General features: G+C 40.2%; 2 protein-coding genes across 9 annotated transcripts; one reads left to right on the top strand and one right to left on the bottom strand.

Moving 5' to 3' along the window:
- Positions 1-18,327: 18,327 nt before the first annotated feature.
- Positions 18,328-39,403, bottom strand: LOC147829912 (uncharacterized). Its single transcript, XM_087197042.1, has 3 exons — positions 39,217-39,403; positions 32,447-39,124; positions 18,328-18,772 (listed from the first exon to the last, which is right to left on the bottom strand). Exons 1-2 carry the CDS (start codon positions 39,401-39,403, stop codon positions 37,995-37,997), a joined length of 1,317 nt encoding a protein of 438 aa, XP_087053168.1. The 3' UTR covers positions 18,328-18,772; positions 32,447-37,994.
- Nr4a2 (nuclear receptor subfamily 4 group A member 2) lies at positions 38,413-54,961 on the top strand. 8 transcript variants are annotated; one of them, XM_021266135.2, is made up of 9 exons: positions 44,181-48,183; positions 49,803-49,929; positions 50,407-51,272; positions 52,041-52,170; positions 52,551-52,714; positions 53,611-53,813; positions 54,195-54,211; positions 54,316-54,373; positions 54,520-54,725. In XM_021266135.2, exons 3-9 carry the CDS (start codon positions 50,409-50,411, stop codon positions 54,533-54,535), a joined length of 1,452 nt encoding a protein of 483 aa, XP_021121794.1. In that variant the 5' UTR covers positions 44,181-48,183; positions 49,803-49,929; positions 50,407-50,408; the 3' UTR covers positions 54,536-54,725. The 8 variants fall into 8 exon arrangements, with proteins under 8 accessions (XP_004835989.1, XP_004835987.1, XP_021121794.1 ...); XM_004835932.4 differs by lacking the exon at positions 44,181-48,183 and adding an exon at positions 38,413-38,538 and having other exon boundaries at positions 54,195-54,373; positions 54,520-54,961; XM_004835930.4 differs by lacking the exon at positions 44,181-48,183 and adding an exon at positions 38,630-38,781 and having other exon boundaries at positions 54,195-54,373; positions 54,520-54,961.
- The last annotated feature ends 16,890 nt before the right edge of the window (positions 54,962-71,851 follow it).

Genomic DNA, 71,851 nt, shown 5'->3' with positions numbered 1-71,851 from the left:
AACTATCTCATTTATATTTTTCATGATGACTACATGTTGAAACGACAATATTTTTGATATGTGGGTTAAATGAAATATATTGTTAAAATGAATTTTATTGTTTCTTTTTATTTTTTGTGGCTCCCAGAAATTTTAAAATTTTACATATGTTGGCTCACATTATATTTCTATTGGACAGCAGAGATTTAGAGCATGAGTAAAGAGATACTGGGGAAATAGGTTTGGTGGAAATTGCTTATCGGCTGCATAGAGGATAATGGAGAGGGAAAAATAAATGATTCCCAAGCTTTTCACTTAAGCAACTAAGTGAAAGGATAGTAGATTTTAGGGCTCCTAGAGGTGAGAAAGGTTTTAATTTTAAAATAGAAGAGTGTTGTGGCTTGTGTCTAGATGTCCCCCCAAATCTTCATGCAGCCTATTTCAAAGGTAGCTGAATCTGGAATGTGTGATGCTGGAATTAAGGGGGTGTGATTACTAAACCACTACAAGTGAGTGGTTGGTTTGGCACCTCCCTAATCCCAGTAGTCTGAATAAGATAAAAGGGCCAGAAAGATGCTGTTAAGGTCTCTTGTTGTTTTTGCTACCTTGTGGCCATCAAGAACTGTTTCTCTTCTGGAAGTCCTGACTGCCATGACACCTTCCCTTGGAGCCAGCCGATTAGGGACTGAAACCGCTATGAACTGTGAGCCAAATAAACCTTTCCCTCTTTAACTCTGGGTGTCAGGTATTTTGTCTCAGCAAAGAGAGAAAAGTAACCAACCCAAAGAGAATTCAGTTTTTCAGTTTTTGCATGGAAATAAAAAGGCACCAGAAAGGGAGACAGTAAAAGTGTATAAAAAGTATCTTAAGTGTCCCCTTTAAATAGAAGGAAGTTACACCAACCTTATCAGAGTAAAAGAAAAATAAAAACAAATTCTGAGATACCAGTAATTTTTTAGATTTAGAAATACCCAATTGAAGACATTTGCATGAAAAAAGTTTCTAATTTTGTCTAAAAGAAAGAAAAAAGGAAAGGAAAGGAAAAGAATCTATGATGAGAAAAGAGTTCATCTAACTGGCTTTGAAGCCAAGCTATTGTGTTCAAAGATTTGAAGAAAGTGGACAACCTGTAAGCTAGCTGCAAGGATTTCCAGGCAGCACTGCAGCCCAGATGAGGATTGAAGGAAGGACATGGAGAGACTCTGGTCCTGAATAAGGGAGTGGGTGTCTAGACTGCACTTGTGGAGGTTCTGTTAGGTACCTGTCATAAAAGGACTATCAGGCTAACAAATGTGAGAATTGACAGGGGTGTGATTGAAGAGATGAACCCTGGATCTAAGACTTCCTTGAAAGGAAGTACAGGGAGCAATCGGTTGAACAGATGCTTGGATAATTCCTTGAGGTCCTAGCAGAGAACTCTGGTCAGCAGGCTATTTGGAACAAAAATGTCAAAAGTGGAGGAGTTTAGGGTAATAATATGGCTTTGGGAGCATATAAATGAACGAGTGGAAGCGAAGGTTAATAATGATTGAAAATCATGGAATTGAGAGGCCCCTGACAGTCCCACGGACATCTTGTTCACCTCAGAAGGCCTTGGGTGTGGATAGGGCTTGCAGTGAGCCAGATGCATATTATCTTCAAGGAAAAGGGACAAAGGGATGGGAAAAGAAGGACTTAGCTTTACAGAATAATACTTATCCTGTAAATGTTTGTTTCTCAACAGTTTATATACAAATTAATAAATGATTATTTTGTTATTTCATGTTAGAATCATTTCCATCCTCTTCACACAGAGATGCAACATATGTCTCTCTCTTCCTCTCTCAACATGTGCACATACATACCCACACTCACATTCACACTCACATAGGTCCCTCCCCTCTCGCTTAAATGGATCTGGGTTTTTAGACAAAAATTACTGAGAAGTTTGGTAAAATGTATCAAAATGTGCAGTTTCTTTTTGTGTTGCAGATAGGGAAAAAAAAGGTGTCTAGTTTTCTGACATCCTTAATGATAGAACTTCCTAAGTATACTCAAACAATAGCTTCAAAAGGTTAAGGGCAGGCCATGCTGGTACCTGCTGGAGAAGCATTTTTAAAGACAAATTTTTATAGCGAAGACGGTACTGAATGTGTGGGGCCTAGTGGCACATGCCTGTGATCCCAGAACTCGGGAGGCTGAGGCAGGAAGCATACCCTGAGTTTGAGGCCAGCCTGAGCTCCATGGTTCAAGGCCAGCCTGAAATACATAGTGAGACCCTGTCTTAAAAAAATAAAATAAAACAAAAAAGAGTACTGCACGAGGAGTCAGATGATCTGGTCTCCAAATTGACCGTTCCATTATCAGGTGGGTGTTTGGGGACAAGACATTTAACCTTACTGATTCCCCACCTCCCATCCGTGGGAGACCGGTGGTTTTTACAGCTCTTATAACCCCACAAGGTCTTTGTAAGGACTCAGTAAGAACATATGCAGGAAATTCCCGTTCAGACTGTTAAATACTTGGACAAATTATTATATGATGACACCCCTGACCTAGCTGTAGTGAAGATTTTCAGCTAGGGCTGTGGGCAATTTAAGATAGGGTGTCACCACATAGCCTAGGCTGGACTCAAATTCACTGTGTAGCCCAGGCTAGCCTCCAACTCAAAATCCTTCCATTTCAGCCTCCAGCGGTCTGTGACTCTAGAGATACAACACCATGCTCGTTATTAGCTGTCCCACCATATTTGGGTTGTGTGCTGGACATATCTGCTTTAGAGGACAGGCCAATATACATTATCTCTTTGATTTCCTTAAAAGTGGGGGGCATCTCATAGAACCACCTGAGGGTTTTTTTTTAATGCAGTTGCCTACACCTACCTCCTAGAGATTCTGCCCTTTGTCCTGAGATTCAGACACCTGTATTTTAAATAAATATCTTAGTTGACTCTAGACACACTAAATTAAAAATATAGAGAGAATTCACAAACCATACAACTCACCCATTTGAAATATATAACGTAATGGCTGTTAATATATTTACAAAATTGGGTGACCATCACCATTAAATTTGGGATCTGTTGGCTTAGAGAAAGCTTTGTGGATGCTGAGGTCAGTGTATAAAGAATTCCCTGCCCTTACCCCAAGAATAAAAATAGATTAAAAAAAAATCATTGCATGCTACCCAAATAATATGCTTTCCCAGAACTAGTAGCCTTCTACTAAATAAATGCCCTCTATTTTATAAAATTGTTAGGAGCCACTATAAAAAAAATATTGCTGCACAGCTAGAGAAATGTGGGATCTTCCTCCTTGTCCTCGAAAATCTAGCAAGCTTTGGATGAGAGTTTTTAAGGGGAAAAAATCATACTTAGGCTAATCAGGAGTTTCCTCAGCTCCTCCCAGAGGCCTGCTTTCTATTGTAAAGGTCTTTTTCTGTTCTTAAGAATTCAAGATCAATGCACCCTCCTAATATCGTTGGACAGAGTGTGTCTTTCAATAGCTTATTGACATTTCAGTTTGTCTGCTTCCAGAACTCTATTGTTGACTCAGTCCCATCTCTGTTTAATTAGAGGGGAAAGACTTTTCAACAAAAACACTTAATTGCTCCCATAAAAGGTAAGATGTGAGCCAGAAACAGAGGAAGCTCTGGAGAGTCACAACTCTCTGTAAGCTACTGGTTTAGATACTTTTAGGTTGAGGTACTTCTGTTACTCTGTAGGAGAAAAATGTTCTGGAGAGAGTACAATGGGTGAAGCAAGGCAAGTTTCTTTTCTGGATTTCACTGATAGTGTTTCTTATTTAGTATTCAGTGTAATAAATTTCTCGAACACCATATTCATTTATGAGTATAATAACTAAATCTATATGTTAGTGTATATAGTGTACAGATATGTCTCCTCCCTCTGCCTTTCTTCACCTCCCCCCATGTCTTTTTCTTCTATCAGAACTAATAGACACAACTAATAGCCACTCTAGGAAGAAGTCATGTTGACAGTACCTAAGTTTGATTATAGGGGTAAAAGCAACAACCTAAAAAATTTCTCACAAACTCTTATAGAGGGTATACACCAATCCTTCATTTCTACAGATGAGAAAGAGGTCTGGAAACTGAACCAGAACACATTTTCTTGCTTTCCTTAGTGCAGGTGGTCACACCATTAGAGGAAGTTGTCTTTAATTAAAGTGTAATAATAGTCAAATACAGTGTTCAGATGTCACGGTGAAGCTAAAGTTAGGATGAAGTATATCCTTCTCTATTAATAACCAAGTATTACATTTTCAAAATAATGATATTAAATAAAAGCAGAGTGCAATTTACATTTAAAAACTGGTTATTTTCCATGCTGCTAAAAGAAAAGCAGAGCACAAGGTGTATTTTAAAGTTTGTTATTTTCCTATGCTATAGACTGAGATTGTCACCTTAGTATAAAGCTCAGCTCACAGTATCTATGAGTGGTTTCCAAATGCCAAGAGTTCTGTCTGAAAATTGTTCAAACCATGGGTAATATTGCCACATATCGATCTTCTTTTGGTTTAAAGCCCACGACTCCACAACATTACCCTTGTTTTATGTCTTCAAGCAGCCCTCGATTCCAGGAAATACTTTGTCATCATGCACTTGAAAATTTTTGGTTGCCATCAACCCCGTCACATACTTCACACTCAGCCTTCCCACTCAGTCTTTCCAGGACCCAACTCACCTCGCTTTGTTTGGGTTTCCATGCTGACATTTAGAAAAACAACAGTCACTAAACTCCTAAAGCCCTTTTTCTATGTTCTGTACTAATTTTAATATTGACTTTCTTCTAAAAGCTCCAAAATATTTTAAGGATCCCCCCCCCTTTTTTTTGCAAGATTGAGCTTCCAAGCTTGTATTTTTTAAGTGCTTCCAAATTTTTTTCTTAACATATGTTTCACGAAGTCTATCCTATTAACAGAACCCAGTACTCTTCCAAATTATAGTAATCCAAAGATTAAGCCTTTCAGAGAGCATTTCTAGGTTGTACAATTAATTTGAGCATTGTGTTCAGCTCAAATTATTTTGTTTAGATTAAGTTCTCCCATTTCTCTTATATCTAATCATCAGAGATTTTGAGTTCAGTCCAATTTTGGAACAACCAAGTTGGTGTACATCTGGGTGAGGACACATTGCTTTATACTCATGAGGACAGAGAAAGATTTTAAAAAGATAACACAGCAATGTAGCATTTAATTCTAACATTTTTTTTTTGGAGCAGCTCTCCTCTGCTTCCCCCTCCCACTCCAGAAACTATAAAATCATAGAATTTGATAAGTATGTATAGCAAATTAGAATTTTTGAGAGCCATTATTGTGTGTGATTAACCATTTTGACTGCCTGGGCCTGGATCTTAGCTTTGCTTCTTTCCTGTACAGTCTTGGGAAATTTGGAATCCTGTGCCTCAGCTTCTAAACAGGAACAACAAAAGTAAGTGGAGACTGAATGGTCAATATATGAAAATCACTTTGAACACGGCCTGGTGCATGGAAGAAATACATATTAGCTATTTCCATATAACTGCACTAAATAGAATAGAAGAGCAGGATTATAGATACCATAGGATTTGCAAGCTACACACATGAGATTCCCAGGACACAGGATAATTCTAGAGGAATGTGGGATAAATTTCTAATTTTTTATTATTGCCTTGAATTTTTACTTTATTGCTTTGAAAAAATTTGTGCCTTGCCTTGAATTTCAACTTGCATCACAAAGATATAACATTAGGGTAAGAGGATTTGGAAATTTTGTAGCTGTTATTTTAGAGTATATGCAGTTTTGAAATCCATTTCACGATGGGTTTAGGATTTGAATGAAATCTTTTTCAATGATTTTTGACAAATCTGAGCCATGAGGCTCCTGGAATTCTACCATGATAAACGTGCTAGAAAATACTTGAGAAGATATTTTAGGGATGCAGTGTGGGAGAGGGCAGAAGTGTTGCTCCCACCTACCAGGAAGTCCATTTGTAAGCTCCATCCCAATCTCTCCCAGACTCTTGGCAAAGCCAGAAGCTGAGACAAATATCCAGAATGTGATTCCGGATAATCAGTTCTTGATGTACTCTGTTTTGATTCAATTCTTTTTTTTTTTTTTTTTTTTGGTACCGGGGATTGAACTTGGGACCTTGTGCTTGCAAGGCAGGCGCCAGAACCACTGAGCTAAATCCCTGGCCCTGCTTTGATTCAATTCTATGGAAATGACCCAGCCACTTCACAAGAGGTTTCTGTTTACAAGTCTACTTGACAATTGTTGACACAATTTAAGCTATGGATGGGACTTTGCTTGTCCTTAATTATGACAGATATTTAAGCAGGACTGCTTGCATTTGATTCAAAGAACCCTTGATCATAGCACTGTTCCATATATTCTTCTAAGCTCACAAATGTATCAGTTATGTTGTATGTTCAACAGCATCAAACTCATCTTTTTCATTTTTCATTCTTTATTGGTACATTTTAGGTATAAAATACAGTTACATTCATGATTGGTATCTTGTACCTTTACATGATGTATCTTGGTTCTTATTTTTTTCCCCTTCCCCTGCCCTCCCTTCCCTATTTGCAAAGACTGTTTCCAGTTTTTTCTTTTCTCATATTTTTCTTTTCCCTTCTTTCCTTTCCCCTACCCCTCCCACTTCCCCTACTCCTTTAGAGCTTTACTTCCTATTACACAATATCAATTATACATTTTTTTTGATAACAGGGATTGAACTCAGGCCCTTGCACTTGTGCCACAGGTGGTGAAACCACTGAGCTAAATCCCCGCCCCAATAATACATTTTTAAAATTACAATATCAAAATTTAGAGGACATTACCACAGATTTTACAGAATTTAAAAGAATATAGAAAGCATATTACAAAAATCTTTTTAAAAATAAATTTGACAACTTCTAAGAAGTATCTTGGGAGACAAATTAATGAAACTGACTCTGGAGGGAATATAAAATTTGAATAGCACCTATTAAAGAAAGAAGATTCCTAGCTTGAAAACCTACCTATATGACAACAGCAGGCTCATATACATTTTAACTGATAAATTATATCAAACATTTAAAGCAGAAAAAAAGAGGAATACTTCTCCCCTCATTTTAGGAACTCAACATTGCGCTAATCCTAAAACTGGATAAAGATAATAGAAGAAAAAAGTATGAACATAGATAGAAATTTGTTTAACAAAACAAATTATTAGAAGTCAGATCTGGCAGTATGTAGAAAGTGGTTTTGTTATAGGGATGGCAGTGTTGGTTCAGCATTGGAAGATCCACCCCCATAAATCATCATTTTAACAGAGGAAAGGAAAAACCTGTACGATCCTGTCAGTAGTTGGAGAAAAAGTATTGGACTAAATTCCACAGCTGTTCATGGTAAAAGCTATCAGGAGACTAGAAGTAGAACAGAAATTTCTCAACAGATTAAAGACATGTACTCCATACTTCCAGCGAGAATGCCTTATATGAATGGAGAAGACACAATGCTTTCTCCTTAAGGTGGGGAACAAGGGCAGATATGCTTACTCTTTATCTGTCCATTAAACTTTGAAACCTAGTCCTCACCAAAATAGTCTGCCAATAAAATGACACAACTAGGATAGGATTGGCATGGCAGAAGCAAAATCTTTATATGTAGATGAAATGATCATCTACAGAGAAAATACTAAGAAATCTCTAGAAGCCCCTAGAAGTTGTATTTGAATTTAGCAGGATTAGAAAATACAAGGTATATATAAAAAGTCAGGTCTATGTATACTTGCTAAAAATGAAAAATTGGATATTGAAATTTAAAAGTTAAGTAGGAGTACAAAGGACCTAGAAAAGTAAAAAGAAAAATAAAACAGTGTTGGAAGACATTTATTACCTAATTTTAAGACTTCCTCTAAAGCTACAGTAATCAAGGCAGTGTTGGTGTAAGTAAAGACATATAGATCATTTGAATAAAACAGAGAATCTAGAAATAGAACCACACGTGTATGGTCCACTGAGTTTTGAAAGATTATTTAACATTAACATTTTATAGAACATAAACTCAGTTCAAGAGCAGAGAGATAGTGTTTTCAGCAAATGGTACTAGAACACCTGGTATCCATATGTAAAACATTAACCTCAACCCTTTATTTCCATACATAAAAATAACTTGAAAGGATCTATGAACCTAAATATGAAAGCCTAAAAGTATAAAACTTTAAGAAGAAATTGTAAGGGAAAATGTTCATGAATTTAGGGTAGGCAAGAATTTCCTAGGATACACAAAACATGATGTATAAAAGAAACTGATAAATGAGATTCGATCAAAATTTAGAACTTTAAATGACATCGTTAAGAAAATGAAAAGTAGTCCTTAAAAAGACTATATTTGTAATACAAATAACCTAAGACCAGAATATATAAATAATTCTTACAGCTCATTAATAGAAACCCAATTAAAAAGTAGACATAAGAAGATGATAAATAGCCAGTACAGATACATATTGACTTATCATTGTCATGACTTTTGCTTTTTGTTGGACTCTCCCCTTTTACATTTAATTTCCTGTCATGCTCAATGGATTAATTCTGCTCGGCTTCCTGGGGTTGTGGTCCTCCTTGTCTTTTCCTAGGATATTGTCTAGAATATTTTGGAGTGCTGGTTTGGTATTTATGAAGTTCCTAAAGTGCTCTTTGTCATGAAAGTATCTTATTTCCCCATCAATTTTGAAAGATAGTTTTACAGGGTACATCCATCTGGGTTGGAGGTTGTTTTCTTTTAGGGCTTGAAATACATCACTCCAAGCTCTTCTAGCCTTGAGGGTTTCCGTTGAGAAGTCATCTGTGATTCCGATGAGCTTTCCTTTGTATGTGATTTGTTTCTCTTCTCTCACTGCTTGTAGAATTTTGTTCTTCTGTTGTGTTTCTGGAATCTTAACAATTATATGCCTATGTGGAGATTTTTTTTTGATCAAGGCTAGCTGGAGTCCTGTATGCCTCACTTAATGGTATGTCAAGTTGTTTTCCCCTGCTTGGGAAGTTTTCTGCCATCACTTCTGTGAACAGTTTTTTTTTTTTGTCATCTGCACTGTCTCCTGTTTCTTCATTGACTCCAATCAGTCTTATGGTATTCTTCTTTGCATTGTCTAGCAGCTACTGGATTGATTTCTCGTGGTCCCATACTATTTTAAAGCAATTTTTCTTTTCCTGGTCACTAATTGCAATCTTATCTTCTATGTCTGAAATTCTGTCCTCACATTGGCTCATTTTGCTGGGGAAGCTTTCAATGGAGTTTTTAATCTCCTGGAAATCTGTTTGTATCTGTTTTATGAATTCCATTTGTTTCCTATGTTGGGATTCCATCATGTTCCTCAGCTCCTCTATTTTTTTATCTGTGTCTTCTCTAAATTTATTAATCATGTCTTGCACTATGGGCACAATCTCTGCTGTTATCTGAGAAATTATTTCTGATTTTATTTTTTCCAGATCCTCTTTTGATGCCAGTGCAGGGAGTCCAGGTGGTTGCAAATCAGTGTTTCATGTCGTTTCACTTTGGGGTTGCTTTAGGTGATCTCAAAGTCTGGTTTTGAGACTGGTTTACACGTTTTTTCATTTTGACTGTGTGTGTGTGTAGGGGGGTGTTGCTGGCGCCTGCGTGGCTCACCTCCTGTGCACTGAGGGGGGTGGTACGGTGGCCTGGAAGCCTCCTCCTGGGCGTTGGGAGCAGTTCACTTCCTGTGTACCCAAACTCATCTTTTAGAGTTAGGAAAGTAAATTGATAATTATGACAGAAGAGTATAGAAATGTAGCTAAAGGGATTGAAAGTGGTTATCTCTGGAGAAATGGATAAAGAGGATCCACTAGAAAAGATAGAGCATATGTTTGTGTTTGTACTGCACTTGTCTTTCAGAATTGGATGTTCTCTTAGTCTGTTCTGGCTGCTATAACAAACTAACATAGGTTGTGGCATACTATAAGCAACAGAAATTCATGTCTCACAGTTCTGGAGGCTGTGAGGCCAAAGATCAAGGCTCTGCAAGATTCAGTGTCTGATGAAGGCTAACTTGCTGGTACACAGAAGGCAACTTCTTGCTGTGTCCTCACACAGTTGTTGCTGTCCATTGCCTCTTTTATAGAGGTGCTCTCCTTATGGCCTAATCAGTTGTCAAATGTTCTACTTCCTAATACCATCAAATTTGGGGTTCAGATTTCAGCATATGAATTTGTGAAGGCACAAACATTTGAGCCATAACATATGCATATACTACTGTGATTTAAAAAATTCTTAAAATAAAAATTGGCTAAACTATTTATAAAATTGTAAACCACACTAGAAGAATTATTGTAGACCTTTAACTTCCTTGTATAAAATACAGCTACATGCAGCAATCTCATGGTCTTTTTTATTGCTAAGAAACTTGAGTTATGAGTTTCCACATCTTTAAAATTCATATTGATTACCTGAGTCATTTTTTTAATTGGGAAAGACTAATAAACCATCCGGTGGTAGATATTATCTGTCATCTAAGACAAATGAACTTTTGTTTGTTAATTATGTTTAAAACACAAGTTTAAGTAGCTTTACCATAACTATGTAAAATAAATATTTGGTCCATACTGGAAAATAGAGGCATTATTTCTCTAAGGTTTCTATTTGTCTTTCTTTTCTTGTTTTATTTCCTTCCTTTTTATTTCACACATCTGTATTTTTCTACAGCTGAAACTTTACTAGGTATTTCTCTTATATAGAAAACCAGCAGTTTAAAACTCAATTTAAAATAAAATATATATACAAAATTTTGTATGTAGTATATACAGGCATACAATAGAGTAATCATAAAATGGATTAAATTTTAATAATTGCTATTCTTTCTGGTGAGATAAGATTTTTCCATTTGTAATTTTTCAAGCATTAGTAACAACATTTTTATACTTGTAAATATTAAGTAGATAACATTTTCATTAATAATATTGGCAGATTCTTTATATTTAACCCATACTACTTTATCACAGGCAGTAAAGATATGTGAAGGACTGCTGTATGAAAGTAGACAATGAGTATATCTATGAATAGGCTATGAGAGAAATTGTGATAATTCCTATATCTTTAATTTTCATCTAGCCCATTACATCATAAGGATTTGATGGTATTTACATCATTTCCAGCTTCAGAGATGGGGTGTGGTATGTTTGATTATTGAAGGTAATCCCATTTGCCTTAGCACCAGCATCAATTCAGGATTAGAGACAGGTAGGAGATAAGTAATGCATATTTCTGGGCATGTCTGGGTAGGTCATGGGAGTGTGACCTTGGGAACTATACCTGGCCCTTGGCCCCTTCTTCTCTGGTTCTTTCCTCTCACTCTGCTTTCTGGCTGCCATGAGGTGGGAAATTTTCCTCCACCATGCCCTTCTGTTATGAAGTCTCTGCCCTGAAGCCAGCAGACCATGGACTGAACCTCTGAAACCATGAGCCAAAGTAAACTTCTCTTCCTTTCAGTTGTGTCAGGTATGTTGTCTCAGCAATGAAAAGCTGACCAATAAAACATAACAATGACAGGAAAATTTCACATGGAAAGACAGGAGGCCAGAGAGAAAAAGGGCAAGTCTTGCCCTTTTTACAAAAGCCATTTTGTGAGAACTAATCACAGTCTAATAAAGACTACATTAATTCCTTTCAAAGACAGTGTCCTTGATGACCTAATTACCTCCCACTAGACCTTACCTCTTAACATTTTCACACCACTTCCCACAATTGTAACATTGAGGACCAAGGTCCCAATATGTAAACCTTTCAGGGACACACTCAAACCATATTCACTGTGGGCTGGGGGTTTAGCTCAGTGGTTCTGCCGCCTGCCTTGCAAGCACAAGGTCCCAAGTTTGATCCCTGGTTAAAAAACCAAAAACAACAAAAAAACCATATTCACCATGTGGAAAGAGTCTCCTGGAAGCCACCTTGAGAAGCTATCACAGAGGCAAAAAGAAAAAGCAGAGGAGAATAGAACAGAAAGAATCAGAAAAATAGAAACAGAGTCCTGTGTAAATAAGACCTGATATCCACCGCAAGATCTAGACATCTTACTTAACTGAAACAAATAAACACCTTTATTGTTTAAGTGCAAGGAGATAGACATGGAAACTAAAATATTTTATTTGATAATACAGAAAGAGAACATTTTGAATGTCACACACACACACATATCTTCAATTAATCTACACAGAACTATGCTGTTAGATTTTATTACTCTCTTTTTTTTCCTCCCATTAACTTTATTGGTACATTTTTGGTATAAAATACAGTTACATTCAGCAGTGGGATCTTGTACCATTACATGAGTCTCTTGGTTCTTATTTTTAGATTTTATTACTCTCATTTTGAAGTCAGTGATAGTGATAATAATGAGTTACCTAAGATCAGAAACCTAGCAATAAGCCAGGCATAGTGGAGCAAACCTATAATCCTAGCACTTGGGAGGCTGAAGCAGGAGGATCACTACAAGTTCTAGGCCAGCCTGGGCTATGTGGTGAGTACAAGGCCAGCCTGCACTACAAAGCAAAACCCTGTCTCAAAAAAAAAACACAAAACAAACCAACAAATAAATAAATAAGAAACCTAGCAATAGGTTTGTTAATTTTTAATTTGCTAGATAAATTTTCTAAAAAAACCCTTACTATGTATTAACACAACAATTTCATAAAGGGAAAGACATTGTAATGAAAAATTAAGATGGCAAGTCTGACAAAAAAAAAGAGAGTCCTTTTTAAGAAAGAACTATTGCCATCATACACAGACACTTTCCTGTGGATAGCTAAAGGCTTCTCCATTGTAGGTGCCAGGCCAGATGCATTAAAAAGTCAGATTCTTGGGCTGGGGATTTAGCTCAGTGGTTTCCCCGCCTGCTGCGCAAGCGCAAGGACCTGAGTTCAATCCCTGGTACCAAACAAACAAACAAACAAACAAAAGTCAGATTCTGATTCCTCTGGATTTGAATAACATTTAAAAAGGTGGTTTTTCAAAAGTAGTCCTGGTATTTTTTTTTCGTTTTGCAGCACTGGGTATTGAACCCAGGACCTTTGCACTGAGTTACACCCCCAGGCCTTTTTTATTTTGAGAAAGAATCTCCATAAATTGCCCAGTGAGCTCAAATTTGAGATCCTTCTTCTTCAGCCTCCCAAAGTGCTGGGATTTAAGGCATGTACCACCACAACTGGATTCCCAAGATAATTCTGATAGGTGGTCAGATAGTTTGCTTTGACTCAACCAGGGGATTTTTTTGCCTGTTATCCAGAGTTTCTTTTCTGTTGTCCAATTTGCTTCTATTTGTACTTTGGGGTATATATCATATCATAGCAGATCAGATGAATCATCTCTTGTCTCAGTTCTGATAACTAAACTTTTTTCTTTTTAGTACCGGGGATAGAACTCGGGACTTTTTGCTTGCAAGGCAGGCGGCAGAACCACTGAGCTAAATCCCCGGCCCTAAACATTATTTCTCTTTCTCTTGTCGTTTCATTGATTTCCATTTTGAATATTATCTTCTTCTTTAGAATTCCTCAAAAAGGTGGGGTGGAAAGACTTCTCTCAGTGCCATTAGTCACAAACTCACAGAGACTATTTTCTTTCTTCTTTTCTACTTTTATTTCTTCTTTTTTTTGGAACAGGGTTGCCCTACACAGCGCAAGCTGGCCTTGAACTCACAATGTAGTACAGGCTGGCCTTGTAGATGCCATCTTCCTACCTCAGCCTCCCGATTGCTGGGATTACTTGCATGCATCATCACTCCTGGATTCACAGAGACTATTTTCAAAACAACTTACACATCATGGACTTACTTTAAAAGGTGGAGAGTATTTAAACCTCATCAAAAAATAATATATAAGCAGCAAGTGGCAGCACACACTTATAACCCCAGCACTCTGGGAGTCTGAGGCAAGAGGATCACAATTTGAGCCTAACATGGGCAGTTTAGAGATTTAATAAGACCCTGTCTCAAAAATAAAAAATAAAATTAAGAAAAGGGCTGGGGATATAGCTCAGTGCAAAGACACTGGGCTCAATCCTCAGTACCATAGAATAATAACAATTTATGATTGCAACCTTCATCAATAATTTTATCTGAATATATTCTCTGATGGGATAGGGATAGATTGCATTTTGAGAATAGACTTTATGATTCCAATGGGCTGATGATAATATTGAGAAAGTCACTAAAATATTGTTTGATAGTGGACATTTTCTATAATCTTTTTTTTCCCCTCAGTTTCCAAGACCAGAGACTTATTGTGCTAATTTCTGGAGTCCAGCTGTTGTTGGTTTTTCATTGTTATAGTATTCTCTCTTCCTCTCTTCTCTTCCTCCTCCCTCCTCTGCATTTTGCTTCTGCCACTGACATTTCTGACACCCACCCCTCTTTATGTTAACCTTTCCAAGGTGAGAAAAGCTAATTATGTTGGTTTGTTATTACTCAACAAAGAATGTTCCAGTTGGGCAGATTTTGGCTCAGGTACTGATCATGTGGCCCAATCAACAATTGTCCGAGTAGCAGGACTGGTTTTACTTTAAGCACTCAGATGTTTTTCTAGTTTTAGTAGGGAAAAAGTAGCCACAAAGTCTTCTGAGGCTTCATAAGCCACCAAGTGATGTATACTTTAGCAAAATGTTGAAAAATCCCCATATTCCATTTTAGTGGGGACAAAGAAGGAGGGAAGAGAGGAACAAGATATAAGAAATGAATGTTCTCCTTTTTCACTTTAACATAAAGAGATCAAGGTATAGACTTTGAAATGTCTAGATTTTCTGTTACATATGGAGTGAAAGCCCAGGCAAGTATTTATTTGCTTTTTTACCAAAATGCTCACAACGTGACTTTCTCCTTCCATATAATCTTCGTGTCATGGTTCTGCTGGCCTCTGCAGTTTCTTCTCTAACTACTCCAGAAACAGAATGCACAGATACAACTCATTATTTGCAGTTCTCCATTCCATACACTTGTAGAAGCAGCTCTCTTTGCTTTTTAACATTTCCAAGCTTCATTACTGGCCAAATTCTACTTGAATTCAAGATTCAGTATAAGTTTCACCTCTTCCGTGAAACCTCATGAGTATGCTTGGTAGGCCACTATGAAGCCTGTATTCCTTGCCATTGCAAAAGGCATCCTCCTTTTCATTCTCTCAAATGGAAGCTCAGTTTATTCTGTTTATTCAGTTTATTCAGAAATCAGACAAGGAGCTCTAGTTCTCTGGAAAGGTAGCTCTAGCCACTAGTCGAGGAACTGCCATGGGACCAATTTGTAGCCAGTGAGATGTAAAGAGAAGTCTGTTCAAGGAAAGGTTTTTCTCCTTAATAATAGAACATTACATAAAGAGAAATTCACTAATCCAGAACATTTCCTGCTTCTGCATTTGGATACTTTTTGCCAGGTCAATTGAGTTGGAACACTTTTGTGCCTCAGCCATCATTTGACTTTGATGTCAAGGCCAGTGGAACTGCAAATATAGAATCCTTGATGCCACTGAGCCACAGAACCCCAATTCATTTAAGCCCATGTTGATTGATTCTTTTTCTTGTTTGCAGCTGAAACCATTCGTATTACCTCCTCTGCAAAATGGAATCACCTGAGTCTTTGTAATTTTCTCAGAATCAGTTCTACATGGGAGCAAAAACATCTTCACTCTTAAAGAGTACCATATTATTGGAAACAGGAAAGCACCTACACTTGGTATATTTGGACACATACTTACTATGCCATTAAAAATAAGGCAGCTACACTGGCAAAAAGACCTCATGCAATCATTGAGTGATAAAGTTTAGTATAAACCCATATTGACCAGACAAATTGTCTTTGCAGTATGCCTGCATACAAAAATACAAGAAGGAAAACTTCTTTCAGCTGAGTAGAAATAAAAATAATTTTTGGCCTAATGATTTTCATAGTCTCCCAATAAGATAACCAAACCTCACATTTTGGGAGCCAAAAATCATCCCTCACCAGCTATATATGTTTTTTGGTCTATATTATTTCTGTCCCAGACACTGGAAGTCTGGACTTCTCCCAGAGAAGAGAACTGTCATCCTGTCACATGATTGCAATTGGCAAGTCTTACCAAGAAAGTTTGGCAGATCCTTAGAACAGGACTAACATATGTTTTATATATGTGTGGGTAGGTGTATATATAGCCATCCGTCTACATATATATGTATACTTATTTATTTATAAGCCCTAAAGTTAGAAAAATTAATTTTGGTGCATATGGATAAGTCACACAAATTAGCACTTGTTTAGAAGGAATAAGTAAAACCCTAAAAAATCATTTTGATTTTTTAAGTAAAAATGCCAGTGCAAAATTTAAAAGTAGAACATCATGTTAATACCTTTTATCTTTAGATTATTGCTCATTTACAGCAATGATTCATTCACACAACAAGTGTTTAGTAAACACTAACTATAAAGATACGTATAACACGAAGTCCCTGCCCTTGAGGACCCAATGGTCTAATAGAAGACAGAAAAAAGAAGTAAATCATTCAATTAGTCATTCAAATATCATTATTGTGGACCTTCTATGTCTGTTATATGTGCTAAGAATATAGAGGAGAAAAGACAGACAGATGATCATTGCTTTCACAGAGCTTATATAATATGGCAAGGGGCAGAAAAACAGCAAACAAACATCAACATATATAAGTGATGAACAATGATAAATGTAATATGGTAACTTCAAAGACAAAGTGTGTCTCGGTGACTACCACAAGAAAAATCTGTGGACATGGAAGGCTCCTCTGAGGAAACATTTCAGCTGAGATCCAAGAGAACTTTAGAGAAGGATGACAGGTGAAGTGAGGGTCTTCTTGCTATCATTAATATTGTTTTAGTATTGTGTGTGTGTGTGTGTGTGTGTGTGTGTGTGTAAGAAAGTAAGTGCTAGAAGTGGTTTATGACAATGGTAGTGATTGAGAAGAAAAGTGATGATTCACGAGCAGGTGTGCAGATAATTGAGAAACATCCCTAGAGAGGGATGAGAGGGGTTGGAATTCAGGGTTAAACTCAACGTATGCATCAGGGGGGTCAGAGCAGAGATACTTGCTCTGTAGTAAATCAAAGCAGAGAATGGGTATAGAATGAGGAGAAAACAGTTTTAAATTGGAAAGGTGAGAGAATTCTGGTCAAACTATTTTTATTTTATGAGGATGATACCCTGGGATTATGGAAAATAAAATAGGTTAGGTTATTTAAGGAATAAAGACATGATGTGAAATTACCATTTTGGAAATTAGAATGCAAAAGTCTTATGGAAGTAATGATTTCTCTTGATTACCCATTTGAGATTTATAGCCAGACTTTAAGGCAATATTGGCAAGAATAGTTCTTCTGTCTTCATCAATGTCCTGTTGCCTTGGTGTATGGAGAGTATTATACAAAACAGGATTGCGGCTTAACCAAGGGAAGAAGGGTGGCAGGAGCATGAAAGTGAAGAGTGTTATTAAAGACAGACTCAATAATGTATCATAGAATCTAAGCTGGGTGGAGTTGGGCATGGTGGCACACACAGCTATTATCCCAGGAGACTGAAGCAGGAAGATCTTCAGTTTGAGGCCAGTTCAGGGCTACACAGAGTTCAAGTCTAGCCTAGACTACATTGTGAGATCTTATTAAAAATAAAGAAAAATAATCAGGTCTGGGCAGAGAAGAAAGGAAGGCTCTGAGGAGAGCAGATTGATAGTGATACATCATAAACTCAACATCTTGGAAAATCTTCATAAGGAAGACAGTGAAAATAACAATAGAATTATAAAAAGACAATGAGACTGGAGCTCAAGTTATCAAACATTGAAGGTATTTGAGATCTCCAGATGACAATAATGAGGAAGGGTAGTAGGTTAAGAATTCTAATGGCATAAACTTCAACAGAGCTAGGGGTTTGGAAAGAAGAAAAGAATATATTTGGAAGTGGCCCTGGAGAATGAGAACACTCATCCAGAGCTGGGCCTGTAGTTAGGTATGATGCAGAAGAGGGATTGCCTCCCCTGTCTAGGACTGCAACTGACGTGAATTCAACAAGGCACAGGCAGTTGTTACCTAGAGTAAGAAAGCAAAAGGAACATTGAGAGATGAAGTTGGGGATACAGAACAATTTTCTGTGATGGATTATTAGAGCTACATGGTAGAGTGCAAAATCTTGGGATGGCAGCAGAAATGAAAAGGCAGATTGGATGAGTAGATGTACAGAGTAAAACAAAAGTGAATATCTAGGCTAAGGTCAGCAAATTCTTACTATAAAGGACCAGATAGTAGACCCAAATGGCTTCTGTTGCAACTACTCAACTCTGCCTTTTTAGTGTGAAAGCAAAGGAATGAATTAGGTTGTCTCGATAAAATTTTTTTTGATAAAATTTTATTTACAAAAGTTGATTGTGAGAAGGGTTTGGCCCAGAGCTAATGAACAATAATGATAATAAAGGGGGCTTGTGCTTCTGAAGAGGAATGAATAAGAAGGAGAAGAGTAGTCAAATTGGGAGTATTTGAGTGTTTTCTAGAGAAGGAAGATAACCTGTTGAAGGTGGAAGATGTGAACCTACCAAGCACCAGCTGCTCACAGGTTTGGTAGCTGGGGATGAAAGAAGCCTGTGATGTGGAACTGCTGTGACAGGGCATAGGACAGTGATTTGGTGAGCATGTCTGGTTTTGAGTGGCCCCAGTGTAACACAGGATGTTAAGAGGCTCTTGTCTTAATGCCCACCTCTTTTTCAGGATGGTCAGCACTGTTGACATCAGGGAGTTGCCTTCAAATCAGTGTGAAGGGCAAGGTAGAAGCACTTTGAGTTTCTAAATAAAGAAGATACAAGCACTGGTAAGTAAAGGAACAGGCAAGATTTTCTTACTCAGCTCATGTCTATGTCCCCAAATTCAATCTCTAAGTAGGTTAATTCAGGTTTCTCCAGTATTTGAAAAATGAGTCTTCAGCTTCCAGGGCCTGGTGCTTTGCATCACACACACTCTGAGTTACTCCCTAGTCCCTCATTATGACAGCATTGTGAACTCAATCTGTAGAAACAATTTTTTTTAAATCCCTGGAATGAACCCACTACAAATGCTAGCTAAATGCTGTACCTGAAGATGGCCTCTTGGATGCTGATTTTTAATGATTTTTGAACAACAGGTTTTGATCCCCACTTCTCAAAAAATTTTAACCCATACATTACTAAGTATACCCTGCAGGATTGGCTCCAACATCATAAATGCTGTTGTAACTTTGCTTATATTATTAAAACAAATGTTTCAATTACTCTCTGGTAATAAACCAAGCTGCATTTTATAGGGCGATATTAACTCTTTGAGATCTCTGGGGTATACTTTGGCACACCTCTCTAGTAGTCTGAAAGTATCTAATGTGCTTCTTGATACTAAATTAGGCTCTAGGATACTGGTTTATCATTTATACCTTGTGAGGTTTCTGTTACATCCCTGACAAAAGATATGGGCCTGTCTTTTAAAAGAATGCGTCATTTGACTTTAACAGGAAAAAAAAAAATTTAATTCAATTAAAGCACATTAATATACAAACCTATATTTTTCCTTTATGTAAGCTATTTCTGCACTATAAGAAATATATATTGTAATAAGATATTTCATGGTGGCTGAAATAAAATGTGTCATTCATTTAGCAATGGTTATATACAAAATCTTGTGTGATACACTGTTGGAGAAACAAAATTAAACAAGGCTTGATGCCTTACATATCCTTGGTTTTCTTAAGTTTATATCTCCCTCTCATAGGATGCAAATATTCATATTAATTATATGAATCTACATAAACCTATATTTGAGGGTGAACTTTTTTCTTTTTTTTTGGTACCAGGGATGGAACTCAGGACCTTGAGCTTGCGAGGCAGGCAGCAGGAGGCAGCGCCACTGAGCTAAATTCCCAGCCCAAACCTGTGTTTGAGATAAAGAAAAATCAAAAATTTAAAAAGAATGCTTAACTTATATAGTACTGATTTGTTATGGCTTGTATTTAGATGCCCCCCAAAAGCCTCATGCTTTTTCAGAGGTGGCTGAATCTAAAGTGTGTGACTGATTCTTGGTAGGGCACTGGGGATTAAGGGTGTGAGTGCTATGTGTCCTAAGTAGTCTGAATAAGATAAAAGGAGCAGAAAGATGCTGTTAAGGTCCTTTGTTGCTTTTGCTACTGTTTGGGTGCCATGAACTGTTTCTCCTCTGCGACGCCCCTCCAACATGTGCCAGTCTGCCTTGGAGGCAGCTGATTGTGGACTGAAACCTCTACAAACTGTGAGCTAAATAGACCTTTTCCCCTTTAACTTTGGGGGTCAGGTATTTTGTCTCAGCAACCAGAGAAAAGTAACTAAGAATTTGGTATCAGAGAAGTGGGGTCATTGCTGTGACATTACCTGGCCATGTGGCTCAAGAGTCTTTGGAACTGGCTTGTAGGAAGGAGAAGAGTTAGGAAAGGTTCAGAAATGCCAGCTGAAAACAGTAGAGCTGGAAGGCCTTAGGCTGTACTGTATGGGAGACTCTGGCCAGAGCTCAGAAGACTAGAAACCCGGTAAAGACTAGGCTCAGGAGGTTTCTGCTGGGAAGAAGGACTGCACTGGCCGTTGGACTTGGCATCATGTCCAGACTTTGCTTGAGACTAAAATTAAGGGCAGTGGACTAATTAATCTGGCAAAAGAGGACCAGCTTAGCCTCGCAGGTGCCTGCAGCACCCCCTCCCCAAACACACACCTATGGCCTCCTGGCTGCACTGGTACCTGGTTCCACACTACAGAGGCACAAGGGGTCATAAAGGCCATTGTCCTGAGCCAGAAGATAGAGCAGAAGTGAACGGGAGAAAGAGGGCCTCTCTCAGGCTCCTTGATGAAAATTGAAGCCCACTGGAAAAGTGAAGAGAATCTCTGCAATAAAGGCACACCAGACCACCATACTTGGTAAGTTGGAGGGATCATCACCTCCAATTGAAACCTGGACTGTCTTAAGGGGAAGGGCAGCTGGAACCTGCAGTACAACCTTGCAGAGTTCAACCCTGCAGGAGGACAGGGAACTCAACTTGGGACTTGCAGCCAGAAATCTGCCTGAATCTCAGGGGTCTGCTACTGGCTTGCTGAGACTCATTGACTTAGATCTCAACACTGCTGCCCATGTTGTCTCTTGTGACAACAGAGACATCTGCTGAAGGAGGCCCCTCATTTTTATTTTTTGTTACTCTCAAAATCATTTTTTTCTCTCTTATTTTTAATTTTTTTTTTTTTCTACTCTTCTCAAATTTTTTTTCTTCTTTTTCTCTTTTATTTCTCTCTCTTTCTCACTCTCTCATTCTCTTGCTGTCCCACATTGTTCTTCATCTCCCTTTTTGTTCCTGTTCTGGCCCTAATTTTGATTTCTTCTTTCTTTTTCTTTTCTTCTCTTTTTCTTCCCTCAATTGTCATTAGTTTCAAAGGAAAGGAATACAGTTTCTAGCTTCCCTATTGCTGTTAGGTTATTCTGTTCTTGTATTTGTTCTTTCATTCTGTCTTTTCCTCTTGTCTTCAACTGTTTCTTAGCATTTGCATGATCTTCCTATGTGCTCTGGCCTCACTGCTAACCTTCCCCTATCCTTCTACCTATCTATCCCTCCCTCCCCAACTCCTTCTAACTTCCCATTCCGAAGGGTAAAGTTGCTATATTGAAGAGTTTATTCACTATAAACATATGTTGGTCTGGTCCTTGATTTTGATTTAATTCACACAGTTAAAGGTGATAGATTAGTAACTACCACAAATTGTCATTTTCTAAGCTGTGCTTGATGCTATTGTGTTGTTGATAGTATCACTTGGGCTAAGGTGTTGTGATTAATCTAATCAGTTGTCCTTCCTGGTATAATGAAAATGAGATAGCCTCAGAGTCATTAGAGACTCAAAACCTAAAGACCAGCTATATCTGGAAGACACCTCTGAGAAGCAATCATTCCATAAGGGTTCTAAATACTAAATACAAGCAACCAAGATACTTACAATAAGCAATATTGAAGTATCAACCAAGGAATTAAACCAAGGACAGTACCAAAGACAAAAATGAGAAGACATATAAGCAAGGCACAAACCCAGACTTCCACTCTATCAAAGGCAAATTCTGGGGGAAACGAGGTGGAAAAGCCTGATAATCAACCACCTGCACACCCTGAACTGATAGCACAGGAAGTAACAAAACAGATGAATGAGGCTCTAGAAAAATTCAAAACAGAAATAATTTCCCAGGTAATTACAGAAATGGTGAGCAGAATGAAAGACATGATTAGAGGCTCTAGAACAGAAACAGATAAAAAAAAAATAGATGAGCTCAGTACCATGATGGAAACCATGAATGCCCTGCATAGGAAAGAAATGGAAACCGTGAATGTCTAACATAGGAAAAAAATGGAATTCATCAAACAGATTCAAACAGATATCCAGGAGATTAAAAACTCTATTGAAAGCATACCAAGCAGACTGAGGAAATCTGAAGACAGAATATCAGATATAGAAAACAGGATGGTGGTCAGTGACCAAGAAAAGAAAGATCTCTTAAAAATAGTAAGGGACCATGAGAAATCAATCCAGCAGCTCCTAGATGCAAAAGAAGAATAATATAAGACTGATAGGAGTCCATAATCTGGCAAAAGAAATTTCACGGCAGTCTAATGTTGAGGTGGTAGCATTGCTACTGTTGGGAGCTTTTAGCCAGATTTATGTTGAGAATCAAGAGCAAAGAGCCCAGCAGAATGATTTAAAATGTTTTGAGTTTGGCCAGAAGGGAAGCTCCAGCAAAGTTGCAGCCTGAAAAGATAAGCGCAGAGGAGATCTTGATCACTGAGAAGGAACAGGAGTATACAAAAGATAGCCGAGGACACCACAAGAAGCAGCAGGACTCCAGCCTCTGTGGCCTCAGAGTTGTAAAAGTGAAAGACTTTACTTTGAGAAGAGAGCCCCAGAGCACCATGTTCCAGAATGGTGGCAGTTTAGGGAAGTTGTTCCTCAGGATTGGGTTCATAGGCACTGGACACCTACAGCTAAGAGAGAAGGAAGCCTGGCTGTTGCTTCAGCTGGCAGCAGACCGTGACTTCATCCATGTGGCACTGGTTTGGGGAACATGCAGAATGCAAGAGTTGTGGGGTCAGGAAGGCTTCCACCTAGATTTCAGAAGAAGGCCTGGGAGGCCAGGCAGTATGTCCCTGAGAAGGCAGTATGTGAAGCTGTGAGTGGGAAGCCAAAGGTGCAGAGGAGACCCCAGAAGTTTGGAGAAGCCAGGAGTATGGATCCTCTGAGGAAAACTCCAAGGAAGGAGCAGATCAGGCCCCAGAGAGAAGCCATGGGAGCTACCACTATTGGAAGTGCCATAGGGGTGGAGCCTGTTGGAGTTCAACTTTCCCCAGATGCTGGAAGTGTAATTGTGGGATTTAACGTTTGCCCTGCTGGATTTTGGTCTTGCTTTGATCCCATTCTTTTGTATCCCCTTGTTTGTAACTTTTGGAATGAAAATGTCTATCTTGTGCCATTGAATGTTGAAGTACTTAACTTTCTTTTCATTTGTACAGGGGCTTGCAGCTAACAGCTCAGCTTAAATCTCAGAGGAGACTGTGGACTTGGGCTTTTCAGCAATGGTGAAACTGTTAGAACTTTGGCAGCTCTCGGAGATGGACTAAATGCTTTTTCGCATAAAGGGATATGCATGAGTCTTTGGAATGTTATGGCTTGTGTTTAAATGTCCCCCCAAAGCCTCATGCTTTTTCAGAGGTGGCTGAATCTAGAGTGTGTGATTAATTCATGATGAGGCTAGGCCCGAGGGCACTAGGAATTAAGAGTGTCAGTGCTATGTGTCCTAAGTAGTATGAATAAGATAAAAGGGGCAGAAAGATGCTGTTAAGGTATCTTGTTGCTTTTTTTTTTTTTGGTAGGGGGAATCAAACTCAGGACCTTGCGCTTGGAAGGCAGGCAGCAGCACCACTGAGCTAAATCCCTGGCCCTCTTCCTTGTTGCTTTTGCTGTATTCTGCTGCCATGAACTGTTGCCCCTCTGCCACCCTGCCTTGGAGCCAGCTGATTATGGACTGAAACCTCCACAAACTGTGATCCAAATAAACCTTTCCTCCTTTAACTTTGGGTGTCGGGTATTTTGTCTCAGCAATGAGAGAAAAGTAACTAAGACATGATTACATAAAAACAATAAGTAATAATTATTGAAACTTTAGTATTATTCAATATTACAGTAATTATCTTATATGCAGTAATTAATTTACTTCTCACAACAACCAGATGAGATGGGTACCATTATCCCAAACTGAAAAATAAGTAAATCAGGACTAACAGCTGACTGGTGACAGAATTGAGTTTCAAAAATAGGTCTGATGACTGCAAAGCCCTTGATCTTAATCATAATCTTCATTATATTTCAGAAACACACATTTTAAACTAGGTATAATCAGTAAATAGAATCCAGTTATTGTAGGATATGGATATTTGCTATTTTTGACAGAAGATGTGGCATTTCAACTCTTGACAATAGGTCTTCAAGGGTTCTTCTTAAAAATGCAAATCTGTACTCCTAGAAGGATAGCATATTTTTAAAAATAAACATTTTCAGGCTCTTAACATAAATGTCCTTGTAAAATTTTAAAGGAATAGGACAAATGACAGATAAGTTTTGGAGTTTAAGGAGGAACAGGTATGGAATAAGGAAGAAGCTTACCTGAAGAGGAGGTAACAGAGAAGGAACAAACATCAGGAAAGAACTGGGATGGAAGTTCTTAAGTGGAAATAAAATGAAAGAACATCTAACACAAATCCAAAGCGTCATAATTTTGCATAAGGTCAATATTGCTACCTCTAAATAATATTCAATGGTACACAGCAAGTTTGACCAAATTGATTTGTATGAATTAAAAAATACAGTAGTTTCTCTAAGCAATGATTCCAATATAATTACGATTGTCCAAGAGTTTTCTTTCTTTCTTTCTTTCTTTTTCTTTTGGTACTGGAAACCAAACTCAGGACCTCGCACTTACCAGGCTAAGCTACAACCCTGGCCCTTGTCTGAGAATTTTGAATTTTTCCTTCTTTCACATCTATTTGCCCCATTATCTTCTTCTTTTCTTTTTTTTTTTTTTTGGTACCAGGGATCGAACTCAAGACCTTCTGCTTTTTGAGGCAGGCAGAGGAACCAATGAGCTAAATCCCCAGCCCTGCCCCATTATTCTTTATAAAATGCCAGATTTTACCCAGGATCACCTGCCAGTGATTCTAAGTTAGCATTATACCCAGAACAAGGGTGCTAACACAATCAATTGCTAATCAGTTCTGTTGCTCCTTTTCATTGCAGTCACATTTGTTAGTTTATTACTTGTCAATATGTGACTCATTCAAAAACCTTAACTGCAATTTTAGTTAAATGTTTAGTTCCCATCATCATAATGCTAATAATTAGAAGGATGATGATGATTATAATAATAATAATAAAGTTAAATGATTTTAGGGTTAGAGATATGAGTCTAAAAATGATATCTTCATGTTCTGGGTTTATCCTACATCAATAATTTCACATCAAATTTGCCTAATTTACAAATCAAAAATAGATTTTTCTGTCAGCAAAGTAAGATCAGTCTTGTATCTAAAATCAAGCACAGCTTGTACATCATCATTAACCATAAAGGCTCTGAAATCAGAACTTAGCTGCCAATTTTGTTGATGATGCATAAGAAGAAATCGAGTACAGCTGGCTCTTCTGTCCTATGCTAGTTCTGCAGTACTGACATTAGTGAAAAATCTGTTTGTTTTTTGTTTCAGAAAATTAAACAGCTATGACTAAAATGAAGCAGAGGGAACAGATATATCTTGGTAATAACCAGGTGCCATTTTTATTTTAAGCTTATTATTTCGTGCATATTCATTTGATTACTGCAATACTACTTGAATTTGACCAGTTGCAGTGAATGACCTCAAAGGACATATGTGAAACTTCTGCAAAAAGACCACTTAAATGAGCTCTTATTTTTATAAATGAAGACCAAACAATCCAAACAATTTATAATTTAAAACCCATTATAAATAAATAAAACCTCCTCAGAAACTATGCTTATAATCAAGTATCTGCAGGAAAATTTCATATTATTATTTTTAAATAGATTTACTTGCTATGTCAACTGCCTTTTCAAAATGGGCACTTCATATGATTTAGGCCTACACTTAAATCTTTCCTTGTACAGAAATAACCCAATTTCTAAATATTACTCTAAGATGAAAAAATGAAAGATTTTAAACAAGCAACATTAAGTTAATGCTATAAAACTGTGTTTTAAATCATTAAAATGACTGATAGTTTACTGAATCAAGAAAACTTTCTCTTTTTTCTCAGACAAGCATTAAATACACCGAGCCAGTTCAGGTTTAAAGTTAGGATTAGACACACACACACACACACACACACACACACACACACACACACACACACACACACACACACACCACTTCAAGAGTTCTTTTAAAAGGGCCGGGGATTTAGCTCAGTGGTTCCAGCACCTGCCTTGCAAGTGCAAGGTCCCGAGTTTGATCCCCAGTACCAAAAAGAAAAAAAAAAAGTTCTTTTAAAGTAATCTCAAAGAAAAATTTTAAGGAAGAAGTGAAATGATGATGACATACTTTTGAGAACTGGAAAATAAACTGATGAAACCTGAGTGTCTTTACTGACTCCAGAGTGGAAACATAACTGGTAACAGGGAAAGGTGGGAAACATCTCTACTAAAATAAGAGTCCTCTCAGAAATGAAAGCAAAGTTATCTTTAGATAATTCTGTAACTGAACATGAAAGAGGGAGCATTGTTAAAATAAGGATTGGCTGAATGCTGAATGAGAAGAATCATCTAGTTAGCCTCCTTCCCAGTTCCACACCAGTGAGACTGAGTCTGTCCACTCGAGCGTAAGTCTGGGGTTTTATTTTCTTTGGAAGAGCATAATGTTTCTGGACTGAGGGAGATTAGGCACAGTTGAAGACTTGAATATTCTATTGAAACACCCACTCATTCCCCTTCCCACATTCAGCAATCAGGACACTGGCAACCAGAGCTTTCACTACCTTCCATGGAAGAGTTGAGTGGACTTTCTTCTGGTAGCCTGACCAGCCCAAGTAGAAAAGGTGTCTGGATAAACAGCCTTGTCAAGTCACCTTGTTATAAAGCTCAAGGTCACAGACTTCAAATACATTCTGATGTCCCATTTAGTTTTTCATTCTGTTATTCTTAATTAAGAACAAAATATGTAGCTCAATTGTAGAATGTGTGCTAGGCATGAAAGAAGCCCTACTTTCCTCAATGCAAAATATTAAGAATTACAAGAGGGCCAGGGATTTAGCTCAGTGGTTTTGCTGCCTGCTGCGCAAGCGCAAGGACCCGAGTTCGATCCCCAGTACCATAAAAAGAATTACAAGAAATTTGAGAAACACTACTGACATGAAAACCAGATACTAAAATAATCAAATTCAACTTGGGGAAATGGATACCATGCAGGAAGAAACAAATTTAAATATATGAAGCACACACATACACTCATATAGATATATATTACATCCTCAGAGAATTAAAATATTTCAGTTTTGAAAAAAGAAAAGAATCTAACTCAGGCGTGGTGGCACACACCTGTAATCCCAGTACTCAGGGAGGATCACTGTGAGTTCAAGGCCAGCCTAAACTACATAGCGAGACCCTGTCTCAAAAAAAAAAAAAAAAAAAAAAAAAAAAATATATATATATATATATATATATATATATATGATGTAAAATTGGAACATTCAAAGAATGAGAGCACTTCCAAAAAGTAAAAAAATGTATAACAGTATGTTAGAATTAAGTAGATATAAGAAATACTAGTGTTTATAGCAGCATTATTTACAATATCCAAAATATAGAAGCAGCTCAAGTGATCATCAATGGATGAATAGAAAAATGAAATTGTCAGGAGCAATGTTATATAATTTTAGGGAAAAATCGTAGTTTTCCTGCCTACAGGCCAGCTATTGCATTTCAAGACATTAATTCCATTTTGGCCTCTGGTCACAACTGAGACCTCAATGATTTGTGATGCTCCAGGACAAGATCACACCAGCTGAAGGCATCCTGGGAGCAACAAAATCTTCATCTGCTCAGTTCCTCATTGTTATTGGATTTCCGCTGCCCCCCAGTCATTTGTTACACTTTGTTTATCCTGATGTACCGAACTCTCTGCAAGTTGTTTTTTACATTTGTTTCTTCCAATGTGCGGCAAGCTCTGGAGCTTTCGTCTTTGCTGCCCAGAGCAGCACTGATCAGGCCCAAAGCTCAGCTTCTTCTCCAAGTCTTATTTTTTCTACCTTTCCTGTTTAATAAGTTAATTCACCTTGTGCTGCCTTGGCTCGCACGAGACTAGGACTCACTGCAGAGGTTCTAGTAACGTCCCCTTTCCCTGTTCCCTACATGAAAGATAGTATATGTACATATATACATATATATGTTGGAATATTATTCAGCCTTAAAAAGAAAATAAAATTTGACATATGCTACAACATGGATGAATCTTGAAGACATTGTACCAATTGAAAAAAGCAAGTTACAAAAGAACAAATATTTCACTTACATGAGGTACCTAAAGTAGTAGTTAAATTCATAGAAACAAAAAATAGAATATTGATTGCAAGGATCTAGGGAAACACGATAGGCAGTTTTTGATCAACAGGTACAGTGTTTTAGTTTGTTAAGATGAGGTTTAAGAGACAGATGGTGATGGTGGCATACCATGTGAGCAGACTTAATGCCACAGAACTCTATACCCCAAAAGGATGAAAATGGCATTTTGTGTTATGTGTATTTTGCCACACTAAAAAATAAATAAATAAAATTTAAAGTATGCAAGAATGTAAATTGGAAAATAAGGTTGAATTTTCTCAGGAATGACAGTGAAAAGAGAGTGAGATGAAAAAGAAAGGAGGAAAAAAAATGGAAGGGATAGGAAAAGTTGGAGGACAAATTCAGGAGATCCATTGTTTTAAAAGAAAGTTTCAAAGAAAGAGTGAAGGAAAAAAAAGAAAATATACAAGAGGAAATCATTAGTAAAGTATGTAACTTTAAAATAAAAAGTATGTAACTTTAAAAAATTCCTCCAAAGTCATTTCAAGATTAAATGACCTACTCCCTGTTCAATGCAATGAATAAAAATAAAATCACATCAAGATATATCACTGGAACTTTTTTTTTAAGATACCAAGAACCAAGAGAACATGAAATTTTTCAGAGGCAAAAAATTCGACCAGAAATTACAATAGTATTTGATTTAACAGTAAGACTGAAGAAAGCCTATAAATTTCTGAAAAAAATTATTTTCCGCCTTGAATTCTATTACCAGCTCAACAATTAATCAGATAAAAGGGCAGATGAGATTTTCAGAAATTCAAGTTCTCCAAGTTTGCCTCCTGAACTCTCTGGGGCTATTGCAAGGTGATACTCTGAAAGTGGGGCTGGGGGTGTTAGGGGACATTAAGAAAAAGAGGATTGCACTGGGTGTAGAAAACAGGAGATCTGACCAAAGAGAAGGAAGGAAGAATCTCAGGATGAAAGAAGACAGCATTGCAGAGTGAGTGCTGTCCAAGACACTCGGGAACTCTCCAGATTGGATCTGGTCGGAAAATATTTGGCTAAGGCAAGTGTTGACTCTTCATCCACAACCTTTCTTCCCTCTCCATAGAACACGGGCCTAGAGAAAATGGATGGATTTCCTATTATTATCTTAAATGACCGTGATATTGAGGCAAAGAGTATGTTCCTATTTTAAATAGTTACACTCAATCTTTCCAGCCACCCTGTTACTGTTTTCTGAACCCTGTAGACTACAATCCAGAAGAAAATACAAATCTACCTAAATAAATTAAAAATTTCTATCTGAACTTCCAGATGTGCCCTTGTGGATGTGTGTGTGTATGTGTGTGTGTGTGTGTGTGTGTGTGTGTGTAAAATCTCTGAACGGGTACACAAGAGGTTGCAATATATTTGCTCCCAAGGAAAAGAACTAAGTAATTGAGCAAAACAGGTATGAAGAAGACTTACTTTTCAAAGTTTATCCTTTTTTCCTTTTGAATTTTTTAAAAGCACAATTCAAAAATGTATAAATCACAATTGTTATACAAATATAATACATAGCTTTATCTGAGATATTCAACTTCTAAGAGTTTATCCTAAAGAAACACCTGCCAATAAGCAAAATGATATAGGTACTGAAATGTTTATGTCTTAACAAAAGTCTGTAAACAAATGCCTGCCTACTTGATACTGGTGAAATAACATGCATAATCCTTGCGATGGAATAGTATACAACCAGAAAAAAGAAATTTAAAAGTTCTTCATGTGCAGTTTTGTACTGTTGCCAGGATAAGTTGTTAAGAAAACAGAAAAGATATATTCTCAAGCATGTATCTGTGCTTCTGTTCGCTTGCTTGTTCATAAGCTATTGCTGTGAAGAAATACAAACATTGTATAACCTTAGTTTAGCCTAGAAAGAACTAGATGGCAGGATAACAAAGATACAACAGAAACTATTCTCTGTGCAGAATTTTATACCTCTGGAATTTTGAGCATTGAGTATGTTAGATTTGAAAACCAAATTAAATCACAATTTTGAAAATGTGGGGCAATTTTAAATAGCCTGGATTATTTTCATCTCAATTCTTTCTTTTTCTTCTATTGCAAAGCCAGTATGAGATCTTTCATCTAATAATAACACTTTGGTTGTAGTTCTGCAGTGCTTAAGAAATAAAATCTGTTACTCCTGCTGGCATCAGAACAGTTGTCAGCATATGTGGGCAGCAGTGGGTGAAGAGCTTTTGAATGTAAGACATACAAAGTAAATACCAAAGTTGAATGTATTATAAACTCATGGTTGATGTAGGAGAAATTTTCTGTCAATGATATTTATGAAGACATCCGTGATGGATTCCTCTAGGATGGAGATGAGAAGGTTTATGCCATCCATTCGATCAAGACAGAGCAGAATGTGAAAAGGGAGGGGAAATGGGAATTTCAAAGCTGTGGATGTGTCCTTTTACACTGGTGTGTCTTCCTGGAATGAGCAAAGGGGGTAACTTTGAGGTTCTTCCTTTCTCTTCAATAAATTTATAAACCATATTAATTATGCATATTAGAAATTTGGACAAGAACTTAACTTCACAGGAGACTGTTGTGCATGGTGTAACTAGCTAACTTTAACTGCCTGGGTCCTAATGCCCCAATAGTGTGGGGTAATGGGGAGGTGTAGAAGTGAAGACCCTTGCTCCCAAATTCCACAACTGCTAAGTAGAATAAGTCTGTCTGTAGCCAAACTCTGTGTTTGCACTCTCCAGGCTCTCTATCATATTGGCATCTTTCCCCACCCAGAGTCACCTAGAACCAGAAAGGTGTGGTGGAATTATAAAATTATTAGAGACACATATTGCAGAAACCTAAGTTGATCACTGTATGAACACTACTTTCCCAAACAAAACCCACAGCTTTTCAAGGACATTACTGCTTTTACAGTGGTGCGATCTGTCTGTCTCGATACTGAAAACTTGGGTAATCTTTAAATGGGTAAATCTTTACGTGGAATCCTTTTAGTGTGACAAATGACTCTAGTGGCATTTCTTAACTGAAGAAAATGACATATTTTTAATGGGTCTACAAAAGACCCAATGCACTAACTGTGCATACTTAAAACTCAAAATGTAAGGCACAGTTTTCAGTATAAATCCTGAAGACAATGAACAAAAAGGTTTTCTCAGATGGTGCTGGCAGACCACTGGGACAGGACAGGAGCCAGTGCTCTTGGGGTGACTGGTGATAGGAGACCACGTAGGCTGCTGTTGTCAAATGATGAAAGTTAAAGGAAGACGGAAGACAGGTTTATTTTTAGTGGAAAGGGTAGAATTGACAGGAAGCTCTGGCACCACTTGGAAAGGCTTTTTTAAAAAAATGGTTTTGTTTTGCTGTCCCACTGTCTGCTCCTGAGTTATCTGCTCATCCATAACTCACTCAAGGGCCATGTTCTCCCTCACACTTCTCCTCAGGATGCCACTCGTTTCTCAGAACGCTCCTCAATCGGATGCCAGGACCATAGACCGGCCTTGAGGTGGTGGCTGTGTGTAGAAAGCTAACACTCCAGTTAAACTCTTTCCTAAATAAGACTTTCCCAGTAGTTCAAAGAAATGCAGCACAAAAACCTGACATTTTCACAAAGATCCCCTTAAAAGCATTCTCCAATTCTAGTCTTGCTTCCCCGTCACACTTTCCTTTAGAAGACATCTCTCCTCTGGCTCTTGTACATGTCACGCTAACCACATGCCCTACCTATGGTAGTTTACCTCACAGCATCCATCCCCCTTTTCCAACCAGCATCATCCATAAGATATTTTTAGCAATACCTTTCCCAGAGTCTGTATTAGGCATCTAAAATAATAGTGCAGAAGGAATCTCACAGCACAGTACCTGTATAGTGTCCATCAGTAGCAGTGAAGATTTGTTATCTCCTCCTCCTCCTTTTCTTCCTCTTCCTTCTTTTCTTGTGTCTTCTCCTTCTTCTTGCAATACTGGAGATTGAACCCAGAGCCTTGCACTGATCTATATCTGCAATTTTAAAAAAATTATTCACTTTGAGACAAGGTCTCCTTCAATCCTTAAATTCCTCAGGCTGGGCTGAAACATATGATCCTCCTGCCTCAGCCTCCCAGAGCGCTGGGATTATATGCATGTGTCACCATTTCACATTAAGGAGGAGAAATGCTTCTCCAAACACAACACAGTTTTACTGAATCTATCCAAATGGAGATAACTGGATCCATTTTTATGCAGCTATTACTGACTCTCACTTTGTACACTTCCGGCTTCTAAGCATGTCCAGGTTCCTACAGGTCGGTGAGGAAGAGCATCCATTACAGTAAACTTTTCAAGTGACAGTGCCTTTCTTCCTGCATGAAGACGTTAAAATTGTGGGACTGTAAAGGTAAGGAATATGGATATGTGTGTGTGTGCCTGTGCTTCCACAGTGGGAGCAGAGGCTCCGTTCTCCAGATAGATTTATTTAGCATAGTTTCTTAAAGCATCTGCATTTACTCGCTCTTTGAATTAATGTTTTGATTTGGGCTATAATAAAATATTGTATAATCACAAATATTGTGTAGACCCAGGGAGGAGGAAGCAGACATGCTTGGGAAATAAAATATTACAGAGACTAGACAGGAGGTCTTTGGTTTAAAATGGAAAAGGAAGATAGCCAAAGTCAAAGAATAAGAACTCTAAAACTTTGTAAGCCATAAATAGAAGGCTTATCATATGCTGAACTCTGATAAAATTTAAAATTTCACTTTTATAATTTTGCTATTTTTTTTTTATTTTGGTACCGGGGATCAAACTCAGGACCTTGTGCTTCCGAGACACCACTGAGCTAAATCTCCAGCCCTAATTTTGCTATTATGGTATATATTGTACTCTGATTCACAAGATCAGGTGAACTCTAAGCTCCCAGCTCTAAAGGTACAGATGAATCCTTCTGCTCGTACATTCATCCATTTCATTTTTTCTATTATCTATTACTATAATCAACAAACTATTAAATCTCTCCTCCTACCCCATAACAGTAAGCATAATGAATCAATTTCACACATGTATACATTGATACTAGTCAACAGGTACATTGTCTACTTACTGTGCTCCAGCTAGGGCTTTAAGTGGTAACAGGGTTAAATATATCAACTAGGGCCTTTTCCAATTCAAATGATAGAAAATTCAATCCAAACTGACTTCTGCTAAAAGAAAACAAATTTACTAATATGACTTGAGAGTTCAAAGATAGATGTTGCTCCAGGAACAGCTTGATCCATGCTCAAATGTTTTCAGCAACCTGTTCCTGTCTGTCTGTCTGTATCTCATCTACTTTCTCTGTTGGCTCATTCTCCTGCAGACTCTTGCCCTATAGTAGCAGTTTACATTTTTCCATGTTCATGTACAAAGAACAAAGAAAGATCTCTGGCTCTTACACAAGTCCCAAGTAGTTGCTTTGGCTACTTGGGGTGTAGACTGACCCATGGAAAAATGAACTAGTATAATCTCTGGTACAAATGAGTGAGGTCTAGATAGTATTTGTGTGATGATTCATCTCTCATGACACACCTGGTTCCTAAAACCATGACCTCATGGGACTACTTTGCCAAGTCTACCCTGAGCCTTTTCTTTCTTAGGCTTGTCCTCCAAGTTTCAGTTCCCGGTTTCTTGTTTCTCCTTCAAGAACCTCTAATCATTCTGTTTCTCTCTCCTCTGTTTATGCCTATTGAGATCCATTTCCCAATTTCAGGGAAATCCTTTTCTCTTTGAAGCTTCTTTAGGATACCTATGCTGTGTCTTAGAACCCTTTTCCTTCATAATTTTGGATTTTACAAAACAAAGCTGGAGGCCTGGGATTTAGCTTTAGCTCAGTGGTTCTGCCGCCTGGCTCGCATGTGCAAGTACCCAGGTTCGATCCCCGATACCAAAAAAGAAAAAAAAAAAAAAGAGCAAACAAAGCTGGAAATATTTTGCCTCTTCCTGGGACAGTGACACCCAGAAGAAGTAGGGAGGGAGACAAACAATGGAAAATGTACAGAAAAGAAAAATATAAACATAATTTATATTTCAAAATATTACCCCAAGGAGTCACATACATTACTATTTCAAATTGGTAATACAGAAAAATTCTTTTCTTTCTCTTTTTCTTTTAAGATCTGAGGAGGCAGAGACCACTGGCAAATAAGCTGGTGACTGAGTGGGGCTCATGGAAGATGTGTAGTGTAAATTAAGCCTTGACAGGTATTATATGCCACCCTTGTCATTAGCATAGAATTTATGTCCCTGTCTCAGCTAAGTATTTGTCCTGTATGTGCAGCAAAGTTGTATTTTGTGTTTGTAATTTTCAATTATGCCTATAGAAAATTGATTTTAAAAAATGTATTAGGTTTCTTTCTGCTTTTCTCTACTATTTAGCACTTAAAAGTGGCACATTTAAAAAAGGAATTTTTAGCAAAAGAAATTCAAGGAACAATTAGATTTTCTGTGTATGCCACCTCAATGGGATGCATGAATTCTGATTCCAACAAGAAGAGAAACTCTTCTAAGTATCCAACATAGGAAGAATTTGAGTAAATTTTAAAACAGACAAAAGAAGAGCCGAAGAAGCAAAAAAGGGATCTGTAATTTTGCACAGGATGCAGCCTCCTAAACTACAGTACAAATGGAAGAGGAGCCTGTTACTGGAGTCTGGGGTCAGGGGTCAGGGGTCAGGGGTCATTTGGCAGGAGCTGGAGCACAGGAGAGGGTCTGGGACTACTCTGGCTTTTCCTATTCTCCAGTTTTCCATGTTCCTGCTCCTGCTTCCCTTTGGGCAGGCAACTCCCAAGGAAACCTTGGAAAAGCAAACTTCAGGGATACGTAGTTTGTCATATAAACCAGAGGTGGGAAAAAGAGCCAGGACCAAACCCAAGGGCAAGCAGGCCCATGATCCTGAACCCTCACAGGAGATTTTAAAATATTGTATTTATTATAACTAATCCTTATTTGATGTTGTTTATTTATCAACAAGGTTGTTTGCAGTGGTGTCCATCAATAGTATACTCGAGGAATTATCAGAAAAATCAGGTCCACCTTATCAGAAGGCCTAATGATGTACACCTCTCCATATTTAGAACTGATGTTTTGGAGTTTTGCTGAATGTAGTCAACCTTGTTTTTAAGTGTACTGTCCACCTGAATTTCTTGGCCTTTTAAATGAAGAAAGTTCCTAGCTCTGTAACTTGGGTGGTCTCTTTTCTTTCATTTGGAATAATAAGAATCTTCATCACTTTTTTTGTTAACCTTCTATTTATCCATTTGATGGTTGCGAAGATTTGCTTATACTATAACTTCAGTGATATTTTCCAAAATGAATTTTCATTTCAATCACCAAAACTATACTCTCAGGATATGGCAAATATTTGTGCTCATTCCTCTAAAGCCTCACACTGGCTGGCACCACTCTCTAAATATAGATCAGGATTAACTGAGTAATAAGGCAAGAGTGCACAGTAGTTTCTTTAATAAATTCTTCAATACTGTTGTTGTAGAGGAGTCTTTTGAAGGATTTAACCTCAGGTAGACAGAAACTTTGGAAATATTGGGAAATGTCCCCATTCTAAAACATTCACTATGTTAGGAAAATTGTAACAAGATTTATGCTATCAAGGATAGCCAAGTACAAGATTTTCCATATTTTCATTCTTCTATTTCACAAATTTCAGCATGATATTTTGTTTTAATTTTGAGGAAAATGATTGTTTCACTGTATTTCAACCAGTCCCCAGAACTAAGCTTTTTCTCTTCCTTCCTTTTAAAATTAGGCATGTTTCAAATTTACCCAGGACATTCATTCTATCAAGTTTTTAAGGACAGTGATGGTGTAAAAAATGTGTAAGAAGTAAAAAAGCTTTACTTTAAAAGCACACAAGAAGCTAGATGTTTCAAGAAAGTGGCAGTGCAAGAAAAATACCTTTTATAAGAAAGAACTTTAAGGCAAAGTTAGAGGCATCAAACATTTTGTGGGGAAAGGAGACAGATGTGCTTTTGGAACTGGAAAAATATTGGTTAACTTTTAGTTGTGATCACACTTTGGTGGTGTCTATGTGAAGCAAATGTTTTGGCTCTAAACTTGTTTCTGCCATTTTTATGTTTTCTTCCTTCACCCACTTGAAGACAGGAGAATAAGGCACATTCTCACTATCTGATGAAGGTCAACCAGAAAACTCTTGGGTCTCAGTACTGCCACTCATTGAGAAACAATTCAGGGTCCTTCAACTGAAAGATTCCTCTTACAGAACCTACAAGTCACAAATGGGGACAGTGCTGGAGAATGTGGCCCCAGTGTATATGCAACCTACAATCCATTTTTCATATGAGAAAGTAGTATTGGAACAGGTCTACGACATTATTGGACTGTAAATATGTCTATATAATATAAATGAAGTAATAGTGACCAGTATTTTTTTCCCCTTAAAGTAGTTTTAATGGTATGCTCCTATTCATTCTTTTTCTGAAGTAGCCCTAATGTATTTTCTTTCTTTGGAAAAATATAAAAAGAAATCACCACATGTCAGAAGACTGAAATATTCTACATTTGTTACCCTTTTCCTATGACACTGGGTGTTCACATTAACTTAATATAACTTTATACTGAACACAATGATATCCTTTAGTTTTCAAGAAAGTTAAGAACCAATCTTTAATTTTAAAGATGAGAAAAGCAAGGCAGAGAGAGCTCTCCAAAGTGACACAGAAAAGTTCAATGAAGAGATAATTAAAACTTAAATTTCCTGGCCTTCCATCTCCGAGCCCAGTGAACCTTCCCCTATACCACTTTGACACGATTGTGATCTGAGACCCATTTCCTCAGCCCCTTTAACTCACTCTATGCATGCCAGATCACTTCAACATCTTGCTTACACCTGTAAATTTTCTATATATCAGCACCCCAGAAAATATGTCATTTAGATGTCTGAGACATTTTGCTAAGGAAGAAAAATTGTCTTAATTATCTATTAATTGATAGTCCCGGTAAAACACAGGCAACCTAAAGGACAGGGAAGTCTTCGAGTGCATAACAGAACTGCCAGAGGAAGAAATTAGCAATGGAAGTCTCCACAAAAATATTTACCTATAGAGAAAGCCTCTTTCAGTGACAGTCTTGTTAAAGTCCTGAACATCGAAAGATGGTAAGTCTTTTGGAAAATTAAAATACACTACGTCCAAGGCTAACGTAACATGCAAAAAGCAATGGAGCTGAGCGCCTCAGTCCTGTAAAGCTGATCTCCTGAAACAACTCCTCAAATTAAAACATTCCTCATCTTTGTTTGCATTTAAAATGAAGATTTTTGTTTTTGTTTTTCATTGACTACTTAGGGCCACAAAAAGCACTTTCCACAAAAAGCCCTTTCGACCTGTCCTACAAGGGTGTGGGGAAGCAGAGGAAGCACCTTAAGTCAACTTGGGGGGAACTCGCCAACAAGTAGCCTCCGTCCCCACGGGCTGGAGACAGCCGCCTCCCGCGCCCCGAAGGGTGCGATCCGCCTGGACCCAGGCTCTGGGCAGCAGGGCGGCTCGAGGTGCTCCTTCCCCGCGAGCGGCGCCCCACGTGCGGCCGACTGGGCAGAGGGGAACCGGCCCGGGCAGGCGCGGGCGCGGGCGGGGAGCAGGAGGAGGTGTCGGAGGCGGGTGGTTTTATTGTTTCCTCTCGCCCTCCTCCTCCCGCGCACGGCCCGGCCCGGCGTCACTGGAAAGCAGCCCGGGCCTCCCGGCGGTGGCGGCGAGTTATTTATAGAGCGGGCTGCGCGCGCGTCACGGAGCCCGGCCCGGCTGACGGGGCCGCTGACGCGCTTGGCCACCCGGCCGAGTCCGCGGGGCTGCGCGCCGGCCGGCGACAATGAGCTTCTGTGTGTGCAGCTGCCGCGGCCGCCGGAGGCCAGAGGAGGGGGGCGGGCAGCCGGTCCCTGACCCTCGCCCCCGCTGGCCACGGCACCCCGAAAGGTAACCGGCCTCTTCTGCCCCTGGCCAGGCCTCGGGGGCTTTTTTTGGGGGGGCCCCGATTTTATCAGTAAGTCCCTCCGGCCCCAGCCTCCGCTTCCACTTTCTCGGCTTCCCTTTCTTATCTCTGCCCCAACTTGGAGAGAGAGGGGGGATCGCCCCACTTCGTGCGTCCCGGGGAGCCCACCCCGCACCAGGCGCGCCCAGCGCGGGACGCGGCGAGCGAGGGGCCGGAGCGCCGTGCAGGTAAAGTACCCCGGACCTGGAGCGGGGTCTTTGTTTGGGGCGAAGGGAGGGGAGCAGGGCGGGTGAGAACTCCGAGCAGCCCTTCCGGGACGCCCGTCCCCTCCTCCGCCCCCTCTGCCTGCGCGCGGGAGCCAATCTGGGTGTGTATCGCGCGGAGCCGAAGAGAAACTTCTGCGTGACTGAGTAGACGAGGCTCCTCCCTGGAGGCCGCGGAGCGGGACCCCCTTTCCGCCCGCCCCCCAGCCCCTCCCTGCCCCGCCCCCACCGCCGTCCCACCGCCGTCCCACCGCCGTCCCGCCGCCGCCGCCGCCGCGGACCGGAGCTCCCCACTTCCTCCGGTGGGCTCAGTCCTCGGATGCCCCCGCCCCGCGAGAGGAGGGGCCGGCGAGGATTTTAGGGACTTCCTAGGATGCGGAGGCCGGCTCTGTACCGTACGCTTCCAGCTGCCCGGGGCTGGGGAAGCTTGCTCCGGAGCCCCTCGCACGTGGCAGGCAGGCAGAGGACTTGCTGTGCCTTCTAGGAAATTACAGTCGATTTGTAATGCACTTTTGCTAATTGGGAGTTCAAAATTAAACTTTAATAAAGCATTTGTGTCGTCTCGTCTAATTGTGAAAGCTTCCATTCGTCCTGGTAGATAGACTCTTAAGGCTTAAGTTAATGGCACTAAACTAGACTCCCCCTCACCCCCACCCCAAGCACAATACCGTCAGCCTTCGTTGGCGCAGCTGGATTTCCGTAAGGTACAGATGTTGCTAATGGCAGTTTAAGCACGGATGGGCAGATAGCATACGGAATGCAACATGTTGCCATATGGTTCCTTTAGCCTTTCACCTCCAGGGATATCAATCACGTATATTCTGGGAGGAACTTAATGACTCTCTGAACAGCAAAATGAATTACCTGGTACAATTTATATCCCTTGACCTGGTACGTTATAACAACAGGAAGATAGCATCTCACAATTTCTGTGGTATAAATTGAGTTACAGAGCTACATTTCAAATTCTATAACATCTATTTGTAGTTTGAGAGGCCCTGTCAAATCAAGTAAAGTCTGTTTCTGCATTGCCTTTCCTCTCCCCCTCCCACCTCTAGACGATGCACAATTTATAAAGTTTAACAAAACTGTTGTCTGGGAAATTGCCAATCAAGGACTAGTCAATGAGTGTATAGAAAATATGATTTCCAGAGCTAGTTAATTAAGAGTTAGCAATCTTAAGGTACACCATGTTTCTAAGCCCTGAAAATTAAAGGACTCCTAGGGGAATGTTCTCTACTAGTTGTTTCAATATAGCTCCTAAATCTATTCATTATTTGAAATTCTTCATAAAAAAAAAAACAAACCTCTAGCTGTGCCTAAACTTTGGAAGTTAAGGAAAACAATTCTAGGAAATATGAACTATAAGAAATCTAAGTAGGATCTCAGCAAGGCAACTTCACTTAACCCCCCCCCCCATGCACGCACTATTTGTGCATTTTAACTTGAATCGTGTATGTGGTGGTATTGGTAGTTTGTATTTTCCTCGCAACATGTCAACATAGTGACACCATGATGAAGTTGCTACTTAGATCCAGGTGGAATTATTTTTTAAAATCCAGGTGATTAATAAAAATGTTTCTTTCAATTGATTGTCCCTAACCTCAGACTAGAAATATGGTTGTCTTTTACTGTATCCTTTTTCATTCAATAAAATAGATCACTTTGAAAAGCAAGCAATAACTTAAGGAAACATAAGTAAAATAGCATTATAATTTTTTAGATTCCAGTTTTACTTTCACCTATAAAAGGATATCTGAAAGCTAGAGACATACTGTCTTTTAAAATATCTTGCTTCCAGCAATATATAGGCCACATTTATTTATGTGAACTGAGACTGTAAGCTAGGAAAATACATAAAATAGATATGAACAGTCTAAAAAAATCATTACTTTTGGTCATACAGGTATTAGAAAGTGTTAATATTCTGAAAGTTTGTCTATACATCTGTCCTTTCCGAATCATTTTGAAATTACAAGATAATGTTTCTCCTCTCTTCTCCCTCTTTTGTGATGGCTGGTGATTTGTAACATGGTACTTAAGTTGGTCTATCATTTTGATAATCATTACTAAATATGATCTTTTGTGTATGCATATAGCAAAAAATAAAAAAACCTTATACAGAACAAACTAAGGTTTACTTAAGTTAATCAGGATAACCTTGACTCAGGTTAACTTAAGATAAATCTAAGTGGCGGCAAGCATCTTTTCTGGGGCTGCTTTTCATAATCTTTTAATAGCCGAGATTTTATTTCTCTGTGTAGCATCAGCATTTGATGAGTTTTAACCATAATCAGTAGTAAGCTTGTAAATAGTGACTCTCCATGATTTGTAAATAGGCAGTGAGTGTGGGTGCCTTTAGTTAGTCACATAGAACTTGTATTATGAAGCTGTTGTTTCATGGACAGATACTGCAGCCTTTTGCCAAGCCCAGTGATTGTTAAAGTGTTCCCCCTTCAAAAGCTGGGCCAAAAGTCCTGCTGTGCTTCATTTCAGAATTCAAGTCTATTAGTAAATAAAATCCCAAGCAGCACTATTTGCTTTTCCTCAAGTTATAATATTTCATATGTTTCATGAATAATTTCAGGCCCCTTTGTATTTATAAACTGTATATAAATACCATATAGCGCCTGCATGACAACCAACGCAAGATATGGACCTTGCAGCATGACTTATATTTGAAACGAAGATTTGATGTATGTTTATTGTTACTGTAAATGAGGTAGGTGACTGGCTGCTAAGGGAACCCTATAGCCAGAAAGTACTAGAGTTCTTATTGTCTAGTGGAAGATCACTTTCTATGTGTTTTAGTTCTCAACTTTACTTGCCTCTTTCAGTATTGCCCTTACATCCTGCTAAAATGAGAATTTGGTTGGACAGGTAAACTTCTGAAAATATGTTTATGTTGCCCAAGAAGATTTTTGCCAGTGTTTTTGTTGTCTACTGATTTAGGGCCCATATCTTAAGCTGGCACACTTATTCCAATTGAAAATGAAGAAAGACCACCAGAACTAGATATATTCCTCATGCGAAGTAATTTTCATTGTGATATAATCTCTGGAGCATTCTCATTTTTACTGATGAATAAATTTAAAATCTTTAAGATAGGCAAGATTTATGTTTTTCTCAAGGTAACATGGGACAACTTATGAATAAGCATTTGGCCTCTGAAAGAACTCTCATTCCAATGAGTAGAGTTGAGGAGATCCCAGGAAGGACTATAGTTCCAATGGACTTTCCCTGTTTGCTTTTCAAATTCAAAGCTCATGTTGTTGCATTGGAAACTTGTTTGTCTCTTTTATAAGCATTTCATTTCAAAATTTAAAAAAAGCCTGTCAGTCTGTAAATATTTAACCAGCCAAGCAGGAAACAGTCTTTTATTCTCCGGTTTTGCAGCTTTGTTTTTATCTAGGTTAGTATGAGTGCCATGTAAATACCACATAAAATTTTGACTTTGATTGTCCTTACTTTAACTGAAGATTGACAGGGGCTGTTTAATTAATCTTGTTCTCTTTTATGTTCTGTATTCAGATTCTGAAATACAGTATTTTTATACATTTATAAGATTGTGTTTGCATTTATTTAATTTACGTGTCTTTTTTTAAAGCATGTAGCCTTGAATGTTTGTTCTACTTTTTTTTTCCACATCATTACTCTGGTACTGCTTGATGTAACTTGATTAGCTCCCTCCCCAGTCATGATTGGTAATTAAAATAGGCATTAAAATTAGTCACTTAGCAATTTTGCTGTTCAATTGGCAATTAAATTACTTAATTGCAATTAAAGTCCTAATTTTAATTGGCAAAATGATAGATGTAGATTTAAGATAATATGTATAAATACTTTAATAAGTGTCTATATAAGGATTACTTAATTACTCAACTTCAAGTTTATGCTGTTAACTTTAGAACTTTTAAGTGAGCAATGAAATTTATATTACGTCTATTCAAAGGATATGGTAATTAGATTTATTACTTATCACTATAAGGGTCCTTGCTATAAGTTACTTTTGTAGTGTTAAAGTTGTTGTAGACTTGACAATTGCAGAATTATGATGAGGACAAGGATATGTATGTCTGTTATAATATATCAATACTTTATTTTCATGTTTCATTAAATTGAGAGGTTCCTATCCAGTTTGAGGAAAAAAATAAAAATGGTTGTTTTGTCATTAAATTAGAACAAAAGCTAGCTAGCTGAGATTTACATATAACAGCTGTAGCGAACTTTATATGTTTTATCTATATATTAAATACTATCTAATAGTGTTAGGGTTACTAACATTACTAGCTACTTTTAGAATTTCAGGTGTCTGATATTTTGTTAGTATACATAGCATCTTATTTTATTTAAAATGCATTTTTAAGGCTTTCTACATTTTGTTTACTGAAAAAATTAGCAATGAAATATAAAACCAAAGTTATCCTTCTTTGCCTAATAAAAAGTAATCGTTACATAGGAAAATATAAAATGGTTAATTTAAAAACAAATATTAGGAAATGGCCACTGTGAGTCAAGTATTAATGAAAAGATGAAAGATTTTTATTATGCAAAATACTTTTTGAGCGCATGAGGTTTACCATATGTTCAGTTTTATAATTTTAATTTATAAGTAGACGCTTCTAGAAAAGAGTGCTGTTTACTTTTGCACATCTTTACACATTTCTAGAACAGAGTTCTGAATCAAAGTAAGAAATGATTTATAAAGCCATTCCATTAAATGGTTTTTGGTGAAAAATAAGCTTATAAAACTGAATAAAAGCCACAACTACCCAGAATGTATCAAGGAAGCAGTTGACTTACTCTCTAAGCAACCTATGAGGAATGAGATATATGGTTCATTAATATCCTGTCAGTGGGAATGAAATGGCAAAAGCAAAACAAAAACAGCTGTATTTTGAAAGATTTTTTTTCAAAGTGAAAATTTCTTTTCACTAATGTAAAAGTGCCTGCCAAATGGCAGTGAATGTTATAGATGAAAGTTTATCCAAATATAATTTAAAATATATTTTGTCTTAATGCTTAAATAGGTTTCTCAAAATAATTGTATTATGAAATATCTTAAAGTTGCCTCAACTTTTGTGGGATAACATATGTTTATTTTACTACATCTACATTGTAAGATCTACTCTGAATTCATGTGGGTAGAATGGTGAAAGAAATCCCTAGAGGCCTTTTTCCCATGCATTAAGATAGAAAATCCTATGGGATTACATCCATGTTTGCTTTCTAAATTATACCAAAAGCTCAATTTTATTAAGTATAATCTGCTTAGCCATCCATAAAATAGTTTAGATTTGAATGTATGTATTATTTATATTGATGTTAATGAAAATATGTTTTCTATACATGTACCAATATATTCTGCTTAATATTTATTAATATCATAAAAGTAATATAGTAACTTTGCCTTTCTCAATGCTTTTCTGAGGCGATCTAATTGTATTTATTAATAGCAATAATTTATAATTTATTTTCTTTGGTTTCCATAGAGGGAGCTGCTTATGGATAGGACCAATTTTTGCTCCCATTTATTTTAAATTATTAAGAAAATAGGCCTTCATATGGGATAACTTTGCACATTTATACATGGCAATATTTTAAAGTTATATCAGATGCTAATCCTGAAAAAAATCCCATTATTGTCATTTTAATTGACTGATAAAATACTTTATTTGAACTATTTATGTGTAAGAATCCAGAAGGGTTGCAGTCATATAAATGCAGAATTTCAGTTTCTTTTAGCCTAAAGCATCGTTTTAACATTTTCTGAAAGGTTGTTCAGTTCTACATTTTGATTCCATTATAAGTGTAATTAAACCTCTATGCACAAAAGCATTCTCTTATGTACTAGCAAATACACCCACAGGAATCCTCTTCTAAACTATAATTTATTTAAACATGTAATCATAGGATTTAAAACATGCTTTCATTTTTCCAAACTATATGCCAATTTGAACTGAATGGTGATAAAATGAGAGATTTTATTACCATTTTGATTTTTTCCCCCTGTGCCCTAACAGTGAGTTAAACATAGGCAAGAGGAAATAAAATCTATTGTGAACCTAATCCCACGTGTTAAACTGTTTCCCTTTCAGAGAAAAAAAGAAAAGAATCAAAGATCCGTGGTTCTTTATAAATTCCAGCATCATATCAATATTTGGGCCTGCAGAATTCTTTTCTAGGGCTTACCCTAGGAGTAGTAGTAAATAGCTAATTGTGAGCGTGTGAGTGTGTGTGTGTGTGTGTGTGTGTGCGCGCGCGCGCGCGCACCCGTGGACTGTGTGAGATATTCTCTTGAACATTGTGGAGTCAGGCCCCCTACTGACAGGATCAGTCAATTACAGACGTTGGCGGTGCTCCTGTGACTTCTTTCCACCAGAATGTAGCCGGGAAAACAGAAGTCTGGGGTATTGAGCGAGACCCTTGTACGCTTACTTAAGTGTATGCGGGATCCTTTCCATCTCGAGCATACCCGACCCCTACTTAAAACCTCAAGTCAAGAAGTAGCTCGTCCAAGAATTAGTTTAAGCGAATTAACCAATCTACAGCCGGTCTTCCTAAGCAATAGTGACACTTCCCAGGAACCAGAGCAAGAATTTAGTGGGGAAGGAAAACTCTTATACGAATGGAAGGGGAAAGTCCTCGTTTTATCTCATTTTAACGTTATATCGAATTATTCTATTGTCACTTCATTCTAATAAGCTGCTGTGAAAACTGCTTTTGGATCTTGCATATATTAAGGATTGAACAAGAATCCGTACTCATTTTACAATGCGTGGCTTCCTTAGAGCGAGCGCATTTTAAGAACTCCAGGACACTTTTCCGCTCTCCGGGAGGAATTTTCTCAAATTGTCCCCAGATTGAACCCAGCCTAAATTGAATGTATTTTTAATGGCAAAGAGGGAGGAGGAGCGTGCACAGGGAGTGTACTACTTAGAATTATTTGTATTTAGAGGGTTGTGGTTATAACCTTAAAGTTCTACCGGCCGCTGCTTTCCTAGGACTGTATTAAAAAATAATAACCGCCACCCCAGCGTGGCTCCGCTTGTTTCCGTCTGCCTGAAAATAGCTGCGGGAATCTGGCCCACCGCAGGGATCAAGGAAAGCTCCCCTCTGGCCGCGCCCCACTCCCTCGTCGAAGGGAAGGGAACCCGGGAGGGCGCCTCTGAGCCCAAGTTGCTGCTATTTTGGGCCCAGCCTGGCCGGTGCGTCAATGCCTGCGCCCCTGCGTCACCGCCACCCCCACCCTCTTCCTTCTCCTCTGCTCTCCAAACTCTCACTTTTTCCCTTTCGTTCGCGTGGAATCGCTTCTGCCCACGGGGCGCTGACGCTACTGAGCCCATACTAATAAGCTTTTCTTCACCCTACCCCCTCACCCCTCTACTCACCCTCACTCGCCACCACAAACAACATGCCCCTGCCACACACACACACACACACACACACACACACACACTTCCTGGTTTTTTTTTTTTTTTTTCTCTTTTTCTCGCGCCCACTAGGGCACCGCTGAGCTGCAGCTCCGGCTGTAGCGGTAGTGGCAGCTGCAACGTCTGGGGAAAACTTAAGGTGGTCGCGTAGGTTTTCTCGAGGCTGCAACTCAACAGAGTCCTTGGCTTCCCTGGGCAGCTGCGGGGCTCCGGATAGCGACGCCTCTCCTGCGGCCCGGTAGTGGAGGTCGCCAAGGCGAAGAAGGTGCAGAATAGGGACGCACGGCCCTAGAACCCCGAGTTCCACTGTCCTTTCGGCCCTCGCTCAGAACATCAAGAGCGGGGCGAGTTGCCCAGGGCTGTGGAAGCCTGGAAGTCAGCCACGCCGTGGGAGGAGGGGCGGCCGCACGGCTCTCCTCGGGCGCAGAAGGGGGCGAACTCTCCCGGCGTCCCAGGTTCTTGCAGCCACCCGGGAGAAGCCCTAGGAGGTCCTCCGAGCTTCGGCCCAGGCTCTAGGAAGGGGCCTCGCCGCCCAGAGAAGCAGCGTTTCCTGGGGTGGAAAGCTGCACGCCTTCTGCGCGGCGGGCAGCCGGTCTCTCTTAGCGGGGTCGGCGGCGACTCAAGGCCGAGGAGGTGGGGCTGGCTCCCCGGCTGCGCGGACCCCCGTCGTGGGGAGGGCTGGAGGCGCACACACTCCGGGTTTACAGAGACATTGCACCCCCAACCCCCTCTGCTTCTCTGGTCCTGTCTTTTCCTCTGGACTCTCAAATTGCGATTGCGGCTGTGATAGTCTTTGGATTTCAGAGAAAGATAGATTTATTTCCCTAAAAGTCGTGGAAAAGATACGACGAGTCGATGGGCACTGGGGAATGTCAAAAGTTTTAGAGTTGGCAGAAGGTGGGATGAGAGCATCTTTCTACAGAAGACGCACCTGTTGCCAGCTGCTTGGCTGCATTGTCTGCGAAAGAAAAGCAGGCGATGCTTCCCTGTGACTTTTGGGGTCCCTGAAGGGCTGGGTCACTTTCGATCCCCTCCCTCTCCGTACACCACGGTCTACTGAACGTGAGCACTTGTAAGGAAGGAGAAATAGGCCCTATCCCTAACGCCTTTCAGCGCAGACTGCGTGGTGCGTGGGGGCGGGGAGGAGAGGTAGGGCTTGGAAAAGGAGAAAAAGTGTGCACCGGCTAGGAAATCCCACCCCAACTGCCGAGCCCTCTGAGACAGTGGTGTCACGGGACGTCTGTGTGAACTTCGGGGGGAAGGGGGCGGTGTGTGACGAGTGGCGAGGCACAGCCCATCGCTGCTCCAGGTGCGGTCTACCTGGCCCACGCCTGCGTCCCCTTCCACCCAGGCTTTTGTTGCACCTTCCCCACGTGTGAGCGGCCCAGAGGCCTCGAGGGCTGGGGGGCTTGGGGGATGCTGAAATGTAACGGGGCTGCGGCCTTGGCGGACTGGGTGGAGGGGTCACACCTCTTTTGGAAAAAAAAACAAACCGCCCAACCGGGCGACGAAGGTGAAAGCAGAACGGTTCCCACCTTAAAATCCGCCCTGCTCGTGACGTCAGGTCGGAAATATACCAAAGCGAGCGCGGGCCAGGAGTCCGGGGAGCGCGGCGGCGCGGCGATTGGGCGGCTGGCCGCTGACGCGCGCTGACGCGCGGAGACTTTAGGTGCATGTTGGCAGCGGCAGCGCGAGCCACATAAACAAAGGCACATTGGCGGCCAGGGCTAGTCCGCCCAGCGGCTCGCGTTCGGCTCCGAGTCCCGCTCGCCTGCCCAGCCGGCCGCTTACCTCCGCTCCCTCCGGGCTCGCGGTGCCTCGGCTTCCTTCGCCCCGCTCGCCCACACCTTCCCGACCCTGGCACCCGGGCTCCCAAAGGGAACCACACTTTGGCAGAGTTGAATGAATGAAGAGAGACGCGGAGAACACCTAAGTGAGTAGGTGCAGCCCGTGCAGCTCGCGTTCTTTTATCCTTCTTTTGCTTGTTTCTTCCCACGGTGGTCTAGAAGTGAGCGCCAGAAGCTTGGAGCGCAAGTGGGGCAGGAGGATGGGGAGTGGGTTACGCGTAGCTTACGACGGGCATTTGTTCGAACTCAGGCTTTGGCATTAGGGGGGAGTTGGCTGCCAAAGAGGCTTCCCGGCCTCTCATTGGTGGACGTGGAAGGGAGACTCCATAGTGCTGGGAGCTGCGAACTTGCCCTAGGAAATGTGTGCAAAGTTTGCTCTCGGTTCGGAATTGAGTGTGGCTTTTGGACGTGGAGACTCGAGTCCTGTGTATAGGAGGGAAGCTTCTCGCAAACTGATAGGGAAAGAAAGTTCTTCAGTTTTATGTGTTCCGTGGGAACTGTGTCACCGCCTTGGCCAGCGTGCCTATGTTTCTTGGGCATTGTTGAGTAAGGGTGTTGTTGCTAGAGTGTCCTGTTACTAAGTTGCCTGAAATTTCTGGTTTTGACATATGCCGAGAGGGAAGGAGGGAGGGAGGGAGGGAGGGAGAGAGAGAGAGGAAGAAAGAGACAGCGACAGCAGTTTGGAAGGTAATAGGGAGTTATATCCAGCACAGGCATATCTCCAAGGGCTGTGCAGTGGGGGTATCAAGGGTCTCCTGTTTTTTTTCTGGTTAACCTCCTCCTCCCTTCTCCCCATTGAAGCAAGATTATGGGGGAAGGGAGGGAACAGGAGTGGCTGTTTGGCTTTCTTTTTCATTAGTAATAAGATTGTGCTCTAGAATAGCATCCAAGTGGGAACATCTGAAAATTAGTAGGACACAAGAAAGCCTTGTTCCAGCAAGTAGACAGATTGTGGAAGGCATTATGGAGAAGGTGTTCAGCTTATAAGGCTGGGAAGTGCTTCTAACATTGGTGCCAGCACCTATAAGTATTTTCTCTCTCTGCAATTGACCTGGGATGCACCTATCAAAACAGGGTTCTCTTTTCCCACCCCTTGATCATTAAAGATGTTGAAAAGCAAGTTTTCTGGAGAAGTGAACACCAGTTCACTTGTATCCCCAATCTCAGTGCTATCAAAAGAAGCCAGATGTTTCCACTCAAATTGCCTTCCGTGGCTGTTCAGGCCTTGCTGATATTTAGTAAGGGGGATTGTTTTTCTCATTTTATATCTTGACTTCTAACTTTCTTCCTCCTTCCCAAAAGAAAAACCCATTTGACCACAGGAAAAAAATCAAGCAATTTCCAACGCTTCACTTTATTTTAAACGCTAGTATTCTTATTCTAGTCTGAAATAAACTAAAATAGAAATGAACTCTTCATCCACACTAGAGCAAAGGGGTCGATTCATTACATCATAAGTATTAAATAAATTCATGGAATACCTTTCCTCCTTCAGGATCTTTTTGCTACAAGGATTTACCCAGTGCAGTGGGTGATATTCTCTTGTTTCTGGCCATGTCTTTTACACATCCATTTCACGTGGTGTTTGGTAAAGGCTACACATTAATTTCCAATGAGACATAAAAGGGTCTGCCTGGTGAGTCCACATATGCCCAGCTAAATCTCTGTGAGGAAGACATTGAAACTTCCTGTGTCTGTATTTCAGGGAGGAGATTGGACAGGCTGGACTCCCCATTGCTCTTTTAAAAATCTTGGAAACTTTGTCTTTCATTGAATTACGACACTGTCCACCTTTAATTTCTTCAAAAAAAACGCCAGTAACTTGCCTGAAGGTTAGTGAACTTTATTTCTTTGTACCTTTCCCGAGTTCCCTAAATATCAAGAAACAGAGCATCAGAATCTTCTCAAGCAAACCCTGTAACTTCAGGTGACAGGGAACAACTTTCTCATTGTTCAACTTGATTTCTAGAATGGTCATTTCTAGAAAGCTTACTGAACCCTAGCTTCAGAGAAGAGACTTCTCCAAGCAAGCAGGATTGACAGTGCAAAAGGGAGGGGGTGGAGGGAGGTGTCTGGAAATATTTGAGAGTATAGACCCTCAATAGCTGTCTAGCTCGGGTCCTTATTTGACCAGTGGTTTCATGCCCCAGCTGTTGCTCTGCAGCTTCCACCTCCCTCCCCCTCCCCCTCGTGCCCCTACCCACTCACTGACCGCTGTGGGCTGCCGGTGTAGCTCCAGGTGTACCCGAACCCGGGAAAAGGTGTTCAGTTGACCAGGCTGAGTGTGTATCACCCTGTTTCATTTCCAGCCATGCCTTGTGTTCAGGCGCAGTATGGGTCCTCGCCTCAAGGAGCAAGCCCCGCTTCTCAGAGCTACAGTTACCACTCTTCGGGAGAATACAGCTCCGATTTCTTAACTCCAGAGTTTGTCAAGTTTAGCATGGACCTCACCAACACTGAAATCACTGCCACCACTTCTCTCCCCAGCTTCAGTACCTTTATGGACAACTACAGCACAGGCTACGACGTCAAGCCACCTTGCTTGTACCAAATGCCCCTGTCCGGACAGCAGTCCTCCATTAAGGTAGAAGACATTCAGATGCACAACTACCAGCAGCACAGCCACCTGCCCCCCCAGTCCGAGGAGATGATGCCGCACTCCGGGTCGGTTTACTACAAGCCCTCCTCGCCCCCGACACCCACCACCCCGGGCTTCCAGGTGCAGCACAGCCCCATGTGGGACGACCCGGGGTCTCTCCACAACTTCCACCAGAACTACGTGGCCACTACGCACATGATTGAGCAGAGGAAAACGCCCGTCTCCCGCCTCTCGCTCTTCTCCTTTAAGCAGTCGCCCCCGGGCACTCCGGTGTCTAGCTGCCAGATGCGCTTCGACGGGCCCCTGCACGTCCCTATGAACCCGGAGCCCGCGGGCAGCCACCATGTGGTGGACGGGCAGACCTTCGCTGTACCCAATCCCATTCGCAAGCCCGCGTCCATGGGCTTCCCGGGCCTGCAGATCGGCCACGCGTCGCAGCTGCTTGACACGCAGGTGCCCTCGCCGCCCTCGCGGGGTTCCCCTTCCAACGAGGGGCTGTGTGCGGTGTGCGGCGACAACGCAGCCTGCCAGCACTACGGCGTTCGCACTTGTGAGGGCTGCAAAGGCTTCTTTAAGGTGAGCAAGGGCAGGTCGAAGGAAGCATGTAGGGTCCCCCTTGTGCCGGGGACCCTGGAGTGCGCCCTCGCCTTGGCGCAGGCAGCCCAGCCTCAGCTGTCCACGGGTCGCCCGTCTCCGGGCTCAGCCGAGGCTGCTTTGCCCACCGGCTGCGGAGGAGGCCTCAAGGGGAGCTGGAGGACTGGGAGCCCCGGGGTCGCAGCCCCCTCACCCGGCCGACCCGGCGTGCCCTCTCCCGAAGTTGCTGGCGCTGGACTGGGAAGAAGGTCATTTGCATGTGCTAGGAGCTGTCTTTCCTGCTCAGATTGAAATTGGTTAGGACAGAGAACCGTGTCTGAGCTAACCAAGTGGAACAGAATTCCCTATGGTCAAATTAAGTGATCTCTTTATTTCGCCATCCTGATTGAATAATCTTATCATTTTAAATAGAGAAGGTCTCCAAGGAATGTAAATAATATGAATGCCCACGCATTTGTATTTACTGAGCGTCTCTTTCCCCTTCTCTTGGCATATAAAACACAGCAAAGAGCGGCAAGGTTAGCTCAAATGTTAACGCTATCAATTTTCTTCTGTTAAATGCCCTGGGGGAGGAAAAAAGAAAAGAAATAGAAAGAAAAGGAAAAAGGGGAAAAATGAAAAGGAATAGTGTGTTTGTGTTTGTTAGTGGAGAGGGAGTGTAGATCCAAGCCTTTGAGAAGTTGTCTCCAGGTTGCTGGATTTTCAAGGAAATAACAAATAATTTGCCGCATACATTGTCTCTTTTTGCAGCGCACGGTGCAAAAAAATGCGAAATACGTATGTTTAGCAAATAAAAACTGCCCAGTGGACAAGCGGCGTCGGAATCGTTGTCAGTACTGCCGGTTTCAAAAGTGTCTGGCTGTTGGGATGGTCAAAGAAGGTAGGTCGGGGCAATCTGCGGACCCCTCAACCTGCGCCCCTGGAAAACCGATACTTATACTCCATTCCCACGGTCCACTTCCCAGAGACCAAGAGCTCCCCCCTCGGTGCCCCCACGGGGCCTCCTGCCCCAGCCTGCTTGCCCAGCCTGCCCTAGTGAAAGCCGCCAGGCCCCTCTCGCCTTTAACTACACAACCCAGTTAGAGGAAAACATAAAATAACCCCGCATTTTTATGCTTCTCCTCAGTGAGAGTTTTGCTGCTTTGCAAGCAGAGGAGACCTGAGCGGGCAGGCCGGAGCCCCACAGCTGCGGCCTGGGGAAGGGGGCAGCAGCTAGGCCTGGGATCCTGGACTGGTGCAGACAGGGATGTTCTTTTGCAGTGGTTCGAACGGACAGTTTAAAAGGCAGGAGAGGTCGTTTACCCTCGAAACCGAAGAGCCCACAGGAACCCTCTCCCCCTTCGCCCCCAGTGAGTCTGATCAGTGCCCTTGTCAGGGCTCACGTGGACTCCAACCCGGCGATGACCAGCCTGGACTATTCCAGGGTAAGAAGCCGGTTCGGTTCGGGATGGGATGGGATGGGGGAATATGTGGACAAACCAACAGATGGGCAGGACGCCTTCCTCACACCATCACACTGAGCCCTAAACCCCAGACGCCAGGGATGCAGCAAGGCCAGCCAGGCTACATGCCTCACAGCTTTGCTGGGGCCACGGGAGACACATAGTCAGTGTTGTAGCTCAAAGTGTAGCTGTGAAGATGCACAGAGTGGTCCAATCTCCGTGAGCCCCAACAACACCCCCTCCAGCTCCATAAACACCAATGCCTCTAAAGCAAAAGCTGTGCAAAATCCCGCTTTGCTTTTCTAGTTATTCCCAATCCTCCACAGAAGTACTATAATCCACATCCTTTCTGCCAGTGTCTGGGGAAGGATGTGGGAGCTGCCTGGGGGCCAGGGAATGAAAAGAGAGGGGTGGAAGGAATAGCAGTGGGGTCAGGGATCAAGTGGTCAAATTCCTCTTTTACTCCAGCTGTGAAAAATGTGCTGGCTTTAATTGGAGGAAGTATGTTGGGCAAACCTAGAAGTGACTGCAATATTATTAAGATTTGCAAAGGGTGTCTCAGCTCGAGACCCACTCTGGGACTAGAATGAATACTAACATGTCAATTGTTTTGTGGAGATAAGAGTGAACATTTCCCAGGGCTGGATGGCACTGTATTTAGTCTGTATGGAAATGGTAATTTACATATTTAAAGCAGCGACCTCATAGCACCGTCCCTAATTGAATTAATTGCCCCGGAACATCTAATTTCCTTACTGGTCAGAGAGAGGTTTAATTGTTATAAAAACCTGGCTCCCCTACTAGAAACGGGGTTAGCAATTTCACGGGTTATATATTTTAGAGAACCTCATTAAGTGATTTTTAAAATGAAATTCCAGTTCCAGGCGAACCCTGACTATCAGATGAGTGGAGATGACACCCAGCATATACAGCAGTTCTATGATCTCCTGACTGGCTCCATGGAGATCATCAGGGGCTGGGCAGAGAAGATCCCAGGCTTTGCTGACCTGCCCAAAGCTGACCAGGACCTGCTCTTTGAATCAGCTTTCTTGGAACTGTTTGTCCTTCGATTAGCATACAGGTAATGAGAGAGGAGACAATCCAAGAAGGTCGGAGAGGAATTGAGAAAGTAAAAGAAAGTGAGGAGAAGGAGTAGAAAAGAGGAATAAGAGAAAAGGACAGACTTGGAAATGAAAGAGGGAAAAAGGAAAGAAAAGAGAACACAAAAGGAGAAGAGAAGGAGTGTGAACCCAGAAATCTTAGGTGAATGGAATGGAGGTGGGATAGGGGTGTTCTTGATTGTTATGAAATTAAACCCTTTCAAGGTCCACTGGTCTACATTTTATTAACTCTTCAGTAATTAGGTGCCTCTTAAATCCCTCATTTATTGCTCTTCAAGTAATTAGTTGTTTAGCTTTTCTCTCTCTCTTTTTCTCCCCTCTCTCTTTGGTATTAATTGCAGGTCCAACCCAGTGGAGGGTAAACTCATCTTTTGCAATGGGGTGGTCTTGCACAGGTTGCAATGCGTGCGTGGCTTTGGGGAATGGATTGATTCCATTGTTGAATTCTCCTCCAACTTGCAGAATATGAACATCGACATTTCTGCCTTCTCCTGCATTGCGGCCCTGGCTATGGTCACAGGTCAGTACTGAAGGTGCAGGGCACTTCCCCTCCAGAACTGCCCATTGGGATTTGTCCTGGACTTCCCTTGTCAAGCATCTTCCCTGGTCCTGCCTGCTAACTAACTGCCTTGTGTCTTCTTTTGTTTTTGATTGTGTTTTCTGCAGAGAGACACGGGCTTAAGGAACCCAAGAGAGTGGAAGAGCTGCAAAACAAAATTGTTAATTGTCTCAAAGACCATGTGACTTTCAATAATGGGGGGTTGAACCGCCCCAACTATCTGTCCAAACTGTTGGGGAAGCTCCCAGAACTCCGTACCCTTTGCACACAGGGGCTACAGCGCATTTTCTACCTGAAATTGGAAGACTTGGTACCACCGCCAGCAATAATTGACAAACTTTTTCTGGACACTTTACCTTTCTAACATCTTCTCCCATGCACTTCAAAGAACTGGAAAGAAAACTAAAACTGTCCAGAGGGGCTAGTCACAGGGGCAGAGATAGCCCCCTGAGCTGTCTCAGCTCAAGCTGTCCCCCTTCTGTAAAACTCCCAGCCCCTTGGTCCCTAAAGAAAACAAACAAACAAATAAAAACTGTTGCTATTTCCTAACCTGCAGGCAGAACCTGAAAGGGCATTTTGGCTCCGGGGCATCCTGGATATAGAACAAGGACTACACACAATACAGTGGTATAAACTTTTTATTATCAGTTAAAAATCAGTTTGTTGATAATTTTCAGAAGAAAGATTGCTAATGTATGATGGGAAATGTTTGGCCATGCTTGGTTGTTGCAATTAAGACAAGTGATGTAACATACACACACACACTCACACACACACACACACACACACACACATCTTAAGGGGACCTACAAGTATTGCCCTTTAACAAGACTTCAAAGTTGTCTGCTATAAAGATGTAATATATAGTAAAACTAAATGTTGCGTGGGTGGCATGAGTTGAAGAAGGCAAAGGCTTGTAAATTTACTCAATGCAGTTTGGCTTTTTAAATTATTTTGTGCCTATTTATGAATAAATATTACAAATTCTAAAAAATAAGTGTGTTTGCAAAAAAAAAGAAAACTACATAAAAAGGGACAAGCATGTTGATTCTAGGTTGAACATGTTATAGGCACTTGCTACTTCAGTAATGTCTATATTATATAAATAGTATTTCAGACACTATGTAGTCTGTTAGATTTTATAAAGATTGGTAGTTATCTGAGCTTAAACATTTTCTCAATTGTAAAATAGATGGGCACAAGTAACACATTGGAATATCCTGACAAAAGGGACACATAGTGTTTGTAACACCGTCCAACATTCCTTGTTTGTAAGTGTTGTATGTACCGTTGCTGTTGATAAAAGAAAGTTTATATCTTGATTATTTTGTTGTCTAAAGCTAAACAAAACTTGCATGCAGCAGCTTTTTGACTGTTTCCAGAGTGCTTATAATATACATAACTCCCTGGAAATTACTGAGCACTTTGAACTTTTTTGTTCTTTTTAATGTCTAAAATTGTCAGTTAATATATTTATGTTGGAGTAAGAATTTTAATATTGCCATATTCTGTAGTATTTTTCTTTGTATATTTCTAGTATGGCACATGATATGAGTCACTGCCTTTTTTTTCTATGGTGTATGACAGTTAGAGACGCTGATTTTTTTTTTCTGATAAATTCTTTCTTTGAGAAAGACAATTTTAATGTTTACAACAATAAACCATGTAAATGAAGAGAACTTTGTCTTCTTTCTGGGCTAGGAAGAAAATGATGACTAAACAACAATATACTATAGGCAAACTTGGGATAGGTGACTTAGTCAACATCTGAATTTCAAACTAACAGCCTAGATCTATTCTGGCAAAAGGAAATAGGTAATTGAACTGATTCCTCTAGAGAATCCAGGACAATATTTTTACTTAAACAGAATTTTCCAGTCTGGTGACCTACATGTATCAGACTCAATTTAGAATATCTCACTCTTCTGTCATTTTGGCAAGTGTAACTTTCAGAAGAGAAGTTCAGAAGATCAAAAGACTTTTGAACTTTTACAAGGTTGGGAGTCTTGTCTTGGACAGTGTTTAGAAAATATCTTTTTAAGACTCAGAAAGTCAACATGAATTTGAGAAGTCTCGTATGTTATCTTTGATTTTCCAATTCCTCCACATATAACTGTTCATATGGGTCTTGGAGGAAGTGTTAAGCATTTCAAGCTCTTTGGGCCTTGGATCAGTTTCTGGCATAGAATGGAACTCAGTCGAGATTTTTCTTACTTTTTTCCACCTTCAGTGGAGAGTGATGAGGAGCAACTTGAAGTTTTAGAATAAAATTTCCACCTAAGGTTCTCAGATAAATAATAAATTATCTGATGTAAGTAAGTTGCAACAGGGCCTCTAGGATCTACGCAATGCTAACTTTCAGTAGCGAAAGGAAACTGATGTTGTAGACGAGGATTTCTGGCGGAGTTTCCTGCCAGCGACCTTAACCTCGGGCTACCGGGTCTGTGAGTTTCACCCGAGGCCAGCAGCGCAGTTGCAGAGGGCTGGCTGCCACGGTCCCAGGGCGCTGAGCCGGGTGCATTACAGAAGCCCTCCGGATTACTAAAATTTACAAAGAGCATTATTGTTTTCAAAATGCAGCGTTAGAATAGGAAATAGCCAGGACAGCTCTCGGGTTATTTTTCCTTTACCTTTTTTTTTTTTTTTCCCTTCCCTTATCTTTTTGAAAGGATTGTTTTGCGGGTAAGCAAAGAGAAGGCTGGTCTCGGCGGCAATTTGTTTTTACTGGACGCGTTTCTCTCAAGTAAAAACTGAGGGGCAAAAGAGGGTGGTGGCCACATAAGAGAACAAATGAAAACGAAATGTCCAGTATCCTGGCTTTCTGGAAAAGATGAGGCTAGCCATATAATTCTATTTTCCTATCTTACGGCTAACCGAAGCCACAAATTAATACGCAGACAGAAAAGGCTCCTTAGAAGTGCTGGGAGTCTTCGGAGTCCTCAGCACTCAACTCCCAGGTGTCTGCAGCCCCTAGACCATCGCATTTCGTCACAGCATCCGTGAGAGTTGAACCCAGAAAAGAACTCTGTGGTTGGCTCTCCCTGTGGGTCACCCGAGGCCAGTAGGTGTCAGATAGTGCACCTCTCGAGAATTTCGAGTGCAGAAAGAGGAGAGGGGTGGGCTCTCCCACGCCCGCGTGCCGACTGCACCTGCTGGTGTACATTTAGCTGCGATGCTCAAGTTGTGAAGCGGCGAGTGCCTTTTGTGCTTCAGGGTCTCTTCCAACTCCCGGCTGCAGGCGGAGTCCTGCGGCTGAAGAGCCCCGCTTGTATTTCCCCAGTTCTTCAGAGGCTGGAGCAGCTGAGAACTTTTCCTGTCCTAGTCTTTCTAGGAATAAAGTTCAGAAAAGCCCACAGGCATGCTGCACTGTCAAAGCCAGACGTTGCGCCGAACTTCTTTAGAAAGAGACTAAAACTTTATAATGGGGGCTTCACATCGTCCACTTCTCCACATTTCCTCTTAGGAGTTTCAGTTATTATATATAGCTCCAGCCATGGGAAATATACTTGTTTCAAAGTCGTGGTCAAACACTTCTGAGCTCTGAGAGGTCTCAATTTAGTCTTCGGGTCTGGTCCCACGTCGCATGGTTGCCTAGAATGCTCTGATTTTAAGGGGAGATGCCCTTCAATTCTAAGTAGGATGAGCAGCTCTATCTCCCTGGTTCTGCCTTCTGTGGTCTGGGCGGGCCGGGGCCTGGAAGCATCGTCTCCGTCTCCGGGTGCCCTGCGGGTCCTCGAAGTGGGGACAGCAGGGGTGGGGAAAAGAGTTTGAATCTTCATTCTGAATCTCGGGTTACTCGGCAGTGACTGAGGAACCCAACGACCTTATCTTGTATATTGCTTTCTCCTTGCTGACTTTATCTCCGGAGAATTTGGGTTTCCCCCTAAAATGCGGGCTCTAAGGCTGACAGGCTCGTGGTTTTCTGGGCGAGAAGCCTACAGACACAGATATTCTTGCCCATTTAAGAATGTGACTTGAAGGTTCAACTTCACTTTGCCTTAAGAATCTCTTGGTGTTGTCGGGGTCGGTGCGTCAATGCGGAAGTCCACTTATCTAATTATATTTTAAACCTAGGCGTCGGCAGTGAAGAAAAAATTATTTCTAAGTTACAGACAGGTCAGCCAGGGAGAAGTTTTATTTTGTTTCTTTGAAATGTTTTGATCACACAGTTTCCGGGGACGGGATATATTTCCGCCTTGCCAGGCCCCCCGCAGGGTAGCACCTTCAAGGGGGCTTCCGGGAAACGCTTGTGCGGCGCATCTTCGCGCTACCAGCTCCCCGCCTAGTTCCGCGCGCGTCCTTTCCCCTTTTTATCCGCCACGCGGCAGCGCCGAGATGGCTACGGAGGGAAAGGGCTGAGGGTCGCTCACGCCGGCCTGGCCTCTCCTCCCTTGGTGGGAGAGGTGCTTGCCTTGAGGCTATTTGCACCCCGAAACCACAGCAAAAATGGAGCGGGGTTTTCTTAAAGCAGAGGGGAAGGGCTAGCGCTAGTCCTGAGGATTTTACACCCTCCTCCTCCAAGTATTATTTTAATGGTTGAATAGAGATCTAGGAATGGGTGTCTTTAAAACCACCTTCCTCTAAAGAGAGCTTTAAGGGTTAATCTTCCTCCCTACCCATTCCCGCAATACAAGAATATGAACTCTTGCTTCGTGGGCGCGCTCGGAATTCTCAGCAATCCAAACTTCCTGGGCACCCCACGTGCTGGGATTTGACTCAGTCTTGTAGTCCACCGGAGAGCTAAGCTGTTGGGGTCCCAGCCCACACCCAGTCAAATTCTTCTCTGCATAGGTCTTTTTAAAAGAGCACTCTTGGTTGCAACAGTCTTTGGGGAAAGGTTCTGCTTAGATCCGTGCATTTGAAAGAAGTCGAATTGGAGCAGTCACAGTTTGTAGTGATGGATTCAGTCAATACTGGCTGCCTTTATTGGTAAAGCGAGGTATGAATTCCAAACGGGCCATCATTTTTTAATAATTCGTTTTAAATAATAAAACAAACATCTGAAAATCAGTTTTTTATTTTTACTTTTTAATTTTGCTAGAAGCCAAAGTGGAACATTACACGTAACCGTTTAGGATGGCAAGGCTGGCTGTCATTTGAAGTCATTTTCCCTTAGCTTGGTTCCTAGCACGACTGGGAGCAGCTGCTGGGGCCACAAGGTCTTTCTTCCGAGGTCGTGCCTTTCCTTGGGAAAAGTCCGACTTCCGTCGGCGGTGTGGGTGTCCGCGCGGGAGGCGCTCCGAGGAGAGTCTCTCCGCGGGTCCCTAGCCGCGACTTGCGCCAAGGGCCCTGCGGATGGCAGCGAGAGGAGGCTTACTCCCCGCTGCGCGCCTTCTCCCCGGTCCTTCTCCGGGGATGTTGAGGCCCTGGCATTACTGGGCAGGACGGGAGTCCGAGTTCCCGCACGGGAGGAAGAGAGGATGCCACTGCTTGCTCTGCCCATTGCGTTTTGGAGACTTAAGAGTTTGACTCCGAGGTTTGCACCGATAGACTTTGCCGAGAGAGCCCCGGAGTAATTAGTATAGCTCGGGTTAACTCTGTGGTCTCCTTGTCTTTCTCTCCCCTTCCCAGCTGCTCCCCGCGTCTTTCCCAGCTGTTCTGCATTCCCCCAGGGCGGAGGCCTCAACTGGCTCTGTAGTCGCGGCTTGGTCAGGTCCAGTGCGTCAGGACGCGCGAATAGGAGCCGCCGAGCGCGCGCCCGGCTTCTCCCCGCACCCTCCGATCCGAGGTTAGTCTCGGGTCTACCGGGGCTGGGTCGTCCTCCCAGACGACTCGACTGGAGAGAAAACTCTTTCTACTTGTTGGGGCGCACAAAGGGGCGGGGCAGAGACATCAGGGACGGATTGCGAGGCGGGTCCGCGCCTTGGGAAACACTGGGAAAGGCGTGTGCCTACGACCCCAAACAGAGTTCACTCGCGTCCACACTGCGCTTTCGAATCTCCCCGAGCCACGTGTGAGGCGCCTCGGTTCGCGCGCTGGAGTGAGCGACTAGTCAAGTGGGCGTCTCAGGGCTGCTCCTGCAAGGCCCTCGGGGCCGCCAGGAACGTGTCTGCCTGGGGCCGGGCGCATTCTTTCCTCCCTGGAAGAGGTTGATCACGGGCTGCTGGCCGCCCTCTTCTTGGCTTAGCTGAGCTCCGTTTCTTGAGAGGTCATTTGGGCTGCACACAGCACCGAGCTGGCACTCGGATCCTTGGGGAGATCGGATTCAACCCTGTCTTCAGACTTTCTTCTTCCCCTATTCTCTATCACACTGATTTCTTATTTCCGTCTGTTTATATAAAGCAGGATTTCCAAGACACTTCCCACCTGCTCCAAAAGATATGGTTCCCAGGTTTCCGCTAGAGACTTTTCTTGATCAGTAGAGGGTGGTCGAGGAGACTCTGTGAGTGTGAGAACTCTTTAGCAGGGGAGGCAAGAGAGAGACAGGGACTAAACCTGCTAAGATATCTGGGCCTGGAGGAGAGAATTGTGTTGACAACCTCGAATTAGATTGGAATGTTGAGAAGGGTATGGGATAAGGAGAGAGAGGACTCTGATCAATAAGCAGTAAATAGGCCAACTGTCTCTCAAACTGAGGGTCTTGACCCATTGGTGGTTTGCAAAGTTATTATGGCTTGTTATCAGAATTTTATCCCAGAGATATGAGAGAATGATGAAATAGAAATTATCAGTGCATAGGGTAAGAAAACTCTGAGAACTCTAAGCATTACTTGCTGAAACTTTTATTGGGACAAAATATAAAATGTATTTATGAGTGTGGGTCTTAGTTACGGAAAAAACTTGACAGCCACTGCTGATGGACTACACTGAGTGGGAAATGAGGGGCTGCTTGCACTGAGCAAGTACTGATATGGAATCTTAGCAATGTACTTTTTATTTTTGGTACCGGGGATCAAACTCAGAACCTTGTGCTTGCGAGGCAGGTGCCAGAACCACTGAGCTAAATCCCTGGCCCTTAGCAATGTCCCAATGTCCTTTTATGACCAGTCCTCTTTCTTCAGCTTGTGGTGGTGGTTTTTGTTTTTGCTGTAGCTCTTGAGTTTTTGGTCAACCAACTCCTCTCCCCTCACCCAACAGACTTCAAACTTCAGTATCTCTTATCCTCTGGCCTGTTATCTGCTAGGATCCCACTGGACATCCTTCAGCAAAACAAGCACATGGAACAACCCTCTTTCCATCTCCCTCAGCAACCTGGGGAGAGGGAAAAGTAAAGAAGGTGTAGAGGGGAAGCCAGGGAGATAGGAGGGAAGTGAATATCTCATCATCCACTCACTGCAAGCCAGGTCCTCTCATTTATGTAATATAGCCCAACACAAGGAAAGAACCAAAAGCCTTTTTGAGAAACAGGTAAGAGAGAAGAATGGACAAAACTAAGGCATCACGCTGTAAATGGTCAAATGAGAGGGTAATGAAGAAGCTGGAGGAGGCAATTTAGAGGATTTAATCAGAATTGAAGGCAAACAGAGATGGGAGGAAAGGACTGAAGTGTCTTAGAAACAGCATGCCAGAGTGTCAACTATAAAGTGGATGAGTTTAAAGAAGAAAAAAAGAGATAAACAGGAGTAAATAAACAAGGATGCATGAAAAACACTGTTTCAGATGAGGAGGAATAGGTAGGCAGGTAGAGGATGAAAGTTGGGTATGAAGGCCATAGTAGGACTATTTAAAGAAAGTATGATGTTCAGTGTGAGGAACCTTAGGCTAACTGGGATCGCACAGAAGTTTTAAATTCTGTGATAAAGAAATTAGAAGGAAAGGAAAACAGTGGCATTGAAAGTTCTGTCATTCTGTTTTAGCTAAAGGACTTTTTCCCTAAGAGGTGCTGCCATCCCCAGGCATAGGTGATGTGGACTCTTTCAAAGGTCTAGCAGCCTTTAAGGAAGGCAGACCCAAGAGGCAGAGATCACCTCCTATGGTTTCTGAGTTTCCTCCATCACAATTACTCTATCTATCACTTGTTGCAAAGTCACATCTCCTATCATGTAGTTCTCTCAACTCATACTTATATAGGTGGCATTGTTATTTCCATTTTACAGATGAGAAGAAGAGGGTCAAAGGTGTCGTAAAATATCTTGACCTGCAAGTGTATGAAATCTTTGGACTTTGAGTTCAGAACTAGGCCATACAATTATAAGTGCCTTGCTTTAGCACTGCCTGGACCAGAAGGATTATACCTTTTTCTACTACTGCTTTTGCAGAAACTGGGGTTTTTCTCACCTGCTAAGAGTTAAAGCTGTTGCTTAAGATGTAGCCAGACTTCTGGAGGGGAGTACTGACATGAAGTCATAATGGGGCAGTGATAATAGCATAGTGCTTTACTCCTTCTGAAGTTAAAAAAAAAGATTCTTTTTATTGCATCTCATAATTAATGTGTGAAGGGATTTTGAGTTACTTGCTTTGCTGCCCAGGAAAAAAGAATGGGAATAGATTGCTGCACGTGTTTATGTCATTAAGAAAGTAATATTTGAGGTAGTAAAGAGGAAAAGTACTTTTCCCCTCAAGCTGTTTGAATTTCTTTATATTAATCATTTGATTTTTTCAGCCAACTTTTAGGTTTCCTATCAGAAAAACCAAATTAAACATCAGTAAGTTAGGTCACTGTAGCCATAGCCCTGAGCAGGCCACTTAGTAACACTAAAAAATGGACTACACATGAGTCATTTACTCTTTTCTCTGCTTCTCCTGTGTTTGTGGTCTACAATGCTCAACTGTTATTAACATTTTCCTAAAAGCTGCTCTCATAGTCTACCAAATGGTATAAATAGATTTTTGTTTAGAGAGTCAAGCAGAAAGTAATATTTCTTCAGAAGACTGTCTGCATCTAACTTGGTGTGGTCAAAGGGTGGCAAAAATAGTCTTATTATATTACAGAATTTATTAGAATATACACACTTGAAAAACAAAATATGGTGGATTTAGGTCAGCTGTTTGCTTATACAATAGATTTTCTTCGTCTTTGACATTTATCTGAGGGCTGGGAATAGGATAAGTATGTCCTGCGTGTGTTATGCTTCTTGTTTTATAAAACTTACTTTTCTGTAGTTATCCAGAAATAATTTACAATCAGTGGCTTAGGGACAAGGAAGCCTTGTGACATGTTCTGAAAGTGCCTTTTCTGAAATGAAGTTCTGAAAAGCTGAATTATGGAGACCCTAAGAGGAGATTTTATTTTTGAGGAAGGAAGATGGCTACATTTGTTTTCTTGGTCTTTTGCTTAGTTACTTTTCCCTGCGTACTGAATTAATACAGTTAAAAACTAGCTTGTAGAAATCCATGGTGAATCTGCTTCATGCCAGAAGTCTGTGTTCTGTGTAATTGTTCTGTAAGTGCAGGGCAAGATTTTCTACATGGGGCATATGTGTGGAAACAATATTCAGACATGACCCATCAATGACTTATTTTTCATATCTCTGAGAAAAAGAAAGTCTGCTGCTGTAAAGCTGCACTTGCAGATGTGTTAGCCCTAAATAACCTTTAAAATTGGTCATGGTGTGGTGGGAGATGTTGGTATTCATGAGTGTTTTGACATGTTTGACATTTTATGTATGGTGTACTCCTCTGTCTGTCTTGAATTTTCCCCCAATAGTGTAGTGCATGTTTTCTCACTAAAATGCAGCTTTTGGTGTTTATATTTGAGGTCTACAAGTCTGCTTATTGGAAGACTAATTTGTTTGCTATTTATGCAAATAAGTTTTTAATGCATCAGGTTATTACTACTTTTCATAATGTAAGTATGAAAAGAGGACTTTATAAAGGAGAGATAGATTTCAGTTTTTAAAAAAGCAATAATATGATAGAATGTATTTGATACATGTTCAAATATCTCAAACTTGCTATGATCCTGGATTAGCAAATAAGAAAAAAAAGTACTTCTATGGAATGATTATGCTCTCAGAAGCCAAGGAATTTGTGCACCAGAATCTGGTGTAATGAATAGAGGTTTTGAAATCAGTCAGAGCAGCATTTAATGTTGTCCTCTATTCATTTATTTTTGGAAGGGATAAAAGGATCCCTAGTGGGGAATTGCCTACTCAACTGAGAAATCCAGATGGCCTTGAGGTAAGTGTATTGTTAGAAAACATACACCTAAATATATGTAGAATCAGATATTGTAATGGCATTCACTGAATAAGATACGTTTGATACTGTGTTCATCTCCTTTTACAGTGGTTTTTCAGGTTGAACTGAGTAAATGACTTCAAAAACTAATCTTTGGTGAAGCATTTTTTCAAATTTATGGGTACCATGCTATTAAAAGAACTAGCACTTGTATTTCTGAGTGCTGAAAAAGGCGACACCTTTAATTGAAAAGTTTTTGTTACCACATTTTGCCTTGTTTAGTACACCCTAGTGCTACAAGGAAGTCTGTTCTAGCATCCACTCAAACTTGTCTAGTGATAGATTTGGCTGAAAGTTTTGTAATTCAGAATTAATACATTGTTACTTATCTTTTCCTCCTTTGAAGCCCATATTGTAATATGTGGCTTCTCTTTAGATGTTTTATTTATTTATTTATTTTTATTTTTTGGTACCGGGGATTGAACTCGGGTCCTTGCACTTGAGCAGCAGGCTGCAAAACCACTGAGCTAAATCCCCGGCCCCAAGGTGTTGTTTTCTTTAAGACTGTAACTGACTCTTAAGTCTTTGACATTTTTTGTCCCAGATATTTCTTCTGTTTTTAATTCCCACTTGTCACATGCCAGCACAGCACTATACCGCGAGGTGGGAGGACACAGGGTAACTTTCTCTGTCTTATGTGTCAGGGCTGCTTTTCCTCTGGAGTGGAAGTTTTATGTACTCTTTCCATTGTACCCTGTCCCTGGAGACACTTATCACCTCCGTGATGCACACAGGAGTTGTGGTTCAGGGTTTGACCAGAATACCATAAGTTTACTTTCAGTGAGCAGAAGTATTTAATATTGCTTTCTGCAATACAAATGGTATCAAGAGTCCAACTCCCATGCACTGTTATGGAGTCTCCCCCCGGGTTTCCTTCTTGATTAACAAAAGCTCTCCGTGCCTTTCCCATCCCTTTGAGGATCTTCCTGAGCAAAATTTCACTCATAAAACTCAAAACACTAAAAAATTTTAACATTGAAAGGGTAGTATTTTTCTTTTAAAAATACCTTGATTTGTAGAGCAATGTGAAAGATTTTAGCCCGACACTAACAAGATTGTGAATCTCATTTTCAATGTTATGAATTAGGAAAAATGCAAGGCTTTTCTTGAATGTGCAGTGTTTTGTATGCTCAACATTGCTTTCATCAAAATATGTACTGTTGATTCATTCATTACATTTCTTGTCTGTACTTAACTGAAAAGCAAGAAAAAGAAAATCAAGTGCTTGTCTTTCCTTGAGTTAATTTCCCTTAACATGTATTCAAAATAAGCATTCCAATGTAACATAATGTAAAATAGTTATGGAATTTGGTGATTATAGGAAAGTTGGTGTGGGTGAGAAATGCATCATTCATTAGATTGCAAGTAGCAGTGTATGATAGGAAAGGGAAGGCACTATAAACAAGAAGCTGTAAATAAGCAGTTTTTTCCTTTTCTGTAACTTGAATACAAATACTTGCATTATGTAGACATATTCATAAATTTTGATGATAACTTAGTGAAACAGGACCATAAATATGGAAACTAGGCATATTATTAAACGTATATGATTTTACAATGAATGCTTATTATTTTTAAAAGTCTATGTTCCTATGGCTTTCACTTAGCGAAATCAATCTTCCAATACTATGAATAGCCTAATCATTTTTTTTTTCCTCTAGCTAATAACAGTAACTTCTAAAATTGAAGACTGAACCACAGCGGTCAAATTTAACAATTCTTTGCTCAAATTACAAAACTGGTGACTGAAAGGAGCATGAAACCTGTGATACAATTTCACAAAATCTTATTTGAAATCTTATTCAGATTAACCTGGGTACTGTCACATATGCTGAAAATTGGTTGAAAGACCATAAATACAATGAACTGTTATCCAGCAATAAGCTGCCTGGTATGGAGTTATTCAATGGGAGTGCTGGTATAAGGTTTTTATTTGACCTCATTATTAATAACTTTTAATGAGTAAAGATCATATTAATTACACTCTAGAATGGTGCTAAATGGAGAACTTGGCAAGACTGGAGAAAAACAGTGCCATAAATGCAGGTCAGGCATACATGGAGAAAATAAGGTCCTTTTCAGCTGACAAAGATGAAAACAAATATATCTAATACACATCTTGGCATAACAAATGTGAAATACCGAGTATGTGTGCAAAAGAAATATTTGCAAAATGCTAATTCTTGGAGTAAAAGCCAGAGTAAAGATTAGGCAGGACTATTCTGTGGACAAGTATCACCAAAAAATCTCATATGCTTTTTAAAGCTGCAGGCTTCGATGTACATCAGAAGAGGGAATGTGTTCATTCTTTTCTGTGTGAAGCAGTGGTGAGGCAGCATCAGAGTCCTGCATGTGGCCCTCAGCTTCCCAGTATCAGAAGGACATTGACACTTGGGACAGACTGTGGAGAAGTACAACCAAAATGGTGAAGGAGCTGGAGCAATTGACTTATGAGGAAAGATTAAAAGAACAAATTATGTATTGCTTACTCAAACAATAGGAGCAGCAGAGTGGGGAGGAGAGACAAGAAAACATGTATGATTATTTGAAGAGGGTAAATACCAAGGTAGGAGATGAATTGTTTAGATTAGTTCAAGGTAGCAATAACTTTGAGGTAAGGGGAAGAAAATAACTATAGAGGAATTTGATCAAGTATAAAGAAATCATTTGCCATAATGCTATTTGTGAAATAATGGGAGGCAATTTGAAAAAACTAGTAAACTGCACTGTTTCTTTTCTGAAAACATAAAAAGAAACTGCACATTCATTATTGAGAAAACTTTAAATGAGGAGAAAAAGGAAGAAAAGCTCAACAGTTTACTTCAACTTAGAATGTGAAGAACTTTATACGTAGTTTAAATTAAATATGACACATTCAAATAAAAGTGAGAGTGAATTTAAAATGAGGTTGTCCTGAAAAAAGGACTATTCTTACTTTCATAGGCTTTCTTAGAATCAGATCTACTATTGACTGTATACTTTACAGTAGGATAATCTCAGCTTGGTCAGCGTAATAAAAAAGCCTTTAATCTTTTCTCCCCCTTCCTTCCTCTCCCTTCCCCTCCCCTCCCCTTCTCCCTCCTTCCTTCCTTCCTTCCTTCCTTCCTTCCTTCCTTCCTTCCTTCCATCTTTTTACAATTTTTAAAGTGTGAAACAAGCTATCACCAAGTTGTCCAGGCTGTCCTCAAAGTTACAGTCTTCCTGACTCAGCCTCCCAAGTAGTGGGATCACAGGCATGCATAATCACTCCAGGCTGCCAATGTTTCTTTTAATACACATTTCTCTTATGAAATTATTCTCCTCATAATGGTGTTGATGAGATAAAGTTTACTATCAAATTTGTAAAAGAAGTAAGAAGTTTTCTCGTTTGTTCTTCATTACTATTTTTCCTGTTAAGTCCCTCTGAGACATGGCTCAGTTTGCAAGGAAAGAGAACAAATGGAATAGAGTGGACACTTTATAAGAAGCATCCTGCTCTAGAAGACAAGCAAAGGGAAAGATTCCTTCCAGCATCAGTGAGGAATATAAATAGATTATAAATCATTAAATATAAAAAGGGAAAAATGTAAGTGAACTAAAGGCCCATGAGGATTTCGTACTTTCTGTGGTTTGGTAAAAGCGTGATGTGAGGTAGAAAGACATAGAAGGAGAATCTCATTAACATGAACTCTCCATTCTGATGCAATTGGAAATTGCCTGATGTCAGGCTGCTGAGAAGCCAACACATGCAGGCTTGCAGGGCATACCTGCTGCAGAAGGCTGTGTGTAATTATTTCTGGATAGGATCCTATGTACGATTACACTATAATACTGACTTGTGGTCTGTCTTTATCTGAACCAATATTTTCTGTACATATCATTTAAGGTACTAACGTTGAGGTATCATATTGGAGGTATGCACAGATATTTTCTCTTTAGCTATGTAGTGTACACTGATAGCTGAACTCTGGTAGATTTAGTATGCTGTTTGAAAGCAAGAAAGTAAAAAGCCCTACCATTTGTCTTTACATTTTTTTAGGGACTTGCCATTGATTACAGCCTGTACATTATAGCTTGAAGTCAGTCATAACTAACTGGTATGGATGGCATGTACTATCTTTAAATTCCTGATGGATGTGTTTTATACAAAAACTTCCCACACAATTTCAATTCCCAGCTGACAAAGTGTTTGCCTGGTACCCTCTTGCTTTGCTTGAGGAGGTCACAAGTGTATTTATTATTATTATTTGTTAAAATAATCAATCTTAAAAATGTATTGTCCTAATCCAAAAATTACTAGAGAGTTCTATTAAATAGAGAAAATATGGTAAGATTTCAGTAGATTTTTTTTTCATTTTGTAAATGGTTGTAATTTGTTTCAATTTTAGAAAACTCCTCAGCCCGGAGATTTAATCACTTTTGCCTTAAAAATGTTAGAGAAGAGATTATAACAGGTAGACTATGCTTTAAACAAACATTTATAATTGTTAAACTGCTTTGCTTTTGTTAGTGTGTTAATGAGTTGGTGGGAATAATGACCTTATTTTTGCAAAAAACTAATTAAAGTAAACAAAGCTGCCCTCATGGACGTTTTCTTATAAGACTAATGATAAACTATCCTAACAAGAAACTCATCTGCAGTAACTATTTGGTATAAAAAATACCAATGTGAATAAAGGAGGGGCTGCTTTTTCTTTTCAGTTTTACAATTAGGTTATGTCAAACATTTTATATTCTTCTAATCATTTGAAGGAATATTGAATTTTATATTATTCTGTATTGAGAGCTTATTCCTAGGTCCTATACTGTTTATTAGCAAAGTCCTTTATTATTCGAATTTATTCAGTCACCAAGAATTTATTGCTAATGGTATTCAGATTTTGAAAAACTAATCATTTTTTTAAATTTTTAATCTTTTCATGGTTTCAATATGGAATCTAGTCCTAACTTCAATTTGTTTATTAAGCCTCTTATTGGGTTTAATCTCTAAATTCTTTTTAACTCAGGTTTTTGACTGCAGTACAATAATTATTCTTTCTTACTCTCTTTTTTGTGGTTCTTTTTCATCTATCTTTTGAAAGCATAAGGCAAGTCCTATTAGGGCTGAGGAATCATATTAGAGAAGTTGAGAGCTGTGCAATGGGGTTGTGTGAAGGGAGTTGTGTAGGTCCTTTCAAATTCATGGCATCATTGCACAATACTTGAATTTTCTTTGGGTATAAGAACACTATTATTAACTATAACATAGATAACATTCATACCATGTATACTTTGTGAATTAGATTCAGTTTTTGTTTTTGCCATTTCTTATTTCTTTGCAGAACTACAGATTGCACACAGAACCTTGTGCATTGTAGAGAAGTGCTCTATTTCTCAGCTACATACTCAACCCTCCTTAAAAATTTTGTTTTGAGAGCCGGGGATTTAGCTGAGTGGTTTCGCTGCCTGCTGCACAAGTGCAAGGACCTGAATTTGATCCTCGGTACCAAAAAAATTTTTTTTAAAATTTTGAGATGCGTTCTTGCCCAGGCTGGCCTTGAACTAGTGATCGTCCTTCCTCTGTCTCCTGAGTTAGCTAGATTTACAGGGATGCATCATCGCATTTGACTTAGACTCACTTTGAGATAGTTGAAATTTGTTATTTATTTGGGAAGATAAACACTTGTTTACCAAATTGTGAAATGATAAAGTTTAAAATTGGTCTCACAAGTTTGACTAAGGCCATCTTTCTTTCTCTTGGCCAATCTTGTTTGTTTTCCTTGCACACCAAAGATAATGTTTTAGTTAAACAAAGGGTGTCATGGATGGGGATTTGCAAAAAAAATTTTGAGAACTCTGTAATATTTAGATACTAATAACTTTGAATATCCCAAATGAAAGGTTTGTCTTTTGGTACATTTCTGAGACTGAGTGAAAATCTTTAGCACTCAAGTGTTTTACCCTGTAGTGCATTAACACATTTATATTCCAAATAAACGTCTCAGAAATGACTGTTTTTAGGCCCACTTTATGAAGGGCATATTTTACATGTAAAATATTATGATACAGTGACAGAATATTATAGCATTTAGTGAATGATTTAGTCTATACTCTCCCAAGTGTTTTTAGGATGCCAAGTGTAGCTAAATTACATTATGTACATTTGGCTTACTTATACAAAATGTATTTATTTATAGAAAAAGTAGTTTTTTGAGATGGTTCTTTAACATATGTGAATAACTTCCATTGACTTTTTTTCCCAAGGAATAAGAAGTCTTTAAGTTGTATAAATCTGAGAGTTTTTGACAATGGTAAGTTTTGTTGCTTAACACTTTCTTTATGGATTCATAAATAATGACTTAGGTTTTAAGATGTGCTAAAAAAGTTGACTGCAAAGAAGTAGAGAGCAGAGTAGCATTCACGAGAGGCTAGGCAGAGTTGAAGGGACAGAGGAAGGCTGGATATGGGTACCAAAATACCTTCACATAGGAATGTGCTCTACAGCACAGTAGAATGAGTACAGTTCACAATAATTTATTATGTATTTTATAAAAAACTAGAAGAGAGGATTTCAAATTTTCCCAACTCAAGAGAAATGATTGTTTAAAGAGAAGAAACTGCTAATTACCCTTATTTGATCATCACACATTGCATATATGTATTAAATTGCCACACTGTACTTAACCATGTACACTTGCTATGTGTTAATTGAAAAATTAAAAATGGAGCCAGTTTATTTATACAGAAAAAAGATATACATAGTACAGAGAAAATGCTTGAGGCAGTTGACATGTATTACTGATATAGACACTAAATTGCTCCTACACTAATTAGGGCATAAATAATGACATACCTAACCAAAGCCAAGTAAACCATTTGCTTAGTAATTAAACTAAAATGTATTCTTTCCTAGGTTCAAAGTTCCTTGGTTTAAAATCAGCTAGATCAGATAGATACAACACAAGCAAGTAGAGGCACAGTGTCCGGGTTTTTCATTATTCTGAATATGTCAAACTCTCTTTGAGGAGATAGGGTGTGGAGGCATATGGAATTAGAAATTGTTGACATAGTACATAGGATGAACCCTTGTCTTAGAGCTTTTTGTTTTCCATAGGTCTAGCAAAACTCTAATTTTCCATCTCATTGCCCTTGATGTGTTCAGTTTAGAATTTTAAAGGAAAGACTCAACCTCATTTGTTTTGCTCTCAGGAGCACTTTAGGAATTATGAATTAGATTAATCTTTTGAAAATTACAGATTTAATTTTTAATTAATTAATGTAGGTGCTAGGTGTTGAATCCAGGGCCTCATACCTCCTAAGTATGTACTCCGTTACAAAGCTACACCACCAACTCTGGAATTT

The sequence above is a fragment of the Heterocephalus glaber genome, unplaced genomic scaffold (genome assembly GCF_053883595.1).
Source record: "Heterocephalus glaber isolate CG9 unplaced genomic scaffold, H.glaber_assembly_v1.0 deba00000347, whole genome shotgun sequence".
Classification (NCBI taxonomy): Eukaryota; Metazoa; Chordata; class Mammalia; order Rodentia; family Bathyergidae; genus Heterocephalus; species Heterocephalus glaber.
This window is presented reverse-complemented; position numbering and strand designations above follow the sequence as displayed.

Excerpts from the sequence above, each read along its gene's own strand:
- Nr4a2 (XM_004835932.4), top strand. The coding sequence starts at position 50,409 with ATGCCTTGTGTTCAGGCGCAGTATGGGTCCTCGCCTCAAGGAGCAAGC. Across the intron at positions 51,273-52,040 it reads GCTGCAAAGGCTTCTTTAAG|CGCACGGTGCAAAAAAATGC; the intron begins GTGAGCAAGGGC and ends CTCTTTTTGCAG. Across the intron at positions 53,814-54,194 it reads GTCCTTCGATTAGCATACAG|GTCCAACCCAGTGGAGGGTA; the intron begins GTAATGAGAGAG and ends TATTAATTGCAG.
- LOC147829912 (XM_087197042.1), bottom strand. The coding sequence starts at position 39,403 with ATGGAAGCTTTCACAATTAGACGAGACGACACAAATGCTTTATTAAAG. Across the intron at positions 39,125-39,216 it reads AGCCCCGGGCAGCTGGAAGC|CCCACCGGAGGAAGTGGGGA; the intron begins GTACGGTACAGA and ends CCGAGGACTGAG.